Raw genomic sequence first — 70,696 nt, forward strand, 5'->3', positions numbered from 1 at the left:
CTGGGACCACCGATTAGCGGCGTTCCTTTTCGACAATAGGGTCACCCCCAACCCGGTCACAGGGGTGAGCCCGGCAGAGCTACTAATGGGACGCAAGCTGACAACCCGACTGGACAGACTACACCCCGACCGGGCGTCAGACACCCGCGAGAGCCCCGAGGTTCGGGACGCAGTCAGGGGGTTCTTTGCGGGCGACCCAGTTTACGCCCGGAACTATGCAAGGGGGCCTGATTGGGTGGCGGGCCGAGTGCTACGAGTGACGGGGTCCCGCCACTACGACATATCAACCGAGGGGGGCCAGGTATTACGGCGGCACATAGACCAGTTGCGCCGCCGCACGCTACCGGAGGAGCCGGCAGACACAGAAGAGGCGTGGTCCGGGGAGGGGCCATCCGAGAGCCGACCTGAGGACGAGGCCCCAGCGCCCATCACGCCGACGCAGCGAACACCAGAACGGTCCGAGCCCGAAAGACCCGCTGAACCAGTCCCGCCGCCTCCGGCCACACCACGGGTCGCCGAAGCACCAATCGCCGAAGCAGCGCCTCCCCCACCGGACCTCCCTAGGCGGTCCACCCGGGAGCGCCGACCTCCCGCGTATCTCAAGGACTATGTTCCTTAACTAGGGGGGGAGGGGTGTAATGTATCAGTAACAACATGCGCCCGCGCGGAGGCTACTGGGCTGTCCCAGAAGCCTCCAGCGCAGGGCGCGGAATCACCCGCCAATCAACAGCTGCGGCGGGTAGTTCAACAGGTCAGGATTGGCCTGACCGACCCAGTAGGCTGTACCGGGAATTGTATATAAGCGGGGCCCGGCCCGCGTGCTCTCTCTCTTGCAACGTGCTCCTAATAAACTATGTTGCCCTACTCTCGTCTCCGCTTCGAGTACGTTACAAAAGGCCAGGGCTTTTTTTCCCCCCTGGAAAAAAGAGGTGCCAGAACTCTCAAGAGCAAAATGAAAGAGAAACATGCAGTTGCCCCTCATGCACTTTTAAACATTTGTTGAGAATTTTGTTTTCCCCGAAGAGGTTTTGGAACTCCGTTCCACCTCGTCCCCGCAGAAAAAAAGCCCTACAAAAGGTAACCTTGAACTAACACCAGACCCTCCAGCTTTTAATGTTCCTTCATGTGTAAATCATGCTTGGTAAGTATAGAATGGAACATGTCTCACCTGTACTTGAACTCCCCGGGCTACCAATTTGTGTCTGGATGCAGTCCAAAGGTGCTGGTTCCTGTCGTTCCAGCTGTCCCCATTTCCTGATCCCTTTCTCTGTCAGCATCACTATTTGTGCTCTGGGGAATGCTTTGTTACAGTGCTGAATGTCATGTCCCACACTCTCATTCTGTACTCTCTCTCTCCCCCTGCCCCCAACATCCCTGCATTTCTGAATGGGGAAGGGTTGCATCTCATCCCTAGTGCATGCCCACATCAATCCCTACATGCATGAATACTAAGGAATGATGCACTAAGGAATACGTGCACAGCCTGAAGCTTCCAAGCTGTTGACGACTTACTGTAGAACCATGATGAGGTGTGACTATGACTTTCATCCAAGGAATAAACACATTCTCACTGTATCTCCCTGCTTTTGAATCACTAGGAATCCTATTTGCTATTACTGAGCGAAGAATGCTGAGGATGGAGAAGAGCTAGATTTGAGTCCAGTCGCACCTTAAAGACCAACGAGGTTTCCAGGGTATGAGCATTCAAGGGTCAAAGCACCCTGGAAAACTTGGACTGATCCCTCACAATTGCTCTGTCCTTGGGCTTTTGCTTTCCCCAGCTCAAGCAATTGATTCCCCACCAGTCACTGCACTGGGGCATATTGAATGGGTTAGATCCAGCCAGCATTTCCTGTAAATCTTGCCCAGATTCCCCCTTAATACATGCTGGTTTTTTACACATGGTTTTTGTTCCTGTAGGTCCTAGGATCCCCAGCACAGTAAATTTTTGTGGTCCAGGAAGACGCTTCCTCACTTCTAGCAGAAGCGCTGGTGGGATCCAAACCCTGGCCTTGTGCAGTCTGGTCTGATCTGAAGGGCCGCCTTCTCCCCTGCAAGCCTGCCCATCAGATAGGACCATCTTCAGAAGCTCCACTCAGTGTGCCAGGACATCTGTTTATGGCATCCATAAATTCCAATACATCAATCCATAAAGCAGAGCAGAAGAATAAGAGTAGGGTTTTTATCCCCTGCTTTTTTCAACCCTGAGGAATCTCCAAGAGACTTACAATCACCTTCCCTTCCTCTCCCCACAACAGGCACCTTTTGAGGAGGCAGGTGAGGCTGAGAGAATTTTGAGAGAACTGTGGCTGGCCCAAGGTCACCCAGCAAGACTGTGCGGAGGAGGAGTGGGGAATCAAAGCCAGTTCTCCAAATTACAGCCTGCCATTCTTAAACACAACACCACACTATGGAACACTGGCCAGCCAACTCATAGAATCTTCCTGGAGGAGGAGGAGAAGAGGGCCTATTGGGAACAGGATTTTACACCAAGAATGTGATTTGCAACAATAGGCATCTCTCATGCTTTGGAGCTATAGATGGGCATTTAACCCATGAAAAATACCCACTGGCCCAGTCAACTATTTTAAAGGCATTAGCTTTATTAGAACAACAACAACAACTAAAATATAATTTAATCGTCAACAGGTTGGATACCAATGCTAATTACAAAAGCTCACACACAAAAACAAAGGAGAGAACTGTTAATGCGACTCAATGTGACTCAATGTCCTTAATTTTAACAATGTTAGAGAGAAGATTTCGAGTCATCACAATGTTCATCCAAGCAGCTTCCAGAATCAACGTCTGATGCTTATTCTTTGGCTTTTCTCCACAAACCCCAGAGCCATGAAGTATATAAAGAATATGAAACAACATAATAGTCTTGATTGAATAATTTATTTGCAAACTGAACAAACTGGTTCATCTTGACACAACTGAATAGTTATTTGCATTTAATCACAGTGGTTCTGATTTATATCAGAAGCATTCTGTACACTGTGTTCCCTTTGAATCTTGCTGCTGCAAATAAAGAGGTGCTCAACTAAGAATATATAACTGACTCATAGATCAGAATGTCAACTTTATTTTCTGTGTCCCCCCCCCCCCCGTTTATTCTGTTTCTGGCATCCCTTTATTCCCCCTCCACACCCTCCATCCATTCTAGGGCTACCAATCCCCAGGTGAGGGGAGGGGATACCTGGTTTGGAGACCCTCCCCCCACCCCGCTTCAGGATCATCAGAAAGCAGGAGGGAGGGAAATGTCTGCTGGGCACTCCATTATTCCCTGTGGAGATTGATTCCCATGGTTATAGTAGAAAATTGATCTGTGGGTATCTGGGGCTCGGGGGGGGGCCTGTTTTTTGAGGTAGAGGCACCAAATTTTCAGCATAGCATTTGGTGCCACTCCTCAAAATAATCCCTAAGTTTCAAAATGACCTGACCAGGGGGTCCAATTCTATGAGCCCCAAAAGATGGTGCCCCTATCCTTCATTATTCAAAATTGTGAGGAGGCATTTAAAAGGTGCATGGTCCCTTTAAATGTGATTGCCAGAACCCCCTTCAGAGTTCAATTATGCTTACCACATCCTTGCTCCTGGCTCCACCCCCAAAGTCCCCAGATATTTCGTGTCAGACGTGGCAACCCTAATCCATTCACAATATTACTTAACATTATATTAGTACATTTAAAATCTCATGCAAAGTTTTGGGTGGCCTTATGCCATTCTCCTCTCCCCCATTTTACCATTCCAAGAAACCTGTGAAAAGTAGGTTAGACTCCAAGTGTATGGCTGACAGCTGGGGAAATGGGGCATGTCCGGGGAAAATCCAAATTTCCCACCTAGATGACAGACACATCCAGGCATTGCTGCGATCATGTCCATAACTTCACAATAAAGCAGACTTGTGGAAGATGAAAGGAAAGCTTGGGGGAGGGGACAGGAAGTGTGAGAACACAGCCACTTTCAAACAGCATTGAACCCAGAAATTAAAACCCATGTGGAAATGGCCACAGTTCTGCTGTGTTGGCAGCAGAAAGCACCTTCTTGTGCCAAAGAAATACATTGGAATGAATTGGTTGGATCTACCCCAAAATCTCCATGATCTGCCTTTCCCCATGTGCAGCGGTGGGGTGGGGGTGACATCAACAAGGCTCGTTAGACTCCATGCTGCTATAAATGATGCATTGCCCTATAGCTTGAAGGCTGCAATGCAATCCAGAGCCAGCAGAGGGCTCTGTTGGATGTACAGGTCTAATTTCTCCTCTGTGACGTCTCTGATTCGGAGCCGAGACACAATTAAATCATTTGCAGTATTGATTTTCCAAATTAAATGAAGGCTCACGTGCACCCTCTATTGGAGGGGGAGATAAATGAGCAAAACCTTGCAGCAGACGCTGTCCTTTTTCTCAAGCCCATCAGCAATCCTGCATCCCTAAATTTTACTTACCTGAAGTCGTAGTCCGCTATGCAACTCCTGGATCCTCCTTTATTTGCCACTCTGACCATGAAATACTGATATTTAAACATCTGCAAGCTTTGGATCACATCAAATTATACATCACCCGCTGTTAGGTGATAGCGTTCTGCCAGAGTTAGAATGCGGGATTGTTCCCAGGAATCCCACGGTTTGCATTGCCAAGAAGAAACATTTCTTTATAGAAAATATTAGCCTCCTGCCTTATTCCCTTAGATTCAAGACAGCTAGCAAAATCCTTGTCTAGACAGCCGAGGCTAGCCTGATCAAGAAGAAGACCGCAGATTTATACCCCGCCCTTCTCGCTGAATCAGAGTCTCAGAAGAGCTTACAATGTCCTTTATCTCCTTCCCCCACAACAGACACCCTGTGAGGTGGGTGAGGCTGAGAGAGCTCTCCCAGAAGCTGTCCTTTCAAGGACAACTCGTACGAGAGCTATGGCTGACCCTAGGCCATACCAGCAGCTGCAAGTGGAGGAGTGGGGAATCAAGTTCTCCCAGATAAGAGTCCACACACTTAACCACTACAAAAACTGACTCTCTAATGGGAGCTGGATCTGATCGGAGACCACCTAGGAACTCCAACATTCCTAGGCAGAGGCAGGCAATGACAAACCACCTCCAGACCTCTCTTTGCCTCGAAAACCCTGCAAGGTTGCCATAAATCATCTGCAAGTTGATGGTGCTTTCCACCACCACCACCAAGGCAACACCACCTTGCAAGGACACAAAAACAAAACCATCCACTTGACAGAATAAAATTCAGCACACATGTGAAAAACACACAGGTTAAAAAAACATGCCCGATCTGCAGAACCATTTTACCTTCCTAACGCCCTCTGAAATAAAAGAGTGTTACACACACCTTCCAGAATGCAGCAAGTGAAGCTGCCCTCCCACGCTCATCCTGGCAAAGACTTCAAAAGGATTGCCCTTGCAAAAGAACAGGCCCATGACTTAGTTCAGGCTGGCCAAATTGTGGCTCGGGAGCCACATGTGGCTCTTTCACACATATTGTGTGGCTCTCGAAGCCCCCACTGCCCTGTCAGCCACCTTGGAAAGGACATTTGTCTCTAAATCATTCCTCCAAGTGCATTGGAGAATGCATTTAAAGTTAAAGTTGCTTTCTTTCCACCTAGGCTTGCCAATCCCCAGGTCCCAGCAGGGGTTCTTCCGCTTTCCCAGGCTCCTTCCTGCCCCCAGTCAGCTGGTCGGCGGGCAGAAGCCCAGCCCTCAGAGGACTATGTGCCTTTTCACCTCCAGAGGCTTCAGTCTCTGATTGAAAGGCTTCCTCTCGGGATGGTGTGTCTGTGTTACTTTGAGGAAGTTGGCAGCAACTTGTGAGTAGAGAGGCCAATCCCTCACTTCAGAGTCACCAGAAACGGGGGGGGGGGGGGGACTGCTGAGCACTTCATTATTCCCTATGTGGAGATCGATTCTCATAGGGTATAATGAGGAATTGATCTGGAGGTTTCAGGGGCTCTGGGGGAGCTGTTTTTTGAGGTAAAGGCACCAAATTTTCCGTATAGTATCTAGTGCCTCTCCCCAAAGTACCCCCCAAGTTTCAAAAAGATTGGACCAGGGGGTCCAATTCTATGAGCCCCCAAAGAAGTTGCCCCTATCCATTATTTCCTATGGAAGGAAGACATTTTAAAAGATGTGCTGTCCCTTTAAATATGATGGCCAGAACTCCCTTGGAGTTCAATTATGCTTGTCACACCCTTGCTCCTGGCTCCACCCCCAAAGTCCCCAGATATTTCTTGAATTGGATTTGGCAACCCTATTTCCACCTCTCAATCCCCTCTCCTTCCTTCCTTCCTTCCTTCCTTCCTTCCTTCCTTCCTTCCTTCCTTCCTTCCTTCCTTCCTTCCTTCCTTCCTTCCTTCCTTCCTCCCAACATCTGACATTTATTCTATGTGGCTTTCACACATTGAGCAAGCTTGTTCACCCCCGATTTAGCTGCTGCTATACAAAGCTAAACTGACAGGTCTGTCTGAACTTGAAGAACATAGGTGGCATATTCCAGGAGATTCAGCTCAATAAGTGTTTTATTTATTTTTCATTTGAATAAGTATTTTATTTATTTCATTTATGCCTTGTCCCTCAAAGGGAACCCAAAGTGGCATACATCAGGGGTGGCCAACGGTAGCTCTCCAGATGCTTTTTGCCTACAACTCCCATCAGCCCCAGCCAGCATGGCCAATGGCTGCGGCTGATGGGAGTTGTAGGCAAAAAGCATCTGGAGAGCTACCATCGGCCACCCCTGGCATACATCACTGTTCTTTTGACAACCCTATAAGGTAGGTTAGGCTGAGTGTGTGCGACCAGCCCCAAATCACCTAGAAAGCTTTCATAGTAGATTGGGAATTCAGTCCTGGGCCTCCGATCCTAGTCTGACAAAGAATACAGGAGGCTGCATCCCAAAGTTATCTTTGGGCAATTCCAAACCATAGATTCCTCAGTATCTGGAGACAATTCCCTAAAATGGGCCACAGAGCACGGCTTGCTCAAAAACTCCGTTTTCAGGACTCCCGTAGTGTTGAACTGCTAAGAGCTTTGAAGTGAAGAGCTCTTCTGGAAAGCATACAGTTGACAGCAGATGAAGCTTGAAGGAGGCAGGCACATTGAAAGCTTTCCCAAGAAGACTGCACTAACAACAGCATGTGGCAGAACAACAGCAAGCATGATGTGGGTGGCAGAAAGTTTTCCACACTGAATGGGCCATTTATATCTACAGTACCTTTCTGTCTTGGCTTTTGCATGACATGTGGACATCGATGCGCATCTTCAACTGCTGCGGGATTTCCAAAGAGCAGAGAGAGAGACAATTCCTATGATATCTAACAGATGGATGCGGATGCAGACAGGAAGCCTGCATCTCCAACTTGACTGCATGGAATAGGAGAGAGAAGAGAAAGTGGGGAGACAGTAAGAAGTTGCCTTTCCCTAAAGAGTGCTGATCTACTCTTGAAAGGGAGTCAGCGACAGTAAACAGGAAGATGTTTAGTGCCTGCCTAGTGTCTGCAATGCTGTGGTCACTTGCTTCTGGAGGCTGAGACACTGGGACAGCACATCTGGTACTTCCAACAACTTCAATCACATCCGGGGTGGAATTCTAGCAGGAGCTCCTGTGCATATTAGGCCACACCCCCTGTTGTAGCCAATCCTCCAAGAGCTTACAAGGCTCTTTTTTGTAAGCTCTTGGAGGAGTGGCTACATCAGGGGTGTGTGGCCTAATATGCAAAGGCACTCCTGCTAGAATTCTACCCCTGAATCACATAATAAAGATCCTTGTGCTATAATGGTAGCTGTTGACAAAGCAACATCTTTAAAAATCTGAACAGAGAATCCTATCTTCAGTGTCCAGACCAATCAGAAGCCTCACTGGCCAAAAGCCCCGCCTGACCTCCTCACTTTCCTAAAACACTCGATGGACCCTGGCTTCTTTGGATGGCCATATAATTGGGGGTAGAGAAACAATTTTCTCTTCTGCCATTTCTTCACCTCAAACACTACTAGGAACACAGTGTAAACAAGGAAAAATATTAGACCAAATGCTTCCGAACAATTATATCTATTACTCCTGCTGATCACATAACATTAATTCCTAAAGAGAGAAAGGTTTGCCAGCATTGTAGTGGTTAAGATCCGGGCTTTTTTGAGCAGGAATGCACAGGAATGCAGTTCTGACTGGCTTGGTGTCAGGGGGTGAGGCCTAATATGCAAAAGTGTTCTTGCCAGGCTTTTTCTACAAAAGAGCCCTGTGTGAAACAATGGTGCTGTCAGGGGTGTGGCCTCTGCTTTCTGCAGGCAGCCATTTTGTGGCTGCATCCACCATGCTATATATATCAGAATTACAAAGGTGCCCATAGGCTCAAGAAGGTTGGGGACCTTTGCCTTAGAAGTTTTTAATACATTGGGACTTTACCTTTCAACCCCAATTCCCACCCACCCATCCCACACACACCATGGTCATCAAAGTAGCCAGGGTTGTGATTCCTCTTCTCTTCTGTTTTTTCTTTACTCTCCCTCAGGTTACAAACCTCAAAGTGGGGCCTGGATTTCTCCTGGTACTACAACTCATCTTTAGACTACCAGGAACAGTTCTCTCAGAAATTATGGCCGCTTTAGAGGACAGACTCCAGGGCATTACACAAACATCCCAAGCCCTGGATCTCCAGAACTTTCCCAAACTGGAGTTGATCATTCTACAGCTGCTTTTAACATTCTCTGATATGAATATATTCAGTTCTTATCAGATCTATTTTGGAGTATTCTATGTATCTGGGAACAAGCGTAAGAAAGATGGGATCGAGAATGCTCAAGGAGGGGGCTAGAGCAATGTATAGAGTGACCGAGGAACACCACAGGGCTCCTGGAACAGTTTAGGAATCGTGCGGTTTCCCTCCTTGGTTCTGGAAACCATGTGATGGCAGTGAACCAATACTGGTAGACAAGTTCTCTGACAGCCTGTCCCAAGCAGAATCTAACTGGTGGACAAGTTCTCTGACAGTCTGTCCCCGGCGGAATCTAAGTCCCCACCCCACACTTCTCCACCCAAACCAAGCATGTTGATAGAGGCGGATGACAGAAGGCAAGCTGGTGGACAGAATTGGGCGATCGGGCAAACAGGAGAAAGCATGTGACAGACAGGGAAGGAGGCAACGTCTCCCTTGAAAACAGCAGGGACTTGGTGGTATAAGCACACCATCTTGCAGCACGAAGCCTGGCGAAATTCCACAGCCTGCAGGAGATTTTCACAGGCGTTGGCTAATCAAAGCAGGTCAGATTCAGCTAGCTAAAACGAGATGTTTGTGGGCAGAAGTTGGAAAATGCCTGCATGGGGAGGGGGGCCGGATGTGGCTGGGCAGAGAGCACAGGCGGGAATGGATGGAGTCCAGGGTCTGCCCGCAGGCTGCATTGCATATGTGAGTGGGTGGACAATGACACAGCTGTGGACATACCAAAGCTGGCATGTGTGCATGGTGGATATATGGAAACCAGTGGCCATCCATGGATTGTGGGCAGGTAGTAGCTGGTGGTTTTGGGCAAATCAAGCCCCGAAAGAGGCTTCTCTTGGAGAGTGAGAAATGCAAGCAAAGAGAATAGTAGCTAGCCAATTATATTTTAAAAACAGTTTTCATTCTGATTGTGAAAATGACGTTAGTGGCAAGGGGAGGGAGGTTATATGTTTGAGGTGAATGGAACTACGTAAAAAGGCAGACCGACCCTGAAATCCATTTTCAGGGCCAGGTTCTCTGCCCTGAAATCTCCTGCCCTTGAACATGAACAGTGTGTCAGAACAACTCAACCAAGTCCTTTTAGGTCTAAGATTAAGAGGAATGATTCCTAGTAGGATATACTGAGGAAGCAAAGGATACAGGTTGTCAGGGGAGAATCTCGTCACTGTCCAGTGTTGGTTTGTGAACAGTGTGCATTTTTAATATATACATCATGTATTTTAAAAAGAATGTTAAGCTAAAGATTCTGGGATTTCTACCAAGTTTTAACCCTATCTGCTGCAGAAACTGTTGAATTGTTTTATTTTGTTTGGCAGCAAGGAAGGGGCAGGAGACATGGTCCATTCGAGTTGTGTTATACACCCAGCACTGACATTTCACAGATGTAATCCAAAAGCGTCAGAAGACAGCAATTCAAACTCAGAAGCAAGAAGTCATGCTGGGTTTCTCTCATTCTCAAAGGAGTGTTTTACGGCAGAACTCTAAAATAAACATGGTCTAGTACCACCTTAAAGAACATAAGAGAAGCCATATTGGATCAGGCCAATGGTCCATCCAGTCCAACACTCTGTGTCACACAGTGGCCAACCCCGCCCCCCAGGAGCCATCAGAAGGTCCATCAGTGGGGCCAGGACACTAGAAGCCCTCCCACTGTGCCCCCCCCCCCAGCATCAAGAATACAGAGCAACACTGCCCCAGACAGAGTTCCAACAATACACTGTGGCTAATAGCCACTGATGGACCTCTGCTCCGTATGTTTATCCAATTCCCACTTGAAACTGTCTATGCTTGCAGCCACCACCACCTCCTCTGGCAGTGAATTCTATGTGTTAACCACTCTTTGGGTGAAGAAGGACTTCCTTTATCGGTTCTAACCCAACTGCTCAGCAATTTCATTGAATGCCCACGAGTTCTCATATAATTTCTGCTTGTCAGCAGAAACCAGCAGGATTTCCCAAAATATGTTTCAAGAGCTTGAGCTCGCTTCATCAAATACCTGCTGATTAAGATCTTCTCCATTAATATGTGATGATTGTTCCAACGGCACTGCACACAATTCTTTGTTGCAATCTTCACAGCAACCCTGCTAGGCTAGCATGCTTCCCCATATAGCTGATACAAGGCTCAGTCAGCAACAAGCTTGCCGAGGCCATTTAAGGGAGGTCAGCTCCACTACACAGCCTCATTAATCAGCCCTTGTATTATTCCTTAGGGAGTTTGCATGACAGCTCCAGTCCTGCTGGAGGGGGCTTCCAACTAATACAATACAGTCCTTTAAAAAAAAACATTGCAAATGATCAGCGTGGAAACAAAGCAAGTCCTGCTTCCAGCCAAGGTAAGGGTTTTTACAGGTATTGGGATATTCCCCTCGAGATGAATCACAGCCAGCCATTACAAGCTAGGAAATTCCATTCACTCTTGCTCAGCCATAGCCTTTGAAGAGAAGCACAAAGAACATCAAGAATCGCTAACCGAAAAAGATTAGAACAGCTAATTAATATGCAGAACAGGCTGCCATACCTCAGAATAAGGGAAGGAACACTGGGGAAAATGAGAGAAAAACAGCATGAATGATCAGGGAAAGATATGTTGGTTCTCCCCCCTTCTTTATAGCACACAAAGCAACACATTTTTGAAACCGATTTGAGCCCAGCAACACCTTAAAGCTCAACATTTTTGGGCTATAAGCTGAAGCTATGGCTCTCAAAACTTTTACCCTGAAAATGTTGGTGTCGAAGGTGTTGCTGGACTCGAATCTGTTCTCCTGCAGGTCCAGCTCAAGAAATACCCGAGGAATTTGGGGATGGAGCCAGGAGACTTTGGGGGTGGAGTCAGGAACAAGGTTGCGACAAGCAGAATTAAACTTCAAAGGGAGTTCTGGCCATCACATTTAAAGGGACTGCGATCCTTTTAAATGCCTTCCCTCCATTGGAAATCATGAAGGATAGGGGCACCTTCTTTGGGGGTTTATAGAATGGACCCCCTGGTCCAATATTTTTGAAACTTGGAGGGTATTTTGAGGAGAGGCATTGGATGCTATACTGAAAATTTGATGCCTCTACCTCAAAAACCCCCAGACACCCACAGATCAATTCTCCATTATACTCTATGGGAATTGGTCTCCATAGGGAATAATGGAGTGCCCAGCAGACATCCCCCCGCTTTCTGATGACCCTGAAGCTGGGGGAGGGCCTCAAAACCAGGGGATCCCCCGCCCCCACCTGGCAACCCTATCTGAAACACTTTCAAAAGCACATCAATAATAATGCCTCTCTTGTGGAACATGCATAGCATCATCCTTTCTGCAGTGTCACAGGCTTGAAATGCACACAGGGAGTTGGGAATTAAAATCACAGTCCTGGTTTCCTCTTCCAAAGCGAGGGCTTTTATTTCAGCGAGGGCTTGGGAAGAAACAGCTTTCGGCCTGTACTCTTCTGCCTGTGAGAAATGTCCTCCACAACTCAAGTTGTAAACTGTGGCATATGGGACAACTGATCCCTCCACGATGAATGAGGGCAATGCATTTGTCAGGCATTTTTGAAAATTAAAAGCAGACAGCCAAAATCATCAAAAACCAGTAGGAGGTTCTGAAAGCTGCTGCTGCAATCCATGCAAATAACGTGACCAAAAGGATCAAATGTACTTTGCTTGAGAGCCTGTTTTCTGTCAAGGCCCTCACCCACACTTGTACAATTGGCTAACACATTCATAATTTAAAACAAAGTATATTTGAGTTTGGATGGCTTTTGAGCCCGGTGTCAAGCATGGTAGAATTCCATTGGTAATCGATTGTTTTAGGGTCCTCCATAAAGCTGGCCTGTGAAATATCATGGAGGACCAAGGTCTGTTAACTCTGTTATTCTTTCCCTCTCCCCCTTCTTACTTTATTGCTTGCAAAGTAGAAGTAGAGAGAAATGAAACTAACTTAAGAGTTATCAGTACCTTCCCATACATTCCTGTTAGGGAGTGTGACACATCTGGGGAAAGCAAGGACAGAGTCCTGATAACACCATGAGAACGTAGACATTTATGATAGTTTTTGTGTGAGAGCGCATCCCTCTCCCCCACCTTTTGGAATCCTTTTGAAGAATGCCTTAAAAGTATTGTATCAATGTATCTTTAGCATCACTCTCAAGAATCTGTTACACTGAAAGTATCGGTCTATCAATAAAGGTAGTTTCGTATCAAACCTGACTAGTCATTGAAACTGCATGCTTGACACATGGGCAGACAGCACCTGTTCAGCAGCATACCAGACTGCCCAAAAATCTGGGCAGGCTACTGTGATGCATGTTAGGGGTCAAACCAGCTAGTAATTAAGCAAAGCCCCATTCTCTAATGCCAGACATAGTCTGTAAATGCACAGCAGAAAGAGAAAAGTCCTCTTTGCCTGTCCCAAGGCACCGCAGTGCTTCACAGTCAAGCCTTGGTGCTCGAGAGGTTTCAGTGCAACAGTCAAAACTCAGTTTAATGCCTGAATGAAAAGAACACCTCTGAACATGCAGAATGCATTCATTCTTACATAACCTGACTTTCTTCTGAACTTTGTGTTGTGTATAGCAAGAGAGGCTGCCCGTTTGCTCTCAAGCGTCAAAACTAGGTGTTGCCAAACTGTGGCTTTTCCACACACATTGTGTGGCTCTCTCAAAACCCCACCACCCCATTGGCTGGCTTGGAGAAGGCAAGAATGTCTCTTTAAATCACTGCTCTAAGCCAAGCCAGCTGGCAGCTTGGAGAATGCATTTTAATTAAGTTGCTTTCTTTCCACCTCTTCCTTCCTTGTGGCTCTCAGACATCCGATGTTCGTGTCTCACAGCTCTCAGACATCTGATGTTTATTCTACGTGGCTCTTATGCTAAGCAAGTTTGGTCACCCCTAGTCAAAACTGACCAAGGAAGCTTTGACTCTCAAAAGCTTATTCCTTGGAAATCTTTAAAGTGCTCCTGGATCCTGCTCTTCTAATGCAGACAGACACAGGCACCCACCTGAAACAATTTTTACTCTGATCCTGTTAAGCAGTTTAGGCCGCTTGTGGAACATTGCCCAGTGATGAGTAGTGATCTGAATCCAAGTTTTCCCCATACTAACTACTACATCACACTTTCCCGATGCAATGAAAAGTAGACACCCCTGAACCACCAACCACCACTGAAGGTAGAAATAGGATTTGCAGAGAAGCGTGATTCTTGGCACCCAGTCATAACTACTATTCCCTACCCCAAATTCTGAAGCATTTCAAGCAACCCAATCCCACTGTACCATAGCCAATATCAGCTCCAGATGAGTTTGTTTGAAAACCGCCTCGTTAGGCAAACCCATGAAGATTTTGACCATGTGCAAGTAGCAGCTGCATGTGCCAGGCACAGAGCAATCTTCCTCCCTGTAAAAGTCTTAGGAAGACAAAACAGTGAATGTTTCTTGGCACCAGTTGCCTTCATGGCTGGCTTGCAAGACTCCTTGAGGCATCTGGCCAGCTATTGCGAGAAACAGGATGCCGGACTCAACGGTGTAACCCAGGGGTGGCCAACGGTAGTTCTCCGGATGTTTTTTTTGCCTACAACTCCCATCAGCCCCAGCCAGCATGGCCAATGGCTGGGGCTGGTGGGAGTTGTAGGCAAAAAAATATCTGGAGAGCTACTGTTGGCCACCCCTGGTGTAACTGGGCAGAGCTCCTTGGGTTAAAAAACCTCAATTAATGGACATCAGTAGATATTAGTCACAACAGCTAATAGACCTTCCATTTTTAGAAGCCATGTATCTCCAATTGTCAGAAGGGGAGGGGAAGCTTTCATTTTGTCCCCGTTTGCCACGCCATCTTGGAAACATCCGCTTGGTCACCTTGGGAAGTAACATTTGGATTAGATAGACTTGTTCAGTCAGACCCAGCAAAGTCAAAGCCTATAAGCAGTTATACATTTGGAATAAGGACTGCAAAAACAGAAGTGCCCTGTTCAGAGGCAGTCTACTTTTGAATACCAGGGCCCAGGGAACAAGTAGGGGAGGTCTCTTGCTTTCATGCCATGCTTTTGGGTACATGGTCAGGCACTGCGGAAATAGGAAAAAGGAAAAGCTGGGCCAGATAGGTCTTTGGCGTGGCCCATCAGGCTAGACACATGAAGGAGGTCCCCCACCACCTTAGTCATATCCAACATATTTTCAAAGATATATTCATTATTTAAATACAACTACTTCAAATATGCTACTAGTTCAGTTGAGACTTTTTCAGTCCAACAATACATCTGGTTTGCTACAAAAATTATCATCTATTTTCAGCATTTGTTTTTTTCCCTACCTCTCAGTGTGCTACGGCAGAGAGGATACACCAGTTCGCCATTCTCTCTCTCTCTCTCTCTCTCAACTATTGGGTACATTCACAATTTTACATGTAGAAAACCAAGGCACGTACAGTTCTAATTATATAAACATGCCTAATTCGGTACCACAATTTTATATTTTATAAAATATGTATTTCATGCTGCAAAAGGAGCAAAATATTGCATATATTTCAGTTTCCCAGCTTAAAACCTAAAAGGGGAAAAAAGAAACGATTTCAAAATTTCCAGAAAATAATCCTTAAAAATTATGTATACATGGTACCTTATACCTGAAAGGTCTGCAAAAATGTTGGATGGCCCCAGCATAAAGTAGTAGGTACTTTGTTTCAAGTTTGGTGGGCTTCCCTGCTAGCTCAAGATTATTGGGCCAGTATATTGAGAGAGATAAATAACATCTTAAATTGTAAGATAACATGCTCCCCTAAGGTAGCCCTGCTAAGCATTTTACCGGCAGAGCTTCCAAGGGAAAGGAAGTCTGCCCTTAAAAATCTACTGGTTGCAGCCAGACATCTGTTGGTGCAGGCCTGGAAGCAGCCATACCCACCCAATGCGGATGTATGGATTTGGAAGACAGGGCACATGGCCGCCATGGATAAAATAACAGCAGACAGGAAGATTCGTGAAGGTAAAATAAAGTCTCAAAAAAGGCTTGTCAAGACTTGGCTTCTATTCATCAAGTAAATATAAATTCAAAGAGCAGGCTAGAGAGGAAATCTTAAGATATGTCTAATTAAGGTCTCTAGCAATAGTCTTAATGAAGGGTTTTTTCATAAGTGGCAGTTCTGGTAGTTGATTTTGGTATCAGTTGAGTGTGATTAAATTTTGGACCTTACTGAATCATATTTTTCTGCTTTGCAAAACTATATTAATGAGACATAAATACGAATGTGTGATATATCGTGACATGCAATATAAGAGAATGTAATATGAATCTGCAATTTTAAAAAATTGCAACAACAAAAAATCCAGAAATGTCTGGTTCAGCAAAACAGAGAAGCAGCGGCGCAGGTAAGTGGAAGAGAGAGAAATGGCTGCTGACTCCCTAAATACGGTAACTATTTGCAAGGCAGCTTCTAGTCAAAGCCTTCAAGATCACCCTAAACCCCAAACAACCCAGGTGTGTGAATATGACTTACACAAACATTATTGAATAGGTTGGATCAAAAGGATCAACTGTGTTTATTTAGTAATCTTACAAGGGGAGTACAGGTGCAGGGGGAGTTCCAAAGTAGAACCAATGGTTTAAAGAAGAGGGCACAGTCTTTTTCAGTTAAGGTACTCAGTCACACAAAATGTCAGAGCGGAGTTAAGAATACAGGAGATGAATGGTGGCAGAAGTCGAAGGGGCGAGGGAGATTAGCAGGCAGGAGGAAGGAGAACAGAGATGGGATTTGGGGAAGAAGCTAAAAACTCGCCATGCAAGAGACTGGCAGAGCAACCCTAAGCAGAACCTTCAAAGCCAATTGAAAATAATAGTCTCAGAAGGGATGAACTCTGGTTAGGACTGCTAGAAGCCCAGAAAGGAAAGGGAAGGAGGGGGACCAGTTTTTCTCCCCTGGCAGAGTTCTCAGTGGGGTGCCAGGCTGCACTGCTGCTCACAGCCCTCCATTCAAAAAATATTCCCTGCCCAAAGAAAACTAGTTCATCAGGGAGAAGCTAATCAGAACCTTCCTCTCAAAACATTAGCTCTCAATATGCAGCCCATTTTTTTAAAATACAGTCATCAGTCGTGCCAAGCACCTGCCCGAACTCCCAAAAGGGAACAGCCCCAAAAGTTATGCATCTTCAGCTGCTGCACCGAAGACAGGTGACAGCTGTTCCCAGTACAGAGACTGTGAAGAGAGACCAGTGCACATGTTGAACTTCAGCCTGCCTGTTGTGCAAGCCTAAAAATAAGGGGAAAGAGGTATAAGGTATTAGAATAAATAAAATTACCAAGACCAAAAGGGTTCCTGGGTCTCCTTTACAAGCGACACTGAAACAGGGTCAGCTTCTCCTATCACCGGAGCTCTGCAAAGCGAGAAGTTGCCTGTGGCAAAATTCTGCCATGTGACAGGAGCCCTCTTTGGAGTTGGACCTGGATGATGCAAAGCAATGACGGCTAAGCCTCTCCTAAAACACAACCCCTCTCCCAGCTCAAGATTTTGGAGTGTGAAATCACATTCTGTGTGGAAACCCCATGGTGCAGGAAAAACAGCAGCACTCCCTGGCTCAGAACTTAGTGGGGTGGGTGGGCACCAAAGCAAGCCATCAAACTATTTTTAAAAAGTAATCAGAGGTGGGGTGGAGAGGAAATAGTTACATTTAGCTCCAGACATTTGGCTCAAAGACAAGATTGCAAAGATAAAAGGAAAAAAAGGGTGAGCAGGTGGGTAGATGGTAGGGAAACGGTTACGCTCAAGAGTGAAAAAGGAATGAAAGAATGAAGAGAGTAGAAAATGAAGGCATAGATGAGAAACTGCAAGCATCTCGTGGAACACCAGATACGTCAGGGCTTTGCCCTATCAAGCCATGGCTTTCTTTCTGAGGAACAGATCAGCCTAGCTTATTAAGCATCTGCTTAACCTTCAGTTCCAGTGAAGCCCCACCTCCATGGCTGTTCCTCATCACAGTCTCCAAAACAGCAAGCAGAGGACAGAGAATACCACAAGGCCTAGGCCCACCCTGTATGGTTGCCAAGGCAACAAGGGATGCAGCAGGCCTACTGTCCAGTGAGGCTTGTTCCAGAGCATCTTGTTACATCCACCTTCTGCCAGCTGGACATGGAGACTCAGGACAAGACCTCTTGTTCTAGCCACCTCCTTCATTTGGTTGCCCAGAAATGAGGGATACATTCCCACAGGGTGTGTGAGGCTGACCCATGGGAAAGGAGGATTTGGGGAAAAGGCTACTGTGGAGTAAGAAGAGCCATTTTGGAGCCATAAAGGGGGAGGGGGAGGATGCACAGGACAGAATCTTCATAGGCAGGCTGTGGTATGGCGTTTCAAGACATCTGGCGACGAAGCTCTGGGTCGCCACTTAAGAGTGCAAAACAGAAGGTTCAGGAGAACAGGCCTGAGACCTGCCACGTTCCAAGGAAATGCAGCCACCACAATAGCTACAGGCTGAGTAATCCCATCAGCTCATCAGCATGGTCACTTGCTGAAGAAGAACGCTGCGAAGAACTCTGCTGTCTCTGCAGAAGCCAGACAATCCTTACCCCCTCCGACACGTTCTTAAGGTTTCAGCTTCAGCCAAGGGTGGACAATAGTGAGGATGGAGAGGATAGAAGACGTCAGGCCACAGAGCCCCACAAAACCCGGGCTGGTCTTGTACAGACCCAGCCTGTCCAGTGGGATGAAAATGTCACAGGCGTTTTTCATCAGGTCCAGGAGGAGGGGTGGGTTGTTCCTCAGCACATGTGCCAGGAGGCGGAGCTGCAGCTTCAGCCTCAAGGCCAGCTGCTGGAGCTTGCCGTCTTCTCTGGAAGCGCTGCTGTTGTCCCCGCCCCCCTTTTGGCACTTCCCGTTTGCCTCGCGCTCCATCAGCAGCAGGATTTCGTAGGCATCCCGGCTCAGGTTCATTATCAGTGCAAAGAGGTAGTACCTGAAAAATGAGAAGGAAGAGAGCTGGTAACTGATGATGGGGAAGGCCTGTCAATAGCAGTGTGGTGGATGCTAAGTGGAACCTCCCCATTCAGAGGCAATCTACCTCCAAGTACCAACTGCTGGAGGCAAACAACAGAAAACGGCTGTTAAGTTTCCAGCCCTGCTTTTGGGCTTCCTGGAAGGATCCAGCTGGCCACTGCTGAAAACCAGACACTGGACTGGGTAGTCCCTTCTGGTCTTAAAGGAAGTCTTGGGAGCTGTCAAACTGCAGCTGCTTTGCAACACCACACTTTGCGCTGTATAAATATCTCAAAAGTGGTTTCCCTCCCCCAAATAGTCAAAAATAGTTGGAACTGAAATATTTTATTCAGGGAGGTGGGGGACCAACCAAGCGCACTTAAGATGGTTTGTGTGAGATTTCATATACAAAAATTGTATCACTTACTAGTTGTCTCTCTAAGTAAATGCAGCATTTTTAAAGTGTTCAAAGCCTTTCACATGCTATTATCCTGTAATCCCCACAAGCAACTCTGCAAGGTAAATTAGCATTCTCTCCATAATGCAGACAGGAGACTTGGAGAGAATGGCTTTGTCTAACACAACCTCTCAAGCAGCAGGAAAGAGCAAGAGTTAGTAGCACCTTAAAGATTAACAAAATTTGTGGCAGGGGATGAGCTTTTGTGAGTCACTAAGTCTGTATAGTTACTCAAATGTTAGACAAGTGTTAGTCCTTAACGTGCTACTGGACTCTGGCTCTTTCCTACTCCTGCAGACAGACTAATATGGCTACCCATTCTGATCTAGAACCTATCAAGTTTGTGGGAGAGGTAAAAGTCCAACCAAGAATGTCTAGATTGGTGGTTCAGTCTCATGGCATCAAAGAAGTTTCCTGAGAGTCTTCCACCATGACCTTTTAGTCTAGCTCAGGGGTGGTCAAACTGTGACTTGGGAGCCACATGTGGCTCTTTCACACATATTATGTGGGTCTCAGAGCCAGCTTGGGGAAGGCATTTATCTCTTTAAGTTGCTTCTCCAAGCCAAGTCAGCAGCATGAGGAATGAATTTAAAGTTAAAGTTGCTTTCTTTCCACTTCTCTCTCTCCATCTTCCTTCCTTCCAACTCTCAGACATCTGACGTTTATTCTATGTGGCTCTTAGGTTAAGTAAGTTTGGCCGCCCCTGGTCTAGACATTTTTCTGTCTGGTTGCTTAAAAGGCCCAAGCAGTCTATGAACCCTCTAACTTGTCAACGTTCCTTCAGACAATGCTCAAACTTGAATGTCTGACAGCCCTAAATGAGCAACTTGGAAACACAAAGAAATGGACATGCTGGCAAATTCTGACTTTTGTGCTCCTCTTTCCTGTCCTGCCTCATTTGAATCAGCCAGTTCTTCATGATCAGGAGCCCACCATTTCCATCAGGATCTCGGGATTCCAAAGGAGCAACTAAATGTTACTTGAGACAGAATTATGGCTTTCGGAGGCTTCTGGCTTCAAGGAACACAATTTCCCTGTCATGGAAACCCTATGGGTTAGAGAATCCTGCCTGGGGATGTGTGGCTCATAAAGCACTGCGCTGTAGGCAAACCTGTAGGACCTCAGCACTGCCTCAAGCAATCTGTGCACCCTGAACATATTCAGAGGTTTGCTTGAGGCTGTGTGTGTGAGAGTGTTTGTGTATGCTTGTGCATGAGGGAGAAGATCATGTGCCAGGAAAGCTTTTTAACCACTATTCATCTTGTTGTGAGGAACTTCAGACAAGTTTCCAAAGTTCAAGACTACCCCAAACACATACCAAACAACACTTAGAAATGCTCCTGGAGAGTATACTCTGGGAGGATATTATTTTCAAAAGAGCACAATTAGCAAGAATTGGAAAGGAAAACATATATTTTTCCTTGCAGTGATAGACAGGGAAGGGGCCATGGCTCAGTGGGACAGTACCTGATGCACATGCAGAAAGAGCCAGGTTCAATCTCAGTCTGTAGTCCACCATGTCAGTTTTTGCTTAGGGCAGCTGGACTACCAGTATTGCATGTCTGTCTTCCTTCCTCAACAATTACAACAACTTTTACAATCTGAGTTCTATAGAGGATTAACCTCATTGTATTTCATGTAAGAATTTGCAGCTTCCGGTAATACAGAACAGATCTCCACCCTCTTCTGTCATTTTTCAAGTACTGAGGTGGCAGCAATAAGGCAGGTATAGGGAGGGGGAGTGGCCTCACCTGAATGATCTCTGGCTCCATTTCTCCTGGTCCATGTGTGAGACGAGGCCAGATTTCCCAGCCCATAGGATATTGTCACAGGCAAAGTACATGGCTCTGTTCAGGTGGCTCACAGTGATGCAGAACCGAAGGACCATGTCCGACAGGTGAATAGCCCGTTTGGCTGCTTCCAGGGCATCACTAGAATTCCCAAGCCGGAATACTGAAACAAACCCAACAAAAATTGAGAAATATACCCCATGTCACTGAGACCTCCACCATTTATTTAAAGCAGAGATACAGCAATTCAATGGCAAGTAATTTTCTGCCTGAAGGTGGATAAGGACAAAGTTGACTTTATTGGTTGCTCTGACAGCCAAAGCTATGGGAAGATGCAGCCTGAGGAAGCCGAGGGGGCCAAAGGCCTTCCAGAAGCAAGGGCCTGGGGCTTTAGTTTAGCTCTGCCACTAAAGTCTGAAATGGGTGATGTAGTGTCATGCCTACAAATGAGGAACGCCCCAGTTTGGATTATACTTCTGCCACAGATTCATCAGGTGGCCTTAGGCAAGTCATTCTGTTTCTCAGCCTTAACTTCACCCAGGCCCAGATCAGTCTTCCCTCTAAGCTGAGTTAGTGTGAGCTAGCTCGCAGTTTTTTAGCTGCTGGCTTACCCAATTTTGTCTTTGCTCAGGATAAATGGCCCCAGAGCAAACTTATTTACGCAGAAGCTCACAACTTTAATGCCATAGCTCATGAAGTAGAATTTTTGCTCACAAGACTCTACAGCTTAGAGGGAGCATTGGCCTGGATGGAGATCATGGGTTGGATGGATCCTACCGCTCTGCTCAGCTAAGTACAGCTCCTCTTGCTCTGCAGAACAGCTTCTTGAGCCAGCGGAAAGAGCTGCACTCAGCTAAGCAGATAAGTGGATCCAAGCCAATGTCACTGAATGTGTAAACATACTATATAAATGCTAAGAATGTATTGCACTACCAGGGCCCCCCCCCCTTTTTGGACTAGTAATCAAGACCTCATAATGTTGTTGCAGGTTCATGCAAAAAACACTTCTGTTTAATATACACAGCATGCTTTTTTTCACAAGCGTGGTTCAAGGGGGTGAGGGGTGGGACAGATCACAGTTAAAAAGCTGTGATTCTACCTCTGCACATCTGTGACATATAGGGGTGGGGTGAAGAACCAAATCCCCTTCCTTGCTTAGTCACCTGGGAGAGATTTTTGCTCGCTGCTGGAAACAACGTATGCAGCTAATTAGAAGCTGAAGCTAGTGGGCAGACTGCTGAACTGAGACACAGGCTGCGGGAGCTCAAATCCCACTTCACAGTCACAGTTGCTCTGAAAAGCTTTGGGTAGGTCTCTCTCTCTCTTGCAACTTCAACTCTCCACCTGCAAATTAGGAACAATATTAACCAGCATCGCAGGACTGTTCTTAGGGTTGTTCCTTGTTTCAGAGGGAAATTGTGTTGCTCTCTAAGACACAAGAGGGTTGTTCTTGCAGACAAATTCAAACACATTAAAAACCATACAGTGCTCTACTAAGCAAAAGGGCCAGAATGCCCCTCAGAGTGGCAGAAGGGGTGTTCCTCCCCCAAAAGATGGTAGAATGTGAGTAAAAGCTGTGTTTCTTGCAGGCTAAGCCTTCCCACTCATCCTGTCAATCACCCCGGCACTCACGTTTGCGTCCCAAGCTCAGGTGAGCCTCTAACTGCTTGATCCTCGCAAGGAAATCAGGACTGGCTCCATTCTTCTGCAGTGTGTAGCCAAGTAGAGTGCAGGCATACTGGGCAGCCCTGGGAATGAGAGAATTAACAACACACACAGTTAGGTTGGTACAGTTGTTCATGAGGGCATCACCCATCTGCTTGATTCCCACACACATATACCCCAAACTCAGTAGCACAAACAAACTGAAAACTTTTCCGAACTTCAGAAAGCCCCAGACCATCTTTATGCTGCAAAATGTTGGGGTAAGTATGTCGCATTGCTTTCTGCAGCTCAATTATCAACCAAAGGAGAGACTGGAATCAAGAAATCAGAAGGAGACTGAGACTGGGAAGAGCAGCCATGAAGGAGCTGGAAAAGATTCTTAAGGATGTGTCACCGGCAACCAAGATCAAGATAATACTATTGTTTTCCTCATTACTATGTATGGGTAAGAAAACTGGTCAATGAAGAAAGCTGACAGGAGGAAAGTGGATTCATGTGAAATGTGCGGTTGGAGGGGAGTTTTATAGATACAGTGGACTGCCAAAAAAGACAGGTAAGTGGGTTCTAAGTAAAATCAAGCTAGAAGCAAAAATAACCAAATTGAGGGTATTGTACTTTGGTCACATTATGAGAAGCTAAAAGCAACTGGAAAAGAGTTGAAGGCAACAGGAAAAGAGAAAGACCCAACATGAGATGAACTGATTCAGACAGGGAAGCCACAGCCCACAGTTTGCAAGACCTGAGCAAGACTGTTAATGACAGGAAATTATGAAAATCATTAATTCATAGGGTTGCCGTGTCAGAGGTGGCTTGACAGCACTTAACACAAAAATGTGCAGCTCACATAGGTATAACTTTGATTTGGTATATGTTCTTGCCCAGAGGTGGCCAAACTTGCTTAACATAAGAGCCACACAGAATAAATGGCAGATGTTTGAGAGCTGCAAGACATGAACATCAGAAGTTTGAGAGCCACAGAACAAGGATGGAAGGAAGGAAATAGATGGAGGAGGGGGAGGGAGAAGTGGAAAGAAACCAAGTTCAACTTTTAATACATTCTCTAAGCTGTTGGCTGGCTTGTCTTGGAGAAGTTATTTAAAGAGAAAAATGCCTTGTCTAAGCCAACCAATGGGAAGGTTGGGGCTTTGAGAGCCATACAATATGTGTGAAAGAGCCACATGTGGCTCCCGAGCCACGGTTTGGCCACCCTTGCTCTTGCCCCTGGAGGGAGAAGCAGCAACTGGCAGCTGCCAGGCAACTATAGGTATGTTTCTTAACCATCAAAGGTTAGGTGTTACTAGCTGGGATGGAGCTGTAAGCAGGCAGGCTACGCAACTGGCTATTTACTAAAAAGGAGTGTCCCACTTCTAGACAGATTTATGCCAATGCTGCCTGAAGGTCAAAGTACAACTCCCCACCCCCACCCCCACCCCAAACTAACGTTGGAGTAATATTGTCCTCACACACACACACACAAAGCTTTATCTTTAGAGGTGGCATAAGAATTGCAGAAGTATAAACCTATGCCCCAGTTTTAATCCTCCCAAATGTTTCTCCTCTCAGTGCCCTGACCTAAGGCAATTAAGTTTGGCAACAGGTAGACTGCAGGCATTTTCAGCAGTCACCCTGTCTCTGTGGAATAAAGCTGTCACTGTTACTAGCATCATTTAGGAAACATGGTAAAGCTGTTCTATTTAGGAAGGCATTTAAAAGAGGCTAACCCTTCTATAGCATCTATATTAAGTGCTTGTCAAACTTCATTGCACTGATATTTCTCTGTAATACTAACGGTGGATTATACCCAGATCTGTTTACCTTTTGTCACCCTCAGTGAAAACCCTCTTCTGAATTTCTGCATGAATCACTGGACTAGGGATGCCTCCCAACTTGAAGGGAGGCAACAGTAGCCTCCTTTGAGAGCTGGGGATTTGGCTACATCTCTGTACTAAGAGCAACTGAAGGCCCCAACCTCACCAGAAGCAGGATTGCCTATCCAAAGCACATCTGACTAGAAGGAGGTGCCAAAAAATAGTTTATCCATGAAGAGATGCAACAAGCAATCTCTCCTGCAGGTGGGTACTCTGACTGGCCTTGTGGGAGCCTTTAAGCATTTAATTAAATTTACTTCTCATGGAACATTGCCAAGTTCTCACACAAAATAAGTTGGGAATTACCTGTTCAATTTGAGTTGCAGCCAAGCTATCAAAAGGACCTATTACCTTAGCATATGGCAAGCCATCCCTCTGGTCTAGTTGTCTACTCTAAAAGGCAGTGAGTGGCCTTTGGCATGCAAAGCGTATCTGCTCAAAAAAGAGCCGGCGGGGAGGGCGGGGGGCGGGACCTCATTCACATATTAACCTCCAGGATGTGTTTGAGGAACAACACCCTGTCCACCAAAACACTACAGAAAAAGTGAATTGGGGGGAGGAGCAAATAATGCACTATTCAATCTTTGGCTGTTCAGTGCTTTAGACAAATGATACTCAGTGGCTCCAGGGCACCATCCCCCAATGTGGCATCCACCTTATATGTCAAGGGAAGGGGTAAGGCCCTTTCCCAACAGAGTCTGTGGTTGGCAGCTGTCACTAGAGGAACATGTAAGCTGCAAGCCTCCTCGAGGTGCAGGCCTCATGCCAGGAATGGAAGAAATGTGGCTCCTTTGTTGACAGTAACTGTGAACGTGGCTCCCTGTGGCCTATATTGTTTTAAGCTCTTGTTTTAGGCTCTGCACCATGACTGTAAAGATCCAAGTTCAAATCCCCACTTGGCCACAAAATTCCACTGGATAACAACAGCGGGCCACACCTCTCTCTCTCAACCTAACCTCCCCCGCAAGAACAAAGCAGGGGAACTGTGGGTGCCACCCTGATCTCATTTTGAGCAACCTGGCTGAAATATGAACAGCTACAATTTGGCGCAAGGATGTGGTGGGGAGAAGCACAATTAAATGCACTCTCCTATGATACAAGTGCAAGACTTCTACAGTGGCAATGTGTCAATTATGGAATTGCCAGTGAAATGTTCTTATCTTGAGCTCATGATATATTGCTTTGAAAGATACCAAACAGGTTAGCTGTTCAAAGAATGTGGCATATAAACACCACATTTGCAAACTGACAGGCCAAACAGAAAAGTTTTAGATATTCTGAGGCTCTAGAAAACTGGGAATGACGGAAAGGAATTAAATAAATGGGGAGCGGTTCCACAGAATGCCTCTCACTGTAACCCTGACGGCTGTACTTTGAGCACAGACGTTACATAAGAAGGAACTCTTGGCCAATGCTATGATATGCCAGGAGATGAAAGAAAAGATACCAGAGTTAGATTACTCTCATGAGTTACGAGTAGACCTATATTAAGGTGTTGTTAGTTTCTAAGATGCCACAAGATTCTTAGTTGTTTAGTAGCTAACCAACACTACTACCTGTCTGGATTACTACTATTATATTAAAACAGAAACATACTGACACCACAGCTTCTTTCTGCACGAAGATGATTTTGGATTCCAGCTTGCTGTTGATTTCATGGCCTGCTTGTGGTCTTCACTGAGGAATCTGGCTAGCCTCTGTTAGAAGCAGTGCTAAATGGACCTTCGCCTGAACCAGCAAAGCTCTTCTTACATTCTTATATTACTTGGCAATGGAGGAATGACTGCCCAGTTTGTGAAATATCTTGGCATTTGGAGAAACCAAAATCTCCTCAAAAAGCCTTATGATATGCAAATTCTGTGTAAATAAGCTTCCATTGCCAAGAATGTAAGATCTGGTGCATAAAACAAAAGTATTTCCCACTGTCAGCTAAAAGTAACTATGAAACCAATACGAACTTAAATTGCCTGCTGAAGAATGTTGTGATCCCACCTATCTAATTTCTTCTGAGTAGCACCACAATGCTGTTTTAAATTATTTTACTATTGTTTAAGTTTAATGATTTTAATACTGTAATTTTTGGTTGTTAGCCACCCTGAGTCTGTTCCTGGAGAGGGTGGGATATAAATCCAAAGTAAGTAAATAAATAGAGTTGACACTACTTCGCTTCAGAGATTGGGTCAGCCTGGGCTATCCAGGTCAGCACAAGTATTGCAGATAATTAGAAGCAACTCCAGAACTGCACGTTAGCCCTGGATCTCTTCTCCTAGCATTCATAGGATCATCCTTGACCAAAGAAACAGAGACCGTTTTTGCACTAACCTTGCTCCATGTGTTTCTCTCTGGAGCAAGCTAGTGGTTTTGTACCAGCTGCTCCGTGCTGCTATTTTGCACTGGGGCAACCCACGATTTGCTGCGCAGCAACACAAACCTGTGGGTTTTTGTTTACGCTGCTGCACAGCAAATCACAAGTTTCCCCAGTTCAAAATGGCGGCACAGAGCAGCTGGGGCAAAATTGCCAGCTTCCTCTGGAGAGAAACAGAAGCCTGTCATGGAGCAATGTCATAGCAAGGTTAATGCAAAAACATAGTCAAAGATCTGGCTAGTTATTTTAAATCAAAAGTCATATTCATATTTGTTTTCTCTAAACCCTTCTCCACCAAAGAAATAACAGCTTTTGTGTGAGGATTTTCCTGCATGAACTTTCTGCTTCCTACACAGTAACTGCAATGATTTTCAGATTTCTACAGTGGTCACCTCCCACTTAGCAGATAGGAAACCTAACTTGGGTCCTGATTTGTCTGTGGAAAGCTTATAAGCATTTTAGTTAAGTGCAACTCCAAAAGCAAAAAACAAATTCCAAGTAAAAGGATTAGAAAACAAAAGTGATCATTTGATGGTGCCCTTATACAAATCTAGAGTGCAGCTGCATTTGTGATACTGGGCTGGATCCAGTGATTTACAAGCATAAGGACCATCAATTTTGTCTATCGATTACAGGGGGTCACACAAAACCTACATAGCATAACAACCACACAAACTGGTGAGTTGCAGCAATAAGGGGGACAATTCTTTTTACGTCAGTACAATTCTACCTACAGAAGAAGCAGATTTATGGCTCAGGGAAAAAAGATGACTGAGGGGACATGCAATCATTTATAAAATTGCATACAGTGTATACAGTGTATACAGAAAAATTACCTTTCCCTTCCACAATACAAGAAGATAGGATTACACAATGGTAAGCTGATTCAGGACAACCAAAAGAAACTACTTCTTCACATAACACATGGTCCATGGCCACCAAGTGTAGTATGACAGGTCTATCAGTGGCTATCAACCATAATGGCTAAAGGTCATCTGTCAAACAAACCAGCATGCATGTGTAAATGCATGCACATGTGCTGTCAGCTTCAACTACTGGGGGCAGGCATAAGTCTCCATGAGAGGAAGAATGTGCTGTTGAGCTGCAACTGACTCACAGAAAAGAGGTTTTTTTCTCTTCTGTTTGGGATCACAGAGCTCATTGGAGGCAAGTGATGAGCAGAGGTGGTCTGTCATTGCCTTCCTCTGCATACCAACCCCAGTCTTTCTTGATAGCTTTCCACCCAAGTGATGACCTTGGCTGACTATACTTAGCTTCCAAGTCCCAACAGTAGCCAAAGTTGGGGTATTCTGCTGCTGTGAAATGAGAAACACAATACCAAACGCTCTGACTCTTCTTTTGCCACTTCACAACTTTTCCTTCTCTTCCACCAGCTTCAAGTAACATTTGTCCTCCTCCATTCTATCCTCACTATAGTCACCATGTCATACAATGTGAAACCATCAGGAGCAAACCTCTGTGGTCATTTTTTTAAATTGCACTTTTGAACTTTCTTCCTGACATGACAAGTTTTTTTTGGGTTAAAGCTCTTTCTCTTTACAGTCTTTGACACACACAATAAACCACAAGACTTCACGGGCACCTTCAAAACTAACAAAATGTATTCCAGCACAAACTTTTGTGAGTTAGAACTCACCTCATCAGATGCAGGGTGCATATCTCCACCTCAATTATAGATGTATATATACTCCTATATATCTGATGACTGGCTCTCTGCCGCATGAAAACTTTATGCTGGAATCTATTAGTCTCGGGTAGCACTGGGCTTCAATTTCCCTTAAAATCACAGGTTATGATAGGGACCGTCACTCAACCCCTACATCCCACCACCCAAGAAAGCAATTCTTCCAAATCCCAGAAAGTCTTGGAGCACCTCCTCCCTATGCAAACCCAAAAGCCGTGAACATATGAAGCTGGCCTTATACTGAATCAGACCCTCAGTCCACCGAAGTCAGCATTGTCTACTCAGATCGGCAGTGGCTCTCCAGGGTCTCAAGCTGAGGTTTTTCCACGCCTACTTGACCTGGATCCTTTTTAGTTGGAGATGCCGGGGATTGAACCTGGGACCTCCTGCTTACCAAGCAGACGCTCTGCCACTGAGCCACCGTCCCTCACCTCATCCCTCAACCGCCAGAGCCTAGCAGGAGCCATCGACCTGATCCCACCCAACCTCTCCCGATCTGGGATAGTACCTGAACACCCGCTCTTTTGCTTGACTTTGGGCACTGAATCGCACCCAGGAATCCATCGCTCTAATCACTTTGCCTCCCGCCCGGGGGAGGAGACGGAAAACTCCTGCAGGCTCCTTCTCTCTCCCGCGGGGCTGCGGCCTTTCCCGATGGGCCTCCTGATGCACCTCAGGGAACGTCGGGCCTCCTAGTGCAGCTCTGCGAGGAGGCCGCCTTATGTGTTAAGCGCGCCGTAGGGCCTGCAGCCTCCTAGGGCAGCTCCGCCGTAGGCCCCTCGGCTTTCCCAAGGGATTCCCTGAGGCACCAACCCCGCATAAGGGCCCTCCCGCTCTAGGCCGCTCCGCAGCCTCAGCAACCGAAAGCCGCTCTAGGGCAAGGGTCGCTCATCTCTTGTCCCAGAACTACCGACAGCACCGCCACTTCCGGGAGCAACATCGCAGCGCTTGTAGGAGAAACTTAATCAAAGGCCCACGCTCATTGGCTCACTCCAGGAGGCTGAGCCAATCGTGTCATTTCTCACCTCCGCTAATATTTTCTCCCACCATCACGGCCCGCCCATGAAATTATTGCGACGCTCATTGGATAAAGTGCCAACGTCCCCGCCCACTTAATAAAGACTTCTTATTATAGATTGGAGAAGTCGAAGCGACTGGGGTTTTTGTTTTACCCGCCCACACTCCTGAGGTGATCGCCACGGCGATTGGAGGAAATGGCTGCACGGTCGGCCTTCTGCCCGGAGACGTGCTCCGCCATTGGAGAAACGCTGCGGCTCAGGGGGATGATTGACAGCTTGGCATGAGGCGAGGGCGAGGAGGCGGGGTGTAGGTAACTGGAGTTTTATTCTTTTTCCACTCCTTCAGCGACTCGGCGTTGCCATGATGATGGAGTCTCTGCGAGCCCAGCGGCTGCAACCGGGCGTCGGGGGAACGCTGCGATCGCTACGGCCTGGCGTGACCAACTCCCTCCCCGGCGCTCCTGCCGTCTCCGCGCCGCCGCCGCCTCTCCCGCCGCCCCCTCCGCCGCTCGGGCTCAACTTGGGGCCTCCGCCGCCGCCCCCTCCGCCGCCCTTGCCGCCTCTCCCGCCGCCGCTGCTGTCTGGCGCGGTCGGCGCCTCCTGCTCCCCTGGAGGGTCGGCGACCGGGCCGCCTGCCGTGCTGAGGGAAGCCGTCGAGGCGGTGGTCAGGAGCTTCGCCAAGCACACTCAGGGATACGGCCGCGGTGAGGAGAGGGGAAGGTGGTGTGTGTGTCACTGGCTTTGCCTCCCGCAGCTCTGGCTCCTGCCCCTGCCTATGTGCAGAGTCCCTTTTCCTAGTGCAGGATACAACAGGGGCTGAGCGTGACAGGGGCTTAGGGTTGCCAAATCCAATTCAAGAAACATCTGGGGACTTTGGGGGTGGAGCCAGGAGCAAGGGTGTGACAAGCATAATTGAGCTCCAAAGGGAGTTCTGGCCATCACATTTAAAGGGACTGCACATCTTTTAAATGCCTTCCCTCCTTTGGAAATAATGAAAGACAGGGGCACCTTCTTTTGGGATTCAATCTTTTTGAGGGTATTTTGGGGAGAGGTACTGGATGCTATGCTGAAAATTTGGTGCCTCCAAAAACAGCCCCCCTCCAAACCCCAGATACCCACGGATCAATTCTCCATTATTTCCTATGTGAATAAGTCTCCATAGGGATTAATAGTTCCCAGCAGACATTTCCCTCCCCTCTCCTCGCTTTCTGATGATCCTGAAGCTGGAGGAGGGCCTCCAAACGGGGGGATCCCCTGCCCCCACTTGAGGATTGGCAGCCCTACCCGCAGCTCTGGCTCCTGTCCCTGCGTATGTGCAGAGTGCCTTTTCGTAATGCAGGATTCAATAGGGTTGAGCGTGGATAGAATGAAAAGAGCAGTGCCTTTGGGCATAAGCAAGTTGCCTTTTCTCTGTACAGAAACAAATAGGTGACTTCTGGCATTTGCAGAATGCTACTCCGGTTTTTATAATAAAACAACATGGTTTTTGTTTGTTTAAAAATCAGGGTACCTTTGAGCTTGTACAAAATGTCTTCCAGCTGCACGAGGTAGTTTTGTTTTAAAAGGCAATCTGTATCTGAGCAACTGTGGAGTGTCTTCAGACAGCTTGCTTGAAATGGGTGGGCAAGGTACCTGGGAACATAGGCAAAGTAGTATTATGCCAGTGTTATGCTGCCTCAAGTGCTGCTTTTGAGCGAGTATAGATACCGTAAGTGTATTCTCTCTATTTACACTTAATTCATATTCCATAGAGTAGGGGCGGCCAAACTTGCTTAAACTAAGAGCCACATAGAATAAACATCAGATGTTTGAGAGCCACAAGGCATGAACACCAGTTGTTTAAGAGAAGGGAGGGAGGAAAATAGATTGGGGGAGGGGTGAAAGAAAGCAACTTTAATTTTAAATGCATTCTTCAAGATGCTGGCTGGCTTGGCTTGGAGAAGTGATTTTAAAGAGAGAAATGCCTTCTCCAAGCTGGTTGACAGAATAGTGGGGGCTTTGAGAGCCACACAATATGTGTGAAAGAGTCACATGTGGCTCCAGAACTGCAGTTTGGCCATCCCTGCCATAGAGAAAGAGGGGAAAACATACCTATATAGATAACAAAACAGTTTTTCTAGATCTGTATCCTTTTGGGGGGGTCGTTAGCCAAATACTGCTTGGCACTTAGTTTTTTTTTCTCCAAAAGCTTGAATAGCAGCTGTCAGAATGCGGGTAGAGACTTTCTTGCAGGTGGGTCCAGTCAGGAGGGAAGAGGAACAAGGTAAACTTGGAGACGAAGTTTGATGGCAAAACCAGGTTTTGCTTCTGCACAGTGTGCAAAATGACCCTAAAATGCAGCCTGTTGCTCAGTAATGCCATATATTTCTAACTAAATGCAACAGATGGAACATGAAGTAGCTGAGCACTAACTGTTGTGAGAGTACTGCTTTTTATTTGGGGGAAGGGGAAGTAGCCCTGGTCCTGAATAATCCAGTAAGTTTAGCAGGGCATTATCTGTTCAGAAAGGTTGAGAATCAGTGGCTTGACAAATTTCAGGTGCAAAATAGCACTGTGAGGTAAGTCTGCTGTGTTGTAACCATATTGCAGATGGATAACTGAGAGACAGAGGCTTGGTTAAGCCTGCCCCATAATGTGAAAGGTGTGTTGGGCAGCTTACACTCATTCTCTAGTTCTCCTCTAGATCAGTGGTCTTTTTGAACATCTAAGCCTTAGGAAAAGCCCTTTGTGGCTCATACTCACAACTAGCATTTTAAGTTACAGCAGACATAATCTTGAGAATTTTGCTTTTCCTTGAAATTTTTGGTAGATGCAAGTAATGTTGTTGGATCCGGTGTCTATAGCACAGTTTTGTCCCTTAGGCTGCATCAGATCTATACTAGGGGTTAGAATACTGGATAAGAACGTAAAGAATGTAAAGTAAAAGTATAGCCTTTATGAAGGAAAGTTGCATGTGGATTTCTGAACAAGGGAGCTTTAGTGTGGTTGGTCCCTAATTTTGGTAGCTTGCAGGGTGGAAAAGTTACTGTAATGGTGGAGAAAAGAGTGTTTGGAGTGCTGCCAAGTACTTTGAGGCACTCCTCTCCTTGTCTCCTGCCCCCTTTGTTTTGCTAAGCAGAGCTTTCAAACTGGTCGTGGGTGACATAATATAAACTACCTTCCCAGAGGTTTGTTTACTCATGGATTTATTTTCAAGACTACTATTTTTGCTTTTCTTTTTTGTTGAAATTAGGGTGACTTCCAAACCAGAAGTCTTAGAATTTAGTATCAGAATATACTAGATGAAACTAAAACAGAGTAACAGAAAGTTGTCTCATGAGAATTTTGTTTATACATGTCAGGTATAGGATATTTGTAGGAATCTTTTTTAGACTAGTGTTAGGGAAAGGGGTCTTTTATTCCCCATAGAGGTTTCACTCTGTAAGAACCTATTTTATTCCCTTCCTTCTGCCCCCTTTTTTCCAGAATGGCTGTATTTTCTTGCAGTATTGTTTCTTTATGTACTTTAATGCAGTGAATGACCTATCTATGCTGGAACATGCTTTTTCTGTGCAGCTTGCAGCACACTTTGTTCTGGGATTGCATAGAAGATCCCAGATTGCTGACACCCCTGGGTTAAGATTTCAAATTTAAGTCAATTTCAGGACCGGTTTGGGTTTTTTTAGTAAATATATGGAAGGGGACAGGGGGCTGTTGAAATTTGAGATTTTACAAAACTCAAGTGGATATTTTTTCCTTATCCAAATGAAGGGAGTTTGTGGCTCTGTGGAATATTTGATGTCTAGATAGGGCAGCAGGTCTAGTAGATGCTGCCTTGCACATTCTAAGCGGTAAGGTTTGGCAAGCAATCTGTGACTTAAACTCAGTACTGCTTTTCTGGCTCTGGAAAGCTTCAAGGCCATGTGGAATCATTTACTCTTTCCTATTTAATATGCAAGTCAGACCTGCTGTCATACACAAAGCAGGGACCAGTGTCTGTGCTCCAAGACCATAAACAATGGATATAAATAACAGCCAAGTGGACTGTGTCTGTAAATGCCTGCAACCATGAGTAACAAATGTTAAAAATGAGCTGCTGGTTTTCTTCACAAGTTCTTCAGACAGTTTTTCTTTTACTGTTTCAAGCCACAACCTTAATTTTCTCAGAGGGATATATTTGGATGGCTGTACTATGGCTTCCAGTTTAAAGCTGGCAGTGCTCCTGCTGTTAATCTCTTGCAACTGTCCCTTGAAGTCGCCAGTCCGTCCTATGCAAAATGTGGGGGTTATGTGGTAGGGTAGGGGATAAGGTCAGGCAGTTGTTACCCTGCATGTTAGAGAGAAGTAGTGAACTGTTTAAAAGCTTGACCTTAGTAGGATACAAGCTATCATCTGATGAGAATGTGTTGAGAAAGTGGTGCGGCACAAAATGAAGAGATGAGTTTTCTTCAGTTGCCAGAAAACAGGGTTGGCTTGATTAACCTATTCTATGCCCTCCTTTTTCATTAATTTTGGCTGCCTTCCCTGTTAAGCCTCTGCAAAAATAGTGAAAATGGGGCACTGGTTTTAAAAAAAAGTGGTACAGATGTTCTGCTAGAGGCAAGTATTTGCAAACACCAGTTTTGGAGAGTGTTTTTTTTTTAAGCCTGCATTCAAGATCATTGCTGGAAGTCTGCTCACTTAAGTATTTTCCTTGTTTCAAAGGATTGCCCCCGTTTTGTAGCACCATGTAAAAAAATGGTCGCAACTCATACTGCGGGGTATAGTTTTACCCCCAGCCAAATTCCAAAGAGGTGTGTGTGTGTGTGTGTGTGTGTGTGCACTAGAAGTAGTTGTGGTGTTTTACAGTACCCAAACACCTAGAGCCTGAAAATACATTTATTTATTTAACATTTTTATTAGCTGCCTTTCTTCTTATGGAACTCAAGGCGGCTTACAATATTTATAAAATATATTTAAAACCTTATAATACATAAAACCAAAAATTAAAATCACAATTAAGGACAACCTTAATGAAATGGAGTCCTAAATAAAACCATCTTCAGCTGCATCCTAAAGACTGAAGGGTAGGAGGCCAGGCTCACCTCTCTGGGGAGGTTGTTCCATGATCATGGGGTTGCCACTAAAAAGTACCCACCAAACTTTGATTGATGGGACAGGCAGGAGGGTGTCTCTCAGTGATCTTAATTCCTGAGCAGAAACTTACAGGGGAAAAACAGTCCTTCAGGTGCTCTGGTCCCAAGCCTTGTAGGGCAGGGGTGTCAAACTTATTTGTTAGGAGGGCCAGATCTGACAAAATGAAACTTTGTGGGGCCAGGCAGGCCATGTGTGTCATAAAATGTAATGTGAGGTAGTGGAGATACAAACTTTATAAAGAACACAAACACAATTAAAGACATTTTAACTTAAAATACAAACCTGCTTAAAACTCTTGCAATATTTTGTTTAAAATGGAAAAGTGGGGGAATAGTGGGATTTGACAGCACGATTTTAAAAACAAAACATCAAAAAGCACAAGGATCACAACAGAAAACTAAACATATAAAATGTTCTGAGCCTGGGAAAAACATGAAAGGTGGGGGAATGGTGGGATTTGGCAATGCAATTTTAAAAAAAAATCAAGAAGAAGCACAAGGATCACAGCAGAAACGAAAAATATATAATGCTAAAAATATATAATGCCTGGGGAAACAATGAGATGGCATTGCAAGTTTCTCCCCTTTTTGGGATCTACTCAGATTGGCAGTGGTTCTCCAGTGTAATATCTCTCTTTGGCTGTGGGTTCCCAGGTTAGAGTATTAACTAGGCACCAGATCTCAGGTCCACTGAGCAGACTCAAAGCTTCAGCCCTTTATTTGTAAGGACTCAACTCCAGTATGAGCTTCTGCTTGGTGTAGGAACACTGAAAAATGAAACTGATCTCCACTCCACTCCACAATTGAAACACGTTGCAGCACAGACAAAGTTGCAAGGAAAATGTGAAATCCACTCCGCATTTTCTTTGCAGCTTTGCTTCCTGCTGCAGCCCGCAAAGACAAGGCAGAAAGAGCAGGGAACTTCAGCAGCCTCTGAGCTTCAAAGGGGGGAGGGGGGAGAAAAGAGCCCTACCCCCTGATTAAAACCCTGGGTGGGACAGTTTTGGCCCACAGGACGGACATTTGACACCCCTGTTGTAGGGCTTTAAAGATCAAAACTAACATCTTGAATCAGGAGCAGATTATTTGTCTGTGTAATTGTTGTAGTATGAGGGTCACCTGCTTTTGATAGTTGGCCCCAACCAGTGGTCTAGCTGCAGCTTCTGAACACTCTTCAAGTCCAGGCTAGTTGCAACTAAATCATGGATCACTGTGGCTAGATTTGAGAGATTCAGGAATGGTAGTAGCTGGCATGCCAGCTGAAACTGAGCAAAAGCAATCTGGACTTTCACAGCCACCTGGTTTTCAAGGGCGACCACTTTGTCCAACAGCGCTCCAAGCTGCAAACCTGGCTTTCCAAGAGGAGTGCAATCCCCTCCTAGACAGAAGAGATCTCAAGTCCCTGGTCTGCTTTTCTACTAACTGAGAGAACCTCTGTTTTGTCAGGATTAAGTTTCAACTGATATGCCCTCATCAACAGCATCATTGGAATTAGGTAGGAAAAAAAGATAGAGCTGGGTATCACCCACATATTGGTGACACTGCAGTTCAAACCTCCTAATGACATCTTCCAGTGGCTTCATGTAGATATGATCAAAGCCTGCAGAATTGCAAAGGTCAAAATCCGTAAGACAGAGCAGGAATATCCTAGCACCACCTTCTGAGCCCTCCGCCCACCAGATAAGACTTAAACCACTGCAACATAGTGCCCCCCAATCCCAGCTGGGTAGGACTCTACAGTCAGTAGTACTTAAGGCTGCTGAGAGATACAGCAGAACTAGTTGAATCACATTTCTCCTGTCCAGTTCTCATGTAGGTTTCTTTTGAGTAGATTTACCACTTCACTTTTGCATTTTGAATAACTCATACTAATCCTGTTCCTTTGCAGAAATACAACTAAGTGCTAAGCAGTCGTATTTGGGGGTTTTATACTAATGTGCAGAAGACACTGTTCTAAAAAGACCAAGTTGTGGAGCCACTTCTCTATGCATTCTATCCCAAAAAAGTGCAGTTGGGGTGAAAATTTGCCCCAGGGCTGTCCAGCAGACTGATACTGTGCAAACTAGAAAAGCACTTCATAGTGTGTATAAATGGGTTGGGGAAACAGGAGATTGTAAGCCACTCCGAATCTCTGATTCAGAGAGAAGAGTGGGGTATAAATCTGCAGTCATCTTCTTCTCTTTGGTGCCTTGTGCTCGGCCCACTCTCCTGCCCCGTATGCTGTGTAGGCTGTGCTGGTTGCCATATATGGGGCCAGATAAGAATTTATCACTTCTCCTCTGATTGTGTGGGCAGGAGGGTGGTTTTTTTGCCTACCCAGTTTGGTGTATTGGTTAAGTGCATAGACTGTTATCTGAGAGAACCAGGTTTGATTCTCCTGCTAGAATGACCTTGGGTCAGCCATAGCTCTGGTAGGGGTTGTCCTTGAAAGGTTAGCTTCTGGGAGAGCTCTCTGAACTCCACCCACCTCACAGGGTGTCTGTTGTGGCGAGGGGAGGGGAAGGTAACAGAGATTATGACTGCTCTGGGATTCAGAGTATAGGGTGGGATATAAATCCAGTATTTTCTACCCTGCACAGCGTGCAGTGGAACATTGTTTTGGAGCTGGTGGACCCCTGTTAGTTTGGTCATGATAGCAGCAGGGGTGGATTGCTGGTAAGAGATAAAGCAGATATGGTGAGCACCATAGAGCACCTACCCTTTTTTGGGAAAAGGGGGTCCTTCAGGTCTTGCCTTCAGGCTTTGTGACTCAGGGTGGGGAATGGAGGGCCATCTTAGGAACGGCTCTGGTCTCATGCCCAGTGCTTGCCCGGCTCGGGGCAAGGAGATAGTCAGAGGGCTGACACCTGCCCTGCCTGATTTGCATGCCCTTGCCGCTGTAATGCAAATAAATAATAACGTGGCCCTTAGTTATTCCCAACTCTTGTGTCTGCCTCGCTTATTCTGACTGGGGAGGGGGGCAATCCATCAAGCCTTTGTTTTTGCACTGTTTTCTGTTTTCATTCTAATATTTTCCAGTAAAATGCATCTAGTTTGCATATACATGGTTTGTAAGAAACAAATTGAGAATTTCAGTAGTCAAAATAAGTGAAACGATAAGGCTCATGATGGCAACATATAAAATCAAAGAAAAACTAGAAAGAGAATATTAATGCATTCCTAGTTCGAACAAGGCGTGTTGCATTCTGCAGCAGAGACAAATGAAGGAAAAAACACTTCTGCCAGAAGGCCAGAGAGCGCTACGTGATGCCCATGAAGATGGCTTCTTGTTCTAATTTTTAAACACCCGCAGTCTTGAAGTTTGTGTCATTGTGTGTTGCCGCCAGGTTCAATTTAAGTATAAGTATCTTGGACAGCTTTACTTTCCATAGTATTCTAAGGGCCCATACAGAGTCTCTGGAAAGCTGTTATTCGTTAAGCTTTTTATCTTGTAGTCAGTGTTTGCATACTTTGGGGTGGGACTCAGCCAAGTGTTCATGGAAACCTGGACATCACAGACATCTTTTCTTACGTTCTCTGTTGATCCTAGCCAAAGTAATCGTTTTAGTTTTGCTTGTGCTGCTAATGCTTTCCCTCCCTTTTTTTCATTTTAGATCAGTCTGTCTTTATTTAAAATGTAAGTCAGAAAGTTAGTCTTAAAGGGGAACAGTATAGTCTCTATGCAGGCCTGGCGTTTTTTCCTTTCAAGTCATTGTAAAGTTTGTTTTTTTTTAAAGAATGCCAGTGAGGACCAAGAAACACTAACGTTTACTCAACATAGGGTATATTCTAGCTTCCTTTGAATTCACAGACTCCGGAGAGCTTGAACACTAATTTTTTGCCGCATGTCTGTTCCCTTAAATATTGATGCTGTTCTTGTCAGGCCTTTATATTATAGCTCTTTTGATTATAGGAATGGGATCATACTAACTTCAAAACAATGTTACTATAGTGCTTGGTTATTATAATTTGTCTTTCTCCTTGAAGCAGGTTACAAAATATATAGATGCTTTAGGGACAGTATAAAGCACATCATAAACATTGTAGTACAATTAGATTACATGTTTAGGAAACAGTGCAGTATGAACACTGTAAGATGTGACAAAAGAAATGGAAAAAAGGATTACAGAAATTATAAAACAACGCAGTAAAATGAAGAAATGCAAAACAACGCAGTAAAATGAAGAAATGCATACAATAAACAGTGCCATAAACTGCCGATATCCCAAAGAATCCTCCCAAACAATTTTAATTTTACTGCAGTTCTTTCCCATAGATAAAAATGCTCTTGTGAGAGCAATTATGTTTTACGCATTCAACAGAAGTGTGGGAGCCTTTCTGACTCCCTCAGGCAGACTATGCCACAAAGCAGGAACCACAGGGCGGGACCAGTATATACACAGCCTTGCTTTTCCCCAAAATACAAGCATTTTTGTGAAATCTAATTTACAAACAAAATGCTTGTCTTAATAGAACTATTTTGTAGGTTTGGAAATACGGTATTAAATTCAGTTAAGGACTGCGGCTGTCTCATATACTTACCCGCTGTCTGACCTAAAGTTCTTTCTGGAAACAGTGGTTTGCAGTTCAAAAGAAGCTGTATGTGTAACAGGAGAGCCTTGTCTGGACTGAAAATAGAACTCTTGTGCCCAAGGTGTTCCTACAGAGTACCTTTTGGCTGTTTTCAAGCAATGTACTATCAACTCAAGTTGGCTGTTTTGTTGAAGAGCAAACCTTGTGGTTTCTGAAGACATAGTCTAGCATAGTGTGTGTTAAACTGCAATCAGGGATTCCTGGAGGTCCTAAAGAGTAGCCTAGGGGCTTGAAGGCTTAAGGAAGTAGAGTAAGCCTCTCCAGTGCCCTTTTGGATAATATGAAAACTGAATCCCTTGGTTTTCTAGAAAATAGCATGTGGACTTTACCTCAGGGAAGGGGATGGAATGGGATTCCAACTTTTTTGAAGGGCAGAGGCCCAAAGAGCATGTATGAGCTCTGCAAAGGGTGGGATACCCCCTCTTTGGAGGTTTTGAGCTAGAAGGAAAATGTCCAGTGGCTGGCCAGTTCAAGCACATTCCCAATGTGTGTCTGCACAGAAGACATTGATGAACAACAGTTACAGATAAGTGCAACTTTGCTTTTTAGGCTAATTCATGTACTTAAACTTGTGAGGCTCAGTACAGATAACAGATTAAGGTTTGGTTTTATCAATCCCAACACAAATTGCCACTTGGGAGTCCCTGCTAATTGCTCCACTATCCACTCACGTCTGTCTTTTCTCTCAAAGTGACCAGATATAAAAGAGAAGTGCAGTTTTTTTTATACTTATACTAAGATAACAGCTCATTTGCTGAGATCTCTTGTAAAGAATAAGGTTTTGTGCCTTTCTCTCCCTTTGTATTTGGGATCTATTTGCTTGTTTTATGTTAATGCAGGGGAATTCTGCTTGTCCATAGTTGATGTCCATATGTTCATTGGCATCCCATATCACATGACCAAAGAACCACGTAGATAGTATGTGATGCTGTGAATCTTCAGTGACAGTTGAAGGGGGGTGGGGTGAGAGAGAATATGAATAAAGAAACCCCCGGGTTGAACATGGTCCAAACCAAAAACTTCTAGTTAGTAGTTTCATCTGGATTCTAAGAAAGTCTTTCAGCAGGACTTGTGACTGCAATATCTTTACTTGATTAAGCTCTAGTGGCCTGATACCTGTGCTTTGCTTTGAACTTGTGGGGTAAAGGATATTGGTAGCTGTTTTAAGAGATGCTTTCTTTAGATACAGTGTATACTTCTCTCCTAACAATTATCTGTTTTCAGAGAAATCTTTTTCAAATGTTTCTTTTGTGCTTTCCAATCGGTCTCTGTTCTTTGATTACTAGGAGAGTCCTGGGGGGGGGGGGTGTTTATAAACACTGAGATCAAAATGAATAAACCTGTCCAATAACATATGTCCTTTGACCATACCCTGAGTCCATATTCACTTTATTCCCTGTCCAGGTGGAAGAATATGACTTATTATCAAGCACAGTCACTGGGGTTAGGAACCCTTTTACCCAAGGGGGCACTGTTTTAAGTTTATTTTCTCATCTTTTCTCCTTTACAGAACTCAAGGCAAGCTTTCCAGGAGGTCTCCTATCCAGCCACTGACCAAACTCCAATTTGCTTGGCTGAGCCAGTGTTGTGGTGTGGGACTGAGAGAGGAGACCCCAGTTCAGATTTGCACTCAGCTTTGAAATTCATTGGGAAACCTTGATCCAGTCTCTGTCTAACATCCTCATGGGGGTTTGTGAAGAAAAAACAGAGGAGGACAGAACAATGTATTCACTCTGAACTCCTTAAAGGAGGATTGAGATCAAAATGAATAAACCTGTCCAATAACATATGTCCTTTGACCATATCCTGAGTCCATATTCACTTTATTCCCTGTCCAGGTGGAAGAATATGACTTATTATCAAGCACAGTCACTGGGGTTAGGAACCCTTTTACCCAAGGGGGCATTGTTCAGCAGTACACATAACTCTTGTTCCATTGTGATGGAAAGAGTGAGAATTCTGCAGAATGTGCTGAAGTCTCCCCCCCCCCCCCCGAAGAATGTATTTAAATTTTCCAGCTGTGGTGGGAGAGATGGAAATTAAATTCCATAATGGAAGCAATGTTAATCTGTTACAGTCAGTCGTAGTCCTGTGGCATAAAGCTTTCACAAGCCAGAGCCATTTCTCAAGGTACATGAAGTGTTAGCCTTCATTGGCAGAAATAAATGCGTAGAAGCAAAGCACATTTGGTGTTTTGTTGTTCAGTCATACAGTCGAGTCCGACTCTTTGCGACCCCATGGCAAAGTCACGTCAGGCTCTCCTGTCTTCCACCATCCTCCAAAGCCTGCTCAAATTCGTGTTTGTTACATCAGTAACACTGTCCAGCCATCTCATCTTTTGCCGTCCCCTTATTCTTTTGCCTTCTGTCTTTCCCAGCATCAGGATCTTCACCAGGGAGTGCTCCCTTCTCCTTTGGTAGCCAACGTGGGAAGGGCGGGATATAAATCCCAAATAAATAAATAAATAAATAACGTATTTGAGCTTCAGCTTCAGCATCTGACCTTTCAGGGAACAGTCTAGGTTGATTTCCCTTAGGACTGACTGATTTGATCTTCTTGCAGTCCAAGGGACTCCCAAGATTCTTCTCCAGCACCATACCTCAAAAGCATCTATTCTTCTGCGCTCAGCTTTCCTTATGGTTCAGCTCTCCCAGCCATACATTACTACTGGGAATACCATTGCTTTGACTATACAGACTTTTGTTGGCAGGGCAATGTGTCTACTTTTTGTTATATTGCCCAGGTTCACCATAACTGTCCTACGTTTGGTGTACATAAATCCTAAAAAGGGACAATTACTGTCCTTAGAGAGAGAGTTATTTGAAATCTTTGCTGAGTCTGTCAAGGATGCATACAAATTTCACCTCAGCAGCTTCAGTCTGGACCCTACTTTTGAAAATCTATATGCTGAAGTAAACTGACAAGTTTAGCTTTTGTTACTAAAGCTTCTAGAAGCTTGAAACAAAAGTGCAGGGGTCTGTTAGCTCATATACTTAGGGTAATGTTTACTCCTATTTGGGAAAAGAGGCTTAGAATCCCAATTCAGTTTAGTGTGAAATGTCCCAAATGATCCTTTATGTTCCTTTTTACTCACAAAATATTCTTGCATCCATTTCAAAGAAGCACAGGTCATTCAAAACACAGCAACTTTTGTTAGAAATTTTAATGCCAGTGCAGATCAGTTAAGCTATCATTGGCCTTGACCCATCCATGCTAGGTAATTTTTTTCCCTTCACATCAGAGTGGCAAACAAGGCATGGCAACATCTTTCTGTTTTTAAATTGCAAGAGGATTACTATTTTTAGTGGGGCGGATACTGTATTCATGCTCTGAATTACTTAAAACTGCAACCTTTGAAGGTGTGTTCTATTTTCTGTTTTGTCATTTGAGTATTGTACACAATGAAGTACATATTGAAGTAAAGGACATTCAATAACTGCCATTCTATAAATGAGTCTGTGTTATCTCCTCTAGCTTTGGATCTGTGTTCCGAAGAGACAAAGCTTCTGAGATTCTGTTCATTAGATCTGGCTGCTGGCTGTTTGATAGGTGCTGATAAGTGAAACGATGCAAGTAGATTTGTCACTCGGGGGGGGGGGGGAATGAAAGTATAAAATACTACAATCACGTTACATTTTTCTTATTCTTTTTGCTGTGAAAAAATACATACCTCATTCTCAGTATTCTGATGCATATCCCCTTTTCTCTGTTTTCAGTCAATGTTGTAGAAGCTCTTCAGGAGTTTTGGCAGATGAAGCAGTCACGTGGTGCTGATCTGAAAAATGGCGCTCTGGTGGTTTATGAGATGGTCCCATCCAACAGTCCTCCATATGTTTGCTATGTCACTTTGCCTGGAGGGAGCTGTTTTGGCAGTTTTCAGGTTAGAACTAAAGTCACAGCCTGTGCACTTGGCTTGTTGTCCCTGCTTTGTCACAAAACGGCTGCATCATGTTATATGCTAATTTGTTTTTCCCTGCCTATGTTTAAATGATTTTCTCCCATTTCATTGCATCTGAAGAAGTGTGTGTGTGCACATGAAAGTTTATTCCTTGAATAAAACTTTGTTGGTCTTAAAGGTGCTACTGAATTCTAACTTTCTTCTGTTGCTTCAGACCAACACAGCTACACACCTAGAACTATATTTATGGTGCTGGTGACACTGTAGGGTTTTTGAGGCAAGAGAAGTTGAGAGGTGGTTTGCCATTGGTTGCCTCTGTGTAGCAGCTCTGGTATTCCTTGGTGGTCTCCCATTCAAATACCAACCAGTGCAGACTCTGCTTAGCTTCGGTGATCAAACAAGATGGGTCTATCCTAGGCTGTCCAGGTCAGGGCTTTGATCTGATAGGACTAATTAAAAGAGCTTAGGCTCTATACTGATGGTTGTCATTGGGTAACAGCAGGGAAATCCCGTTTCCTGCTATTGCTGCCTTGTCTTTACTGGCTACAGCAGGAAGCAAAGCTGCAAGGAAAACTTTGTGCTGTAGTGTCAGTGTGGTAGAAATCAGTTTCACTATTCAGTCTTCCTATAGCCAGCTGAAGCTCATGCTTTCTGGAGCTGTGTCCTTGCAAATAAAGGACTGAAGCTTTGAGCCAGCTTGTCTCTGTTGAATGTACCTGACCTAGTGAATACTCTAACCTGGGAAACCACAGCCAAAGGGGGATGTTACACTGGAGAGCCATTGCCAATCTGAGTGGACCCAGGGAGAGGGGAGAAGCTTGCAATGCCATCCCATTGTTTTCCTAGACTCAGAGCATTTTGTATTTTTAGTTTCTGTTGTGATCCTTGTGCTTTTTGACATTTTATCTTTTAAAATTGCATTGTCAAATCCCACTATTTCCCTTTCCATTTTTAACAAAATATTGCAAGAGTTTTAAGCATGTTTGTATTTTGAGTTACGACATATCTTTGTGTTTGTCTGTGTCCTTTATCAAGTTTATATCACCCCTACCTCACATTACATTTTATGACACACATGGCCTGGCTCCACAAAGTCCCATTTGTGTCAGATCCGTCCTTCCTAATAAATGAGTTTGACACCCCTGGCTTAGGTGAAGTCAGCTTCCTTCCACCACTTCCCACTCCTGTACTGAAGGAGCGAATGGTTTTTCATCCAGCTAGCATTCCCAATCCAGAAAGTGACCCACATACAGCTATAAAGTGCCACAGTGGCGAAGTTTCTCCACAGGTTTGAAAGGAATACTGAGAATGTAAGGAAAACTAAATTTGTTGAGGAAGTATAATACAGGTATCAGATTGGAGAAATTAACAGTGGTCAAATTAAATCAGGAAGATTGTAGTATTAATCTAAATTAGAATGCACCTCCCGCCACCCCATTCACATTCTGAGCAAGAAGTTTCACTCAAGAAGGAGAGACACAAGGCCAAAGAGGTTGAGGAAGAGAGATAGAGGGATGGAAGGTAAAAGGCATTATAGCTACCCATCTAACTATGGAGGTTTTGGTAGAGCATCCAGACAGCTGGTAATCAACAAGGGAAGAACCTCAAGGAAATGTGACAGATTTCAGGAGATTACACCACAATACACAAAAAATAAGCAGTCTGGACCAGCTTGAGCTCAGCAGGATGTGATTGGGGTCAGAGTCTGTTTCCAATTAGTGGGCAGGAGACTTGAGTTCAAAACAAAACAATCCCTTGTTTTCCAGGTTTGGAAAAGGAAAAGGGCAGGGGGACAATGTGAGCTAATAGGCAGGCCATTCCTCAGGGAATGGATCACTTTTTAAAGTTTAAATTGGTTGATGAACATTGGTGGTTTTAGGTACTACAATTTTTAAAACTACTTTTAAAACTATTTTTTTTTTAAAAAAATCAAAATGTTCTAGGTAACTGGACAAGGAGTATATCCCCTTGCAACATGTCAGGGGCTCAATTTGTAGGCAAACCTGCCACATCAAAACATGCACACGTCTGTTGCAGCAGGGTAGATTAGGGGCTGAATCCAGTAAAAAGAACTTGCTAGGTCCACACAAGGATCTGCGCCACCCCCTACCGACAACCATATTATAACCATAGAAACTTTTATTCCTGGGGTTGCAATATCCACGTAACCATTTGTGGGGTGCAGAAATTACTTCCTTTTGCCACTAACAGAAGAGGCAGAAGGTAGTGATTTTGGCCCTTCCCACTGCAGTCTCCTGACCCATGTGACTGCTATGCCACATGGGTTCTACAGTGGTGTTACATTTCACTCAAATATCTGGGTAAGGATGTTGTGGAGTTTGTATTGTGAATATTAGGTTTATGCTTAGTGTGTTCAAGAGTTAAGTGTAAATTCCCTTTACAGGTAACTTGGCCAAAACAGAGTGCCCCCCTCCCCAGCTTCTTAAAATTGCAGGGTTTCCACCCAAAATAACCATTCTCACAATAATAAAAGCAACCCAAGAGGACAAAAGGTAGCCAAGAGAGGTGTGGGCTGAGAGGCAATTGAGGATCTTTCACCATCCAAGCTATCAGAATCTTCTGGTCTGTTTTCTTTCTGTACCTGGTGACTTTCCAGTGGGATTGGTTTGGGGGCTTTGGGAAGAAGAAGCTTTTCCCTTTAAGAAGGGAAGCAGCCATTCTTGCAGTCAAACATTGGGGGACGCTGAAGGAGATGCACACAGGGACGTGGTCTCAAGAAAGGTGACCAGCCAGATGGAGGAAGGAAAGAGGATTGTGTTTGTGGATGTTTGATTTGTCCTGCTTTTCAGATGGTGTAATCTTTGTTGTTTAGTTGTATGCTTTTACTTGTAATCAGTGATTTTTTTTATATTTAAAGAAAAACCTTCTTTTTCCAAAATTGGAGTCATTTTGGTGTTAGCAACTACATATAAACTGTAAACTCAGTCCACGCTTTTCAGAGTGTAAGAATAGCAGGGAAAACCTGCTCAGCTGTGAATATCTATAGCAAATGAGATTTCCAAAATTTTCCCTTCCTTCCATAATGGTTCAGAGGTGGTGGTGCTGGGGAATTCTGAACTTGAATTTAGGATCTGGTGTCCAGGCAGCCATACAGATGTGCTTATAAAGGGTTCACCTTGACTGAAAATGCATCCAAGAAATTTTGCTTGACAGCTGCTGTTCCTTTCACAAATATAACCGATAGCTAGCTGTTAAGCTTAATGCCCATAAATGTTCTTGGTTACTGGTTGAGATGCATTTCCTTGCAATAGAAAGAACCCTAGTTCTGCAGTTTGAAACAGACATCCAAAAGAAGCAATCTGGGTTTCTGAACTATTCAGTCTATTTGGAAGTCAGCCTGGGTTGTTTATAATAAGGTGGTTACATTTTGACTTTAAGCTAATTAATTTTGTTGACTGAATTCCCAGCTATGGAGTCTCCCTCTCCGTTTATGTATCTGCTGACTTCAGCTGTTTGTGTAATTTGCATTTTAGTGACTAGAGTTGCTTGGCTTCTAAAAACCCACTCTTAATGACTTCAGGATGTCAAAGAATAGCAGCGGAGCAGTGCTCCGTTAAAGCATAATAATTTGGGGCAGGGACCACTTTGGAGTGTGTATGATCTAATTGACCTTGGCTTCCTGTCTTCTTTTCTGATGCCTGTACTCCCCGCTCCCCAGTTTTGCCCCACCAAAGCTGAAGCAAGGAGAAGTGCAGCCAAAATTGCTCTAATGAATTCTGTCTTCAATGAACACCCATCCCGAAGAATCACAGATGAATTTATTGAAAAAAGTGTCTTGGAGGCCTTGGCATCTTTCAATGTAAGTGCCTCTGAAAGCCTATTGATGGGAATGGGGGCAGAAGTCTTAGAAATCATGTGGATTCATGAGAAAAGAAATGTGTTTTGCATCTGGAAATCCTTATGGGAGGGTTTCTAAGAATTCTTGAAATGTCATGAAAATAAATTGTTACCCTCCTTCTTATTTGCTGAGCTTTCTTCTCATAACACTTTCCTATAAGATCCAGACCTTCACCCAGTTGTTATTATGGTAACTGTAGAAATTAACGCACCCTTGATCATTTTGTTCTGTCCTTTGTGGGCTGTGGTTTGCCATCTTAGAAAAATCTCTTTGCACTTTTTTGGATCTCTGAACATTTTTTATGAAAATGTAACAAATGAACCACATGGTCACTCTGATACAACCCAGAATCTAAAGAGTGTGTGTTTCTTTTGAACACCTGAAGATGCCTTGTCTTGGTCCATCAAGATTAATATTTTCAAATTACCTATTGCCAAATCCTTTAACTAGACATGCCTGGTATTGAACCTGGGACCTTCTGCATGCCAAGCAGATGCTGTACCATTAAGCCATGGCCCCTTATTTTTGTGTTTTGAATATTTGTATTCTGCTTTTTCCTTTAGAAATTCTCAAGATGTCACAACATGCAACAAACAATACAATAAAACCTTTTAAATCAAAAGACTCATAAAATTCAGATCCCTTAAATGTTTCTTTCCTGCAGGGTAATAGAGAAGAGGCAGATAATCCGAGCACTGGCATTGGAGCTTTCCGCTTCATGTTGGAGTCAAACAAAGGGAAGTCAATGTTGGAATTCCAGGTACTTTTGAGAATTTGATTAAACATTCATTTGTGTATTCAAAAAGTGTGTGTGACATCTTTCCAGACCCACTCAAGGAGGCTCACAGTTAAAACAATAAAACAGGCAAATAAAATACATCAGTAAATCAAGCAATATAATAAATACATAAAAACAAATGAAGCCTTGTTGTGGTGGGACCTGCTAGTGGCAGCAAAATGCCCCAGGGGAGTTGGAGCTGCGTAAGTCTGGCCAGCTTGTATGAAAAAAAAGCCTGTTGAGATCAGTTACAAATCAGAGAAGAAAGTTGTTAAGAAATGTAGCCCTCACTTCAAATGCAGCATACGAACTAGCAGATTTGTATATTTCTAAAAAAGAACCTGTGCAACACCTTTATAATATTCTCTTGGAAAATTAAAATTTGTGGAATAAAAACGGCAGGCTGAAGAATGATCTTGGGTGACCGTAGCAGTCTCTTAATGCTTTCTTGACATGTGACACTTGAAGGAAACACATGTTCTCTTCAATCACAACCCTCAGAAAATGCAGTCTACTTTATAACACTTGGAAGTGGATGAGTTGCAGGTTTCTGGAACCCAGTCCATGATTTATGTCACCCTCCTTCAGAACGTGAGAGCAACTGGGCCACATTCAAAAGCAGTAAACCTCAGAATCCCAGTGGCAGGGAGGAAGGCCTCAGCCTCTATGCCCTGTTGTAGGCCCTCCAGAGGAACTGCTTGGCCACTGTGTGAGACAGGATATTGGATTTAGATGGACCATTGGTAGTTAAACCTCAACGTGCTCTAGGAGTAACTTGTATTTTGCTTACTGTGTGATGTCAGAGGAAATCTTGGATGGCAGTTGCTCAATTCTGGCAGGGCTTTGAATGGAGAGGAATTTGATCAACGTACAGTCTAGTGTGAGTGCTCCGTTGTTAGAGCCTGGCACAGAGCCAGACCATTTCTCAAAGCCTGGCACCTCAGCGCTAACAGTTGATGCTTTGTTTGGTGATCTGCTATAAGCCAGCTTCCCCATTGCTGATGTCTCCTTTTGTTTTTGTCTCTCAGGAATAGTAACAATCTGGTAGCCTGACAGAGCAAGATTTACATTAATAGCACTGTTTACACAGAGTGACTCCATTGTCAGTATGTTCCTTCCAGCTCCTATTTTCATGGGAGTCCCTGACTTGCCTTGGAGGTTTATGGGATAGTTCTGGCATGAGCTTCAATGTGCCCTGCCCGATGCAGTGAGGCTTTGCAATTGCTTACCTTGGTGTGATGTAACTGCTCCAGACTTGTAAGTGGCACAGAGGAGAGCCATGTACCCACAATAGCATAACCCATGAGATGTTCTGACTATCATCCTTAAATGTGCAGATGGATACTATTTCCCAGGAGGCAGCTGGCACTGTATTTTTTTTTCTATCCACTGACATAACAGAACTGTATTGTTTGAAACATATGGAACAACACAAGGCTTTTACAAGCCCCTTGAGAAGCACAAAAGGCCTCTATAAAAGCTGGGATTTTTGTCAGTGGCCCGGTGATCCTTCTACCATATCACGTTGCCTCAGAGACACAAACAGTTATTCTAAGAATATTAAAGCATATAATAAATCTGGGTTGAATCCAGCAGATATTTTAAGGGGCAAAAGTACTTGGGCAGGTGGATTGAAGGATCTGATCTCCAGGTAGAATTTTGAAACCTTATTCTTGTGGGCTGTGTTGCTATTTGCATGTTAGGCCAGTTCCTGTAGATGAGGATGGATCTGGGTGGTCCAAGATTATTCAATATTATATCTAGAGCACCTCTCATAAATCATTCCAAAGCTGTGGTGGGTTTTTTGTGGATGGGAGAAGGCTGGTGATCTTAGTTCCCGAAAAGCATGTGTCTCTTGTGAGTGGATGTCTGTTGCATTTCCTTCCCTTTTCTTCATTAGTGTTGAAATGGTACTCAAAACTGGACTACTCTCCTTTGGCAGGAATTGATGACAGTCTTTCAACTGCTGCACTGGAATGGGAGCCTTAAAGCCATGCGAGAGAGGCAGTGTTCACGTCAGGTGAGGAGAGCCTTTAAAAATGTTGACCTCTCCCCCAAAACTAAATGGTGCGCTCCCATCCTCTTTTGTGTATGTATGCAATGCCAGTAGTGGCATGGGAAGGTAAACAGGTGTGTTAATATGGAAGAATGTTTTTGTCTCGGTTAATATAGGCCTTCATAGGTTACCTCTTTGCCTGAGTGTGAAACTTTTAAACTAGTGTTTATATACCTTTGACCTTTAAAGTCCTGTATGGTTTTGGACCAACTTACTTGAAGGACCACCTAAATCGCTTATGAACCTGCTCGACCACTGGGGAGGCCCTGCTTTGTGTGCCCCTGCCTTCTTAGATTAGTTGGGTAGCAACCCGGAAGGTGGCCTTCTTGGTTACGGCACCAAAGTTCTGCAACTCTCCCCAGGGAGATTGTCTAGTCCTCTTCTGTCACTGCTTTTCACTAGCACCTGAAGGGGTTTTTTGTTTCATAGGATCCCTCATTCCTAACTAATGGTTTTATGTTTTGTCTGTATTTTAAATCTGTTCTTTAACTCTGTTTTTAAATGGTTTTAATTATGTTCATTTGGGGGAGGAGGCCTGACTATAATGGCTTTTTGCCTGTATGTTTTAAATTGTTAGCTGCCTTGGTGGCTTTTGTCAGGGCAGAAAAGTGGGATACCAATTTTGTAAATAAGTAATAAAATAAACGTGCACTCACTGTGGAATTAGTGGCTTCTTGTTTGATCCAGTCTCCAGAGAGGCACATGAGACAAATATAACTGAGAATTTTCCTCATTATTACAGCTTAGCTATGCATCTTAGTCCTTCACTGTTCTTCCGGTTTTGTGTGGCTTTCTGAGCGCAGCTTGTGGAATGCATCAAAATTATAAGCCGCCCTATCCCATATGGTCCTCTGCAGTCAATTGCTGTTTTCTCCACAATCCTGGTATTTGGGAAGCAATTGGTTTCCATTATTCAAATGCTCATCTGCAGGTCTTTCTCCCTCCCTTTGTAGGAGGTGTTGGCTCACTACTCACACCGTGCTCTGGATGATGACATCAGGAACCAGATGGCAATGGACTGGGTCAGTCGGGAGCAGAATATCCCAGGGGCCCTTTCCAGGGAGCTGGCCTCAACGGAACGGGAATTGGATGAAGCCCGGCTGGCTGGGAAGGAACTACGATTCCACAAGGAGAAGAAAGACATCCTGATGTTGGCAGCTGGCCAGTTGGGGAATATGCACTCTTCCAACTGTTAGGACCACAGAGATCTGTTCTGCTTCTCTTCTTCCCTCCTCCTTCTCCATAGAGCTAGCCTGCTAAAGGGATCTGACCTAGTTTTTAACAAGTTTGAGGAGGCAAAATAAGCAAATCACCTTTTAAAAAATTCTGATAACCTCCAGACATTTGAAGTTACGCATATACTGTTGAATTTGGAGGGGGCAGATATTCCTGTTGTGTTCTAAAGTATTGAAGTTGGCAAATTAATTACCTTTTTCTAGTCAGTCAAGATACAAGTATCCATCAGTTGGTTAACAAAAAGAACATTTCAGAATCTGGAAATTTTTGCCAAATTTTGTATTTGTTCCCTCTTCAGTTTCAGGTGTAATCTGAACCACGTTACAAGTGCACAGATGCCTTCTTTTCAAGAACTGTGTCCTGTTTGCACATATTTTAAATTTTTTGTAGATGTTTCTGTATAGATTTTATACTTGGGTCTCCTCAGTTCATGTGTTCTCTCCACTAGAGAATTTCTAATGAGTCTGAGCACCTTTTAAATGTAGCTCTTTCAGTGTTAAACACTTAGACCTCCATTCTTTCCAGGTATTGTACAGCTATCAGTATTAAATATAAATGTAGCATTTCCAGGAGAATACAAGCTTGTGCCATGGATATGATAGATAATGACACATTTCTTTTAAATCCTAGGTATTTTTTTCAGTGAAACCTGGCTTGATATAGCCTCCCTTCCCTCACTTACCTGAAAAGCACAGCACTTAAAACACTCTGTTGCAGTAATCCTTCAGCATCTGCTAGAGTTCTGTTTCAGTTGGGTTGCCTCAGGATTTGTGGCATCTTGTTTTGCCTGGTATCTGTGTGTAAAATTTCACATAGTATGAGAACTGGAGGATACAGAAAATTGCAATGGGTTTTAGATGTTTATATGTAATGTTTTTGCTTTTCTAGTGACTTAAGCCCAGGCAGAATCTCAGTGCCTAAAGGAGTTGCCCTGGCTTTGGAGAATATTATGTTTATCTAGCAATTACGCTAAGGTGGAGAGCTCCTGGTCTTTGGCATTTAATCCTCTTTGCTTCTTGCTGTAGTAGGTAAGTGGGTAGTCAGGAGGGCTGCTTCTAAAGCTCTCAGTAGCTGATACTCTTCAAGCGGAATGTGTGTCTCTCACGCCGGCTCATCTTTCTGAGTCTGGATTACTTTGACTGGGTTCCAGAAGATGCAGTATACTTGGAGTTGCCAATGGAAAACCTAGTCCGTTCATGCTATCATATAGGCTGCTTTTATTACCGGAATGGTGTTTGTGCCAGAGCCCTGGATTCAGTTGGTTCCTTGAAAGATCGTACCAAGATCCCAGCTCTGGGACTGTTTTGCTCACATGGTTTCCATTAGCCAGTGTGTACATAAACCTCTTATGAACTGAGACGCTTGCGATCTTCAGCATGTCATTTGACTACAATACATTGTGGGTAGAATGGTCTAACGTGTCTTGGAAATTGGTGTGACAGTCTTGAGTTTGACTGCCTTGTGGTAATTAGAGCTACTTGCTGGTGAAATGCAAAACATTCAAAAGGCTGTCTGTAATCGTGCAGCTGAGGGGGGGGCAGCTTCTTTCAAGATAGTCAGACGTTGCTCAAACAAACATTCCTAGGATAACAATCTTTTATATGTGCACTTTTTAAAGAGAGAGAGACTGAAACTAGGAGCAGGACTCTTATGTAGAAATACTCACTATGTATATATTTAGAATGTAGCTTGAAGCAAGCTTCAGAGGCATGGGTTATTTTGCAGGTCATATGTATTGATGCCCTGACCTGGATGGCCCTTGCTAGCCTGATCTCGTTAGATCTCTGAAGCTGAGTCAGTCCTTGTTAATTCTTGGATGGGAGACCACCCAAAAAAGTCCAGGGTTGCTATGTAGAGGCAGGCAGTGGCAAACCGTCTCTGAACGTCTCTTGCCATGAAACCCTATGGAGTTGCCATAAGTCAGTTGCAACTTGATGACACTTCCCACCACCATGTACTGATTTTAAAAAACTGGGGAGACTGTCATGCAGGCGACAGTGGATCGTGACAGGGAAATTATGCCAGCTAGCCACCTAATCAAGTGTGCTGCACCGTGAGTAGGACACCAGACTTGCTTTGTTTGACTTTGTCCTGCATGTAGAGTAAAGAGTTCCTATTTAATTCTTTGCTGCTGGGGTTTGAGCTGGTAGGATGCTAACCATTCTAATAAACTACAAAAAAATGTGTTAAGAAATAGCCAGCCAGTGATCTCTCTGAGGGGCTGTGCAACAAATGGTAAGCACTGAAGTGGGATGAACATTTGGGCTCTGAGTCCTTGTGTTGTGAATTTTGGATAGCTTAAATTTACTCTGTTTAGAAGCCACTTCTGAGATGATATCTCAATTACCCTGCTTTTAGGATGGTGTTGCATAGCAGGCTTCTCTTTTGACCCCAAAATGCAATTCCAGTGAAATGGGAGTTCAGAATTGCATCACAAAAGAAAAAAAATAGCGATGGTTGTGAGCATATTTTACAGATAAACCATATTGGAAAGCACAACTGTAGGACTGAATGTATTTTCAGGGGAAAAGTAAAGAGTTTGTCTTACCATTTGAGAGTTTCCAGCCTCAAGTGGACAAGGTCTACCTTCCCTTCTCTCCTGTTGCACACAAGCTATCCCAGTGAGGCCGGCTAGGTATTAAACACAGTGGTCATACAAACAAAAAACATTTTACTATTTGCAGAGTTGAACGAGAAATCTTTTGGGGCTTTTAGCATGTTTTTTATCTCATACTTTCTCCATTTAACACAGGGAGGTGTACATGGATTTCTCTTCACCATTTTAATGGTGCTTGGTGGGGGGCAACAGTGGGAGGGCTTCTAATGTCCTGGCCCCACTGATGGACCTCCTGATGGCACCTGGGTTTTTGGCCACTGTGTGACACAGAGTGTTGGACTAGATGAGCCATTGGCCTAATCCAACATGGCTTCTCTTATGTTCTTAATCCTTGCAAGTTAGGGTAAGCTGTCTAGCCCAGCATCATTCAGCTAAATAGCAGCGTGGGGATTTGAATCTGGGACTTCAGCACTAGCCAGACACTAGCCACTGGCCCACTCTGGCTGCCAAGTACATTCTTGACTCTGCACTTTTGATCTTGACATGGCAGGCAAACAAATTTCTCCCCCCACCCCCCAAAAAAACCCCTCTCCACTAATACTTTGTTCGGCAATGTTGAATTCCTGTGAATAAAAAAAGGCTGAGTTCCTTTAACCCCACCCCATCTGTTGCCGTTGGGAAATTCTCATGTAACCTGTTTACAGCAATAATTCTTTTTGATGTCTTGGAAGATATTCTGGGTGTTTATCACAGGGACCAATGGAGCAATGTGCCCCTGCATAAAAGGGCTTATATCTTATCTAGAGTATACTCTTAGGGAGATATTGCCTTGGTCTGTTTCTGATCTTGTCACCATACTTCACATCCTAAAAAGGTGGTGGCCCTGACGGTGGGCAGAAAATAATGGTTAAGCACTTCTTGGGTATTTGTACAGCTCACACACAAGAGTTGAATGCAGCTCTGTACAGCACTTTGGTAACTTGGCCTTAAATTAGAGATCAGCCACTGGAGGCCCTGGAACCAAACTGGGCTGGCTGAGGAGGACCTGCAGGCCTTTATGCTGACCAACAGTGAGTGTGCAAGAGACTGCTGACTTTGTGTGAGGGCTGTGTCAGGGAGGCTTCAGTCCTAGCCGTGTTGCAGTACTGGATGCCATATGTAGCTGACTGTGGCTTTATATTCTTGAAGCTTAATCCATAACGGTTGGTATGTTGTGTGTGTGTGTGTGTGTCTAGGATTTGGTGTCAGAGGCTTGGTAAACAAGCTGCAATCATCAAGTGTCCTAGATAGCTAATTCTGCCAATATGCAGGCAACTCATCCTTGAGTATGGCTTGGAGTCATCATTCAGAAATTTGACCTCAAGGACCCCTTGACCACACTCCCTTTCTCAAAAACAGGTTGCTGTAGAAGTGTGGATGATATGCCTATTCAAGATGAAGAGCTCAAGAATTAACATAATTCTTTTGCTTTAGCGCCTTGTTGTTTCTATACCTGAACTTACTGTTTCACCCTTTTTATATATAATAAATATATAACATATATATTTTTATATACAGCTTTGCGTACACAATACTACTCGTGTTTAAATGCATTTATATACTTGGAATATAATCCTTTGAAGGTTCTCAAAGTTTTTTCCCCCTCTCTCAGTCCACTGCTTGTTATAGATAGAACATAGGTTTAAGTTCTGTCTGTACAAAGTAGCATTCCTGAATTCTCCTCAAGGACATGCCTGTAAATGTTACCTCCAGCTGTAACCAATTTATCTTCAGTGTTTTTCCATTTCAAAGGTTATCTAAAAGTACTGTTTCACGCATTGTTTTTCCTGATCGTATTCTGTAAAGTCAGTACTTAATTTGTAATGTATAATTTTATATAATAAAGTAGTATTTGGGTGGATATTTCTTACACAGAACTCAATAATTTTATTTAAAAACATTGTCCCATCGCTTTTCAACATACCAGTCTTTTTGATGGTGTGTAATCTGCTGTGTCCTTGTTCCATTCTTTAAGGTGGCTGTAGCAGCATAGGAGCTCCAGCTATTCTATCTGCAAAATTGTTTTATGGTCTTTGTGTTCTTGTAATTTGGAGTGTTTATTGGGAAGCTGTGCCAGTCTGAACTAGCAGAACAAAATTCAAGTCCAGTAGCACCCTAACAGAATTTGCCAGGGTGTAAACTTGCACACGTCAAAGAGCATTTCATCAGATACTTGCTCAACATATCTACTAAAGTGATCTTTGACTTAGGAAAGCTTATGCCCTGTAAAATGTGTGAAGGGCTGTGGCTTAGTGGCAAAGCATCTGCTTGGCATGCAGAGGCCCCAGGTGTTCAGTCCCTGGTATCTCCAGTTAAAAGCACCAGGCAGGAGGTGATATAGAAAACCTCTGCCTGAGACCCTGGAGAGCCACAGCCAGTCTGAATACACAATACCGACCTTGATGGACTAATTCAGTGTAAGGTGGCTTCACATGTTCAAGTTTTGTTGTTTAAGGCATTATTTAAATTTTGATCTAATTTGGAGTGGTATTAGTGCTGCACCAACTGAGATGCAGTGGCGATGGTTGTGTTCACTTTTCTAAGAATCAGTGCATTTTTCCCTTGCAGCTGCAAAGCCATATGATTGGTTGTTCATAAGGTCTATAACGGGTGGCCAACAGTAGCTCTTCAGGTTTTTTTGCCTACAACTCCCATCTAGGGTTGCCAAATCCAATTCAAGAAATATCTGGGGACATTGGGGGTGGAGCCAGGAGACTTTGGGGGTGGAGTCAGGAGACATTAGGGGTGGAACCAAGATCAAGGCTGTGACAAGCATACCTGAACTCCAAAGGGAGTTCTGGCTATCACATTTAAAGGGACGGCACACCTTTTCAATTCCTTCCTTCCATAGGAAATAATGAAGGATAGGGGCACCTTCTTTTGGGGCTCATAGAATTGGACCCCCCGGTCCAATCTTTTTGAAACTTAGGGGATATTTTGGGGAGAGGCACTAGATGCTATATTGAAAATTCGATGCCTCTACCCCAAAAAACAGCCCCCCCCCCAGAGCCCCAGATACATGCGGATCAATTCTCCATGATTTTCTATGGGAATAAATCTCCATAGGGAATAATAGAGTTCCCAGCAGACATTTCCCTCCCCTCCCCCTGCTTTCTGATGACCCTGAAGCAGGGGGAGGATCTCCAAACCGGGGGATCCCCTGCCCCCACCTGGGGATTGGCAACCCTACTCCCATCAGCTCCAGCCATTGGCCATGCTCCACCCCTGGTCTATAAAATAGCTGGCACACACTTGCCATACCATGGAGAGAGAGGATCCTTCCACCTTCTAGTGTATTGCTGGCTGCTTGTAAGTAGTGGAGTCTGAACTGAATCTGACCATTAACAAACACATCAGTTCTGCACATCCAGCAATTCCTTTATACATAGGGCTGACACTCTAGTACATCCACTGCTATCTTCCTTCAGACAGGATAACTAGCATCAGAATACCTGGACAGTTTAGTGGCTAAATTATCCTGAAGCAAAGAAGAAACCATGGTAGAGAGAAATGCTAGAATATGAGAACAGCAGGATTGTAAAGCAAACAACCCTCAGCGTTGTCAATATAGAGCTCTTCATTAGCACAGAAAGTTGCAAACCAGAAGTGTCCGGTTATCACATGCAGATGCTCAGTATAAGCCCCATTGACATCTGTAGACATGCATAAATTTGAATACCTCGTCAACAGTTCCCCCTCCCTCTTGGCTCTTTTCTCCTGCTACTGAGGCAAACCTTAGGATTAAACAGATGTGAGATTGGCTGGTCTAGGTAGCATTTATCATAATTGGCTAAATGACGAAGCAGATGGTTTTCCCCTCCTCAGCTGGGGCACCTGATGTGTAAGGATTTCTCCCATATGGTCCTGTGGAGACCTGCTTCCTTGTACTTTATAGTCCTACATGACCACCACCCCAGCATTTTTGTACAAATACATCACCAGAACAATGGTTTTCTTAAATGTTTTACAGTCCATAGGAGCAAGCCCTTCCCTATTTGATTTTCTTGTAAGATCCCTCAATATATTTATAGAGTGCAGGACAGAAATGTATTAGAGGACTGCCTGATAAATGTACCTCATCCTGCAATCTCTTGTCTCCAAAATTAAAATCAAAACTACAAGATTGTATTAAAATAGACTGAGTTTTCAAATATGTCTTAATGTAACTCAATCCTATTAGTTTGAAGTCCCACAGTATTAATTGAGGTTACTTTCCTGGTAAGTGTGCAAGCACAGTGTTGAGCATTTGGGGAATCTCTTTTGAAGATGATGGTGATACTTGTCAGCAAGCTTGGATCAGACGGCTAAGCCGCAGTCTCTCCCATCCCCCCAACTGCTGGCACTGCAGGCCTGAGTTAAGGATATGCTTTTTGCCACGCTCTTGTTGCTTATGTAATTGTGGTTTGAACAGACAATTCAAAGCCTTCCTTAGAGTCACTAGGGTTTTTCATTTTTAAAAAAAGTTGACTTGAAAAAACTCAGTGCCACCTGCTGGACAAAACATTTTATGCAGTGCCTCATGCATTCGATGTGTCCAGTGTTTATCTTGTACCACAGTCAGCAGTGTATATTTGGAGGCTTAATTCCACATTTCAGAACAAATCTCATTAAGGTCAGTGAGTCTTACTCCCTTGTAGCCAAAGACAACTCGAGCCCTGGGTATTGGGAAAGGATATAAGACAATGATATATAACAGCAACCACAAGATTGGTAGCCAAATGCTTGTGGGAAACAGTGGAAAACTTCCTTTAAGAATGAGATGATTGGTGGCGGTATCCTAGATACACAAAGAAGGACTAGACAAATAGTGATAATCGAAACCAGGTGAAAATGTCACATGGCTGGGATCACACAGACCTTGACACTTATGAGGCTACATTATTTACCGCTCTCCCAGTAACCAGATTAAGCACCTTTATTCATTTTTATATTAAGAACCAAACCAAATTTATTCCAGGTTGCCAGCTTTCTGATTTAGAGAGATTAACTCATTGCAGCTTGTAATGACCCCCTATTAGTAGCTGCTACTGAAGATAGACATTGAAGATACCACTCTAAACAGGCAAAGGCTCTAAAATGGATCTGGGAGAGGAGAAAACTCTCTTGCATATTAGTAAAAGGGTAAAGGTAGTCCCTTGTGCAAGCAACAGTTGTTTCTGACTCTGGGGTAACGTTGCATCACGATGTTTTCACGGCAGACTTTTTACAGGGTGGTTTGCCATTGTCTTCCCCAATCATCTACACTTTCCCCCCAGCAAGCTGGGTACTCATTTTACCAACTTCAGAAGGATGGAAGGCTGAGTCAACCTTGAGCTAGCTACCTAAACCCAGCTTCCACTGGGTTCGAACTCATGTCATGAGCAGAGCTTAGGACTGCAGCTTAACCACCACTCTGTGCCACGGGGCTGTTTGCATGTTAGTAGCTTATCCCTAACACTAAGCACTGATCGTTGTACTTTCTTTCCTCCCTGCCCTTTTTCAAGGCTCTAGACAGGGCCACCCTACCTCCCCTGTTCTTTGTTGCTGATAATCAAACATCTGGCTAATTCAATTTAAAACAGCCCAGTAATTAAGAACCTCAAAAATCAACAGCTTGCATCAACTTACATGCAGTTGGCATTGGGTTGGTCCTATGAGAGCCTTCTGTCACAGTGGATCCTATGAATGCCTTCAACAAAGAAAAACTTTCGCCTGTTAGAGGAATCCCTTTTCCGTCAGAAAAAGAGCAACTGAAGTTGGAGGAAGGTTCGGGCAGGAGGAATTTCCTCCTGTTTAAGGCAGGATACGTGCCAATGCCTAAGACCTTCTTGCAGTTAAAGATGGTAGTACAGGTGTTGCTGTAAAACAAATTTCTCATGGCTAGGAATGAGCAAGGCAGTCAAGGATGTTGAATTCAGGCAGCAGAACTGTATGGTCAGGGGCCAGCATACCTTTGGGACTGCCTCCCCATATGAGCCCCACAGGTCCTTAAGATCAGCGACTTTGGACTGATAGGTCATCCCTGTTGAGGCAGAGTTTGCTAAACCTGGTTTTAAGTCTAGACTGTTTTAGCTGTTTTATTACAATTTTAACTTGTTTTGATTGTTTTGAGTGCCCGATTCTCTGATGGAACCCACCCTGAGACTGCTTTGCGGGAAGGGCAGGCTATAAATAGAATAAAATAAATTTTAAAATGTTTTTGCTGTTTGAATATTCACCGCCTGGGGGCTCTGAGTTGGGTGGAAAGGTAACATAGAAATGCTTAACACATTATAAATAACACATTATTTGTATGCCATGTATTTATTGCCACTAGCCATGCATCTCCCAGGAAATCAGCCTTTCCCTCTCATGGTAGAGTCATGCCTCTCTCTTTTATAATGGCTGCCATGAAGAATATTTAGTTGGCTCAAAGTCTGTGGTACCCACCCACATCGTTAGAAAGTGCTGGATCCCATCAAAGAAAGTTTCCAAAGCTGTTGAATTGTTTATTGTACAATTGCAGCAGACAGCAAAAGCCGAGTCTCAAAAAAAATTACAGCCTCTAAGCCCATTTTTTTTATTTCTTGTAGATAAGCATGTACAAATCAAACCTAATAGTGACATTTTCCATTCCTTACAGACTTTCGGCTAACTTTCTCAAGAGCTATTTTACAGGCTCTGTGAAGAAATGCCATTTTAGGCTAGAGTTATCTGGGAGTTGACTGAAGGAGTTCATGAAACTCTAGGCAGTGCTTTGGGCTAGGCTTCCCAACCCTCCCGCCCTGGCGGGGGACCCCCGAATTTTCAGCCTCCTCCCCTGCTCTTAAAAAATCTGGGGGCGGGGGGAGAAAGAACATACCTGTAGGCATCATGTTGTTTTACAGCTTGGGATCCGTTTTAAAAATGTGTCCCTTTAAGGCTGCACAGGAAACAGGAACGGCCCCTCCCTTTCTTTTCCTGTGCAGCTTGCTTTCGTTTTCACAGCGAGCAAATTCTGCTGGAAGAAGACCAATTACGGTAAGTATGTGTGTGTGTGTGTGTGAGAGAGAGGGAGAGGGAGGGGGGATTCCCTGGTATGGAGGCCCCCCCTTTAGAAAGCGTGGGGGGGAGGGAAATGTCTACTAGGCACTCTATTATTCCCTATGGAGAACGATTCCCATAGAGAATAATAGGGAATTGATCCATGGGTATTGGGGGCTCTGGGGGGGCTATTTTTTGAGGTAGAGGCACCAGATTTTTAGTATAGCAGCTAGTGCCTCTCCCCAAAATACCCCCCAAGTTTCAAAAATATTGGACCAGAGGGTCCAACTCTATGAGCCCCAAAAGATGGTGCCCCTATCCTTAATTATTTCCTATGGAAGAAAGGCATTTAAAAAGGCGTGCTGTCCCTTTAAATGTGATGGCCAGAACTCCCTTGGAGTTCAATTATGCTTGTCACATCCTTGTTCCTGGCTCCACCCCCAATGTCTCCTGGCTCCACCCCCAAAGTCCCCAGATTTTTCTTTAATTGGACTTGGCAACCCTACTTTGGGGCTAGTCTCTTCCTCCTCCCCCTGCCCCTCCTGTCTGGAACCAGCAATTCTGGGGGAGCCTCCTTGAGAGACAAAGTCCTTGAGGCCTGCCTCCCAGAATGCTGTAAGAGAGGTAAACCAGTTCCTGGGCAAGAACTGGATTTTATATTGGAGATTTTAGGCGGGAAAACAGACAGTTAAAAGTTAGCAGTCAGGCAGTTCAGTCTCAGAGTGGGCAGTCAGTGAGTGAGCATGGAAACAGTCTGAGGAAGGTATGGTCAAGCTTGCAACAGTCTAAGTAAAGTGCCTGCCCTGCATGTCATCCAGTTAGGGCAAGTATTATAACAGAGAGAGAAGGAGAGTTTTTCCCTACTTTGATTTATTTCTTCTGTTCACTTTTCTTTGAAATGCCTGTACATAGTTAATTACTGTAAATAAATATTTTGTCTGTTTAAAGTGCAGTCCCTCTCTACCACCTAGTTCCCCCAACCGCTTGGAACGCTAGGAGTGTGTTGGGGAGTCCCTAGGGGTGGAGAGAAGCGGCACAGTGGCTGGTTGTCAGCTCTCCAGGGGAGTCCCAAAGATCCCTGGGAAGCCCTGAGCAGGGTTCCTAGTGAGTTCAGAGGGAGGTTAGGAGGCTGTCCCACCTAACCAGAGCCCAGAGAGGGACAGTGGTGGCAGCAAATACCCTGAAGCAACAAAGTGGAACAGCCCTTTCAGGTCAGTATACCGGGAAGGGCTGGGCAGGGCTGGGGCCAGCAGATGTGGGGCTGGTTCGCCACAGGCTCCTTCAAATCAGTTCTTTCTAGTATAATCACCCTTGAGTTATCAACGCAGTGCATTCCTTTTTCACCTATGCAGCCTCTTTGTACAGCCCTAAATGAGACCTCAGCTGACTTAACATGGTTGAAGTCAGGCTAAAATAGATTTTCTTCCACAGTCCAATGTACTTGGCTTCAGTTCTTTTGCCTCTAATAGTACTTAGATCTTCCCCCATCTCCTAGCTACAAGCAAGTCATTTCCATTGCCAGCAAGCTGGACATTACAGGCATATTTCAGCAACCAATCTCAGTGGAACAACTGAAATCCAGGGGTGTGTCACGGTTTGAAAATTAACTAGCTTCAAGTCCACAAGGGGTAGCATTTTAGATCAAACCGTTTCTCAACGAGCGGTAAACACTTTGACCCAATTTGAGTCCTCACTATCTCCTGGCCATAACATCGCAAAGAAATTGAAGTCTGAAATTGACACTGTGTTAATTTACTACTGCTTGCAGCAGTTTGAAGTTTGTGTAAAAACGAAAAGTGCCAGTATTTCAGGTTGCCAGTGGGCTTTTCCCATTCTTGCTGTCCTCTGCAACTAGACATTGAAACTGTTAGCTGGTGGCTTCTCACCCCTGTAAGAAGCCAATATGCTTATGTCATTTTCTGTCCGCTGGCACAGATGTAAGGTAAAGGATTCAGGTTTCACGCATGTGCAGGCTTGTGAAGCAGAGTTCAATTTATTACAATCAGACCACCGAACCCTGGAACCCTAAATGGCCAATATAGCCAGACAAATTGGGAGGGGGTGTGTGTAAACTCTGGCAGGCAGACTTCCCAGAAACTAGGCTACACCTCCATGCTTTATTTACACTTCAAAGCCACTGTTCAGACTTGATTTTACTTCCTGGATAGCGTGCGGATGAGACCTATCTGCTGGTCTACTTGGTGCTTCCCTATATCAGATATCTAGTTTTCACCTCTGCCAAGATGCCAATCCTGCCCCGTTGGGTGCTTCTGGGCCTCTGTATGGCTGTACCAGTCCGGCAAGCAGCAGAAGGCCAATTCCCACCCCCCTGTGACAGGTGAGTAAATGACACCAATAACTACTGAGATGAAGAGACTGTGAGGCTGGCCAGTGTGGCACAGGGGGTAGCACACAGCACTAAGGCGTGGGAGGTGGGTTCAGTTGCTCACTCGTGAGAGCCAGTGCGGCGTAGTAGTTAAGAGCAGCAGGCTCTAAACTAGAGAGCTGAGTATGATCCCCAACTCTTCTCATGAAGCCTTCTGGGTGACTTTGGGTTAGTCACAGTTCTCTCAGAGCTCTCTCAGCTCCTCCTCTCTCACCAGGTGTCTGTTGTGGGGAGAGGAAGGGAAAGTGACTGTGAGCAGCTCCTTCGGGTAGTAAAAAGTGAGGTATAAAAGCAACTCTCTCTTCTTCACTGTGCCATGAATTGTATTGGGTGACTGTGCCTGTGATTTTCTCAGCCCTACCTCACAGAGATGTTGTGAGGGTAAAATCAGAAGGGACAGAATTATGTGCCACCTCGAGTAATTTATTTATTCACTTCATTTATGTCTCATGTTTCTTCCCAGTGGGGGGTGCCAAAGTGCTTACATAACTTCTCCTCCAGCAGCTGCAAGTGGAGGAGTGGGGAATCAAACCCAGTTCTCCTGGATAGGAGTCCACACACTTAACCACTACACCAAACTGGCTCTCACCCAGTCACCCAGCATTTTTCCATGGCATAGTGGGGATCCAAACCTGGTTCTGGCACAAAGCTGTCTGACACTCAAACTGCTGCACCTCAAAGCCTGAGTCCAGTGGGACCTCTTAAGATCAACAAAGTTTAATTATGGGTATAAACTTTTGTGTGCACACACACATCTTCAGATACAGTGAAACAGACTTCCTCAAGCATTACATATTGGGGGGGGGGGGGGGGGGGCGGGAACGGTTTAGTTACCAAGAAGGGCTCATAAGAGTTAAGATGCATAAGTGAGCAATAAGTATAGCTAAGACTGGACCGACAGTGGGTAAGATCTGTGAATAGCAGCAAACCAGCACAGAGATAATAAAATCACACCACACTGGCTCTGGGATTCCGCTAGTGCTATTTGATACAACAACAGGGCTGTTACAAACCTGACTGTAGGTTCATTTGTGAAACGTCGGATGATGTGTTGAGTACTCATTTCCTTTGTGTGTTTGCTTCCCCCTAGCAAGATCTATTGTACTGGAGAGCTCCTGAGGCAGGTCCAGATGGCGAAGCTCTTTGCTGATGACAAACACTTTGTGGATATGCCACTCCGGGAGAGCCCAGGTAACTGGCCAGGCCCCAGCCCATCCTCCTCTGAATTTGGTACGGAGAAGGCATTCCATTTGGAATCCTGCCTGCCTGCCAGCAAAGTGCAAGATCCCCCAACTCTCTTGTTTAATCTGGAATGGACACCATTCATTCAGATCTTATAAAGAACCCAGACAACATTGTTTAGAAACTTCAGGTAGTAAAAAGTGAGATATAAAACCAACTCTCTCTTCTTCACTGTGCCATGAATTGTATTGGGTGACTGTGCCTGTGATTTTCTCAGCCCTACCTCCCAGAGATGTTGTGAGGGTAAAATCAGAAGGGACAGAATTATGTGCCACCTCGAGTAATTTATTTCTTCACTTCATTTATGTCTCATGTTTCTTCCCAGTGGGCGGTGCCAAAGTGCTTACATAACTTCTCCTCTTGTCCACATAACAGCCCTGTAAAGTACCGTAGGTTAAGCTGAGAGCCTGTGAGTAGCTCAAAGACTTGGACCTGTGAAGCCTTATGAGGTAGCACTCCAAAGCCTGTACACAAAAACGCCCGTTGGGAGGCACAAAGCTGATCTCAGAAGTAAAGGGAGTGTAACGGGGGGGGGGGAAATAACCCATTGGCTTGACAGAAAATAAGTTGTTTGAAACACCTTGTGCAAATTTCAGAAAACCAATCTGCATCGCTGTAGATGGTTTCTTCCTGGTTTTGTGTGAATGCAGTCAGCTTGGGCGATTGTTCCTGGATCTATGTGGCTGACATAATACCAGAATTTCCTGCTTTGGTAAACAAGTCTGAAAGCTTTGCTGGATTATGCCCCAAATGTACATTGTTTGGAAGCCTACGGTTATGTAACAGGCTGAACAACATGGAGGGATGTGGTCAGCATCTGACTGAATAGGCAAAAATGAAAGCAATTTCTCTCTTAAAGCCCAAGGCTGCCAGACTTGTCAAACAATCAAACCAGCCTCTCTAGGACTAAGAGCCCTGCTGGATCACACCAAAGGCCCATTGAGTCCAGTAGTCTATTTCCCATAGTGGCCAACCAGGTGCCTCAGGAAAGTCCCACAAGCAGGGCATGAATTCAAACAGCTCTCCTCTGTTTGCCTCTCAGTCTGTTTTCAAAGGTAGATTGCCTCTAAACATGGAGGCTCCATTTAGAATTCATGCCCTTAGCAGGCGTTTTTTTTTTTTTTTGTCATAATGTTGCAGCCAACTTATGGCAACCCCTCCTGGAGTTTTCAAGGCAAAAGACATACAGAGCTGATCTGCTATTGCTGGGCAATTGGTGGTTTCCTATCTAACTAACTAAGGACGACCCTTTGCTTGCGAGAACTGATGTAATTGAGCTAGCCTGGGCCATCCAGGTCAGGGTAACTTGGGGAGCTGGTCCTCCATGCATTTCTTGACTCTCCCTTTCAGATGGCCTAGGTTGCTGATCATTCATGCCATGAGAAAAAATATGTCCTGTTTTGAATCTGGTAAGTGGTGGTGGTGTAAACCAGGCCTCTGATGGGTGAGCCGAAGACTTGCAGATTTATACCCTGCCCTTCTCTCAGAGCGGCTTACAGTCACCTATATCTTCTCCCCCCACAACAGACACCCTGTGAGGTGGGTGGGGCTGAGAGGGCTCTCACAGCAGCTGCCCTTTCAAGGACAACCTCTGCCAGAGCTATGGCTAACCCAAGGCCATTCCAGCAGGTGCAAGTGGAGGAGTGGGGAATCAAACCCGGTTCTCCCAGATAAGAGTCTGCACACTTAACCACTACACCAAACTGGCTCTCCCTAGCCATAGCAGAGAACCTGTGTTCCCTCCAAGTTAGCTCACATTTTTTTAGCCTCTGGCTCACGCATGTTTGTCTTAGTTCAGGAAAACTGGCCCCAGAACAAACTAATTTATGCAGTAGCTCACAACTTTAATGCCAGTAGCTCACAAATTAGAATTTTCACTCACAAGACTCCACAGCTTAGAGGGAATATTGCAGGGGACATATTGCTTCCATCTCCAACACACACTTTTGTCGGTATTGGCAGAATTGCACTGCTGCAGAGATCTAACGACTCCTTCCTTTTTTTCTCCCCCAGAAGTTGTTCTGGAGCACTTTCAGCAGCTGATGAACACAACACCTGGTGGGGCCCTGTCCAAGCAGCAGCTGACAGAATTTGTGGAGTCCCACTTCTCTCCCCCCGGACAGGAGTTTGAGCCCTGGGTGCCCCCAGACTGGACAGAACGGTATAGTTTCAAGCCCAGTCATCTTCCCTTCTCACCCCAACAGAGCTACAGTCCTATCTCTGAGCCAGAGTGATGTAGAGGTTAGATGATCAGACATGAATTTAAATCTCTGCTCAGCACTGAGTCTTGGGGGCCACTCCTTCTCTCTCAGACTGGCCTACCTCACAGGGTTGTGAAGATAAAATGGAGGAAGGGAGAACAATGGGCCGAGAGAGGTCAAGTGGCTATTAGCCACAGTGTGTGTGTGTGTGTGTGTGTATATATATTTGGCCGCTGCGTGACACAGAATGTTGGACTGGATGGGCCATTGGCCTGATCTAACATGGCTTCTCTTATATTCTTATATTAAGCTCCAAAACACCAGAGCTCGGGCCTTTTCAGCTGCGGCCCCTGCTCTGTGGAATCAGCTTCCGGAGGAAGTGCGGGCCCTTCGGAACCTTGACCAGTTCCACAGGGCCTGCAAGACCGTCCTTTTCAAACAAGCGTATATCGACATCGACTGCTGAACTGCTGTGAATAAAGGATCCGCCATCTACATTACTATCGAACTATTTAAACTGGCAGAATCAGCGTCACAGAACTAACCGTTACTACTGCCAGATAAATTTAAATTTAAATTAACTTAAATGATGTATTTTAAATCTATTAACTGGTTTTTATATGTTTAATTTTTAATTGTTAAATTCAAAGTTTTTATCTATTATATTTAATATATCTATTAAATGTATAAAATGTTGTTAGCCGCCCTGAGCTGCCTAGGCGGGGAGGGCGGGATACGAATAAAATCTATTATTATTATTAACAATGCACATCTCACCCCTGCGGGAAGGGTGAGATACAAGTTGTCATCCTGGCAGAGGACATAGGAATAGAGAGCTTTAAAAGGTGATTAGATAGGTCCTGACCTGGATAGCCCAGCAAACCTGGTCTTGTCAGATCTTGGAAGCTAAGCAGGGTCAATTGTGGTTAGTACTTGGATGGGAAACTTTCTTAGAATACCCAGTAGAGAGGACAGGGGCAGGCTCTGTTCAGCCACCTCTCTGAATATCCTCCAGGCCCCCAATAGGAGTCACTCACCACAGGTCGACATGACTTCCAGGTGCAAACGCACACATGCACACAAAAATGTACGAAATACTTAAATAAAAGGAGATTAGATAGGTTAACAGAGGAGAGGTCTATCAGTGGCTACTAGCCATGGTGACTGAGGAGAAACTTCACATTCAGAGGCTGTATGCCTCTGAATCCCACAGTCAGGAAGCAACGTCAGGGGAAGGTCTCAGACCTATGCCTTCTTGTTGGCTGTCCAGAAGAACTGGTTGGCCACCTGTGTGAGACAGGATGCTGGACTAGATGAACTGGTCTGATCCAGCAGGGCTCTTCTTATGTTCTTGAAGTGTAGAAGATGCTTTGTGCTAAGCTTCTTTCTTTGTCACTGATGCTCAGGTGTAGCCATCAGCATCTCCCAAGTGAGACCAGCTCTCCCACATAGTCCTTCAGATTATAGAGATGGCTTTTTAAAAGGATTCCTTGACATTGTGCTAAACCTTGTAAAATGCTATGCACCACCGTGGGACTTCAGGGTTCTTTCTTTGGAACAAAATTTGAGTCCAGGGGCACCTTTAAGACCAACAAAAGTGCCCCTGGAGTGGACTCAAATTTTGTTTTGCTGCTTCAGACCAACACAGCTGCCCACCTGAATCTTTCCTTTTGAGAACTTGATGGGGGAGGGGGCATCACAGGGTGTAGGATCCTGACCTGCCACAGTACTTTCTGTTTGGAAACAAACATTTTGGGGTTGGGCTTTGCGGGGGAGGGGGAGGACAAGATAGCCAACCTAGGGTCAATTCCACATGGTGAGTACTTCCATGTTGTTTGCATTGCTGCAGCAAATTGTACGTGCCAGCAATGGAGCTGCAATGTGTGAACTTTTCTCCACATTTTCCTCCATCAGTGTCTTGTGGCTGCCATCTCCCCTGCCCTGATTTCTTTCCCTTGGTGAATCACTGAAGAGAAGGGTTGCCAGATCCAACTGATGAAATACCTGGGGGCTTTGGGGGTGGAGCCTGGAGATGAAAAGTTCCCTAGAAAAAATAAAAAACACAGCAGTCTGAATACAGTATTCATTTCCTCTTCCTCTTTTTTGCCTTCAAAAGGTTCCCCAGCAGTTGCACTTCCACACACACTCACAAAGCAGCCAAAATAAACACAATTTGCAAACCCACAGTTTTGTAATCTTGTGGGCAATGGTATAAATTGCTTCACTCATGGGAGTTGCTGAATGTAACAATCTGCTGTATTTCAACCAACTTCTTCAGACTAACAGGAAAATGAAAGTAAGGAAGACAGAAGTCTAGGGGGTGGAGTTTGCCTCCATCACATAATCAGGTTCTAGTTAACTCTTTACTATCCATTTTACTTTACAAATGACTTCTAAAATGACTGCAAAACGGAGGGACTGTGCTCTCTTCCTCTGTCTCACACTCATCAGGAAGAGCCATGTGGCTCTGCCTGCTAACGCCATCCCATCCAGATTTAAAGGCAAACATACACATTCCAAAACACAGTTTGCAAGTTTTTTCTAAACCTGCCAAGATTTAAAGGCATATCATGGCTGTTAGGGAAGGGCATCCCCCCACCAGCCAGCTGCCTGGCAGCAGCGTGGAGCCTGAAAAACTGGGAGATCCCTCTCTCAGACCTAAGGGCTGGCAAGCCTACTGAAGACCCTTTTGAGAGCTTTTTAAAGGAAAACAAATGTTACTGAATGCAACTCACAAGCATTTAATGAGTGAAAATTGGATTGTAGATTTAACTGCTTTCCCAGCCTCCTAGCCTTCCCCATGGTGCATTTGTTATTTCTGGAAAATGTAGGGGCAACCTGCATACTGTTTTCCACTGGTGACAATGGTAACTTGGGGATGGGGTGTTTGAGGCCAGGAAATGGCATGAGGGAAAAGGTTAAACCTTCCTTCTGGTCTTGTTGAGTCCTTCTGTTTCTCTGATTCTTTTTCTCTCTGGTTTTTTCTAGCCCTCAGCTCCTGAACAGGATTTCAGATCCAAAACTGGAGTCGTGGGCCCTGGACTTAAATGCGAAGTGGAAACAGCTGGGAAGGAAGGTAATCCTGAAGAAGAACCAGAACTGGAGGCTGGTTGCACCTAATGAATTAGGGTACAATGGGTCAGGGGATGCAGAATGAAGCAGTCTTCATGCACAAGTCTTAGGGTTGCCAGGTCTAACTCAAGAAATATCTGGAGCTTTTGAGGTGGAGCCAGGAGCAAGGTTGTGACAAGCACTGTTGAACTCCAAAGGGAGTTCCTTTTTAATGCTTTCCCTCCATTGGAAATAATGGAGGATGGGGGCACCCCGGTCCAATCTTTTTGAAACTTGGAGGGTGTTTTGAGGAGATCCACCAGATGCTATGCTGAAAATTTGGTGCCTCTACCTCAAAAAACGGCCTCCTCCCAGAGCCCCAGATACTCACAGATTAATTCTCCATTATACCCTATGGGGTCCAGTCTCCATAGGGTACAATGGAGTGCCCAGCAGACATTTCCCTCTCTCCCCACCTCCACTTTCTGATAATCCTGAAGCTGGGGGAGGGCCTCAAAACCGGGGATCCCCTTCCCCCAACTGGGGATTGGCAACACTACCATAGTGATAGTAAAGCTTATAAGAGCTACTGTCCCTTTAAATTTTGTCCTTTCCTTCTTTGCTATTTCTGCTTCTCAGCTTTGTTAATCACTTGAATCAGTCAGTTGTTATGGAAAATGGGTTGTTGTTGGGTTGGTCCCCCCCCCCATTATCGCTTTTCTCTTTGAAATCAAATCAGTGACTCATTATTTTATTTTTCATCAATGTAATTTCGTAACTGCACAGTTACATATTAAGTAAGTGCTGTTAAGTCATAGAATCATAGAGTTGGAAGGGATCTCCATGGTCATCTAGTCCAACCCCCTGCACAATGCAGAAAACTCACAAATACCTCCCCCTAAATTCACAGGATCTTCATTGCTGTCAGATGGCCATCTAGCCTCTGTTTAAAAACCTCCAAGGAAGGAGGTTTCCAATTTACAGTAGCCCCAGTAAGAGAGTTCCAAGACAAGTGAGAAGCTGAGAAGGTTTGCCATTGCCTTCCTCTGCAGAGTTTTCCTTGGTGGTCTCCCATCCAGCTTCCCACCCTGCCTAACTTCTGAGATCCGATGAGACTGTACCACTACCTTTCTTCATAATTGCAATTACTCTTATTTTAAAAAAGAAAGGAAGAATATTAACAAGCCATGATTTTGGC

The 70,696-nt window shown here is 44.7% G+C and overlaps 3 protein-coding genes and 1 long non-coding RNA gene across 4 annotated transcripts in view; 3 read left to right on the forward strand and 1 right to left on the reverse strand.

The window, feature by feature from the left end:
* Positions 1–16,202: 16,202 nt before the first annotated feature.
* Positions 16,203–29,471, reverse strand: PEX11B (peroxisomal biogenesis factor 11 beta). Its single transcript, XM_060253108.1, has 4 exons — positions 29,018–29,471; positions 22,539–22,654; positions 20,868–21,069; positions 16,203–18,639 (listed from the first exon to the last, which is right to left on the reverse strand). Exons 1-4 carry the CDS (start codon positions 29,071–29,073, stop codon positions 18,270–18,272), a joined length of 744 nt encoding a protein of 247 aa, XP_060109091.1. The 5' UTR covers positions 29,074–29,471; the 3' UTR covers positions 16,203–18,269.
* A 391-nt stretch (positions 29,472–29,862) lies between these two features.
* Positions 29,863–52,400, forward strand: LIX1L (limb and CNS expressed 1 like). The gene is made up of 6 exons (XM_060253119.1): positions 29,863–30,232; positions 42,931–43,094; positions 46,792–46,932; positions 47,636–47,731; positions 49,692–49,769; positions 50,759–52,400. The coding sequence occupies exons 1-6, from the start codon at positions 29,890–29,892 to the stop codon at positions 50,999–51,001; spliced, it is 1,065 nt and encodes a 354-aa protein (XP_060109102.1). The 5' UTR covers positions 29,863–29,889; the 3' UTR covers positions 51,002–52,400.
* A 1,792-nt stretch (positions 52,401–54,192) lies between these two features.
* LOC132587881 (uncharacterized) lies at positions 54,193–55,500 on the forward strand. The gene is made up of 2 exons (XR_009556475.1): positions 54,193–54,367; positions 54,963–55,500. It is a non-coding gene; the product is annotated as an uncharacterized LOC132587881 (long non-coding RNA).
* Positions 55,501–62,761: 7,261 nt separating this feature from the next.
* Positions 62,762–70,696, forward strand: part of LOC132581732 (trehalase-like) — a 23,002-nt gene continuing 15,067 nt past the window's right edge. The window contains exons 1-4 of the mRNA XM_060253130.1: positions 62,762–62,956; positions 64,095–64,195; positions 66,260–66,407; positions 69,436–69,523. Of these exons, the coding sequence (XP_060109113.1) occupies positions 62,862–62,956; positions 64,095–64,195; positions 66,260–66,407; positions 69,436–69,523 (432 nt within the window). The 5' untranslated portion in view covers positions 62,762–62,861. The remainder of the gene's footprint in view (positions 62,957–64,094; positions 64,196–66,259; positions 66,408–69,435; positions 69,524–70,696) is intronic.

Source organism: Heteronotia binoei, chromosome 1 (assembly GCF_032191835.1).
Source record: "Heteronotia binoei isolate CCM8104 ecotype False Entrance Well chromosome 1, APGP_CSIRO_Hbin_v1, whole genome shotgun sequence".
NCBI lineage: Eukaryota > Metazoa > Chordata > Lepidosauria > Squamata > Gekkonidae > Heteronotia > Heteronotia binoei.

Bases quoted from the DNA above. Each gene is read 5' to 3' on its own strand.
- PEX11B (XM_060253108.1), bottom strand. From the start codon at position 29,073: ATGGATTCCTGGGTGCGATTCAGTGCCCAAAGTCAAGCAAAAGAGCGG. The intron at 22,655-29,017 runs GTACTATCCCAG...TCTCATTCCCAG, and splicing joins GCAAAAGAGCGGGTGTTCAG to GGCTGCCCAGTATGCCTGCA. The intron at 21,070-22,538 runs GTGAGTGCCGGG...GGTTTGTTTCAG, and splicing joins CCTGAGCTTGGGACGCAAAC to TATTCCGGCTTGGGAATTCT.
- LIX1L (XM_060253119.1), top strand. From the start codon at position 29,890: ATGATGATGGAGTCTCTGCGAGCCCAGCGGCTGCAACCGGGCGTCGGG. The intron at 30,233-42,930 runs GTGAGGAGAGGG...CTCTGTTTTCAG, and splicing joins CACTCAGGGATACGGCCGCG to TCAATGTTGTAGAAGCTCTT. The intron at 43,095-46,791 runs GTTAGAACTAAA...CCCGCTCCCCAG, and splicing joins GCTGTTTTGGCAGTTTTCAG to TTTTGCCCCACCAAAGCTGA.